Below are 72089 nucleotides of genomic sequence, written 5' to 3'. Positions count from 1 at the left end.
AGGGCGCAAGGCATGGGGTGCCTGGCGCTCAAGAGTTCATCACTAACGCTACCAAGGAGCTTCAGGAAGCAAGAGTCATTCGCGGCGACCGCCGCCCAAAACCTGGCGCAGCTCCAAGTCCTAGCAAGGACAGCGAGCTGCGCGTCTTCATCGACTACCTTGGGCTTAACAGGGCCGCATCCCAGGAGCGTTACTGGCCGTCACGTGCTGGTCGGTGTGAGGGTCCCCCTCACAGCTACGTTCGCATACCGTATAGCCTGCCGAACGCGGCTGTCACCTACCACTGGCTCATGCAGGGCACCCTGGCGGCTCGCGAGGCCGGGCACCAGGCGATCCTGAGGGAGGAGGAGCCGAAACCTCTGGAGTCCCCCGGGAACCAGCCACCGGACGACACGTAAGGAGCGACTTCTTCAGCGCGCATATCCAGCTACCTCGACATCTCTTCAGCAACTGTGCCAGGTGACATTTTCCAGTTTATTCAGCTGGGAGCGCCCCGCGGGCTGCATTATTCCCAGGTCGCACGGGCCCGTCCCTGCGACATGTATCTTTCTACATCTTTAATTTACCTTGCTGGGGGCGCCCCTCAGGCTGCATCATCCCCAGGCCGCATGGGTCCGACCCTGTGGCATGTATCGATCCTGCATTTATCTGAATTAGCGTTGCCCATTCCATCAGCCGCTTTAAAATTATCATCTGCTTGACCGGCACTTCGCTGCCATGAACGTTGTACGCCCTCGCGAACCCGCCTGCGCCCGCCTCATGATTAAGGACAGGCACGACGTCTGTGCTCGGGCCCGTCCCTGTAGCGTCGCTAAATCCAAGTGGATGAGCTCTGGCTCGCGGCCCAGCCCCGTCTACGTCACCTCCCATGGTCCTTGGTGTCTCGTCCACGCATGAGCTAACCGCGGATAGGTGAGTAAGGGCGCACGACACGGTGCCTCGCCGCTACGGGAGCCGTGCGCCGGCTGTCTTTCTTTGGGATGTCCGCATGAGAAGACTAGGCACGGTGTCTGTGCTCGGGTCCGTCCCTGCAGCATTGATAAACCCAACGGCTGAGCTCTGTCTGGCGGGCCGGCCCCGTTCACGTCACCTCCTGGGGTCGTTGGTGTCTGGCCTTCTCATGTGGAAGCCTCGAGGGATTCACTCGGCACAGGTTGCCTAACCATCTCGCAGGATCATTTCAAGTGTTCTCAATCAAGGCCAGGCGCAACCCGCCTTGAGGTAGGGCCTCGTGAGTCCCGCGCTGGCTCACGAGTGCCCAAATACACCTCGTCTAGCCCTGCCGTGCAAGCCACGTGTTAGGGCGGGGCTATACACGCCTCGGGGGCTCTCCGCAGAGGGAGTCCCCTCCCACGCACCAGTGGAAGCACCATGCTCCGCGCTGGCAGTCGACACGGTCGAGGAGCGGCTATGCCCGTGCAAGAACGGTAGCGGCATGCTCCGCGCTGGTGATAAACAACCGGGGGTGGCCTCGCGGCCGCTTTAACCTCAGGGAGCCACCGGGTTCGGTGCCTAGCATCACCGCGCTGCTTTCCCTCGGGAGAGTAGCGCGAGGGGGCTGGGAATGGGGGCTACGCTCAGGTAACGCCTGGCGTATGCCGCCTCGCCAGGTCCCCCGGACCTGGTCTTCGTGCAACCCTCCCGAGCAAAAGCCCGGCAAGGACAGGTATGAGGTCTGTTTGTACGTCAAGGGGCACCCTTGGGCATCGCGACCCAAGGGCCTAACTGGTCACGTAGCCCCTCACCCCCTGGCCTCGTCCTGGCGATCCGGACGAGTCAGCGGCGGCTGAGGTATGCGCGGGGCCGAGCCCTGCCGACGCAGAACGCTAGGGCCTGCTCTTGCATTTCCTTCCTGAAGGTTGTTTGTACGTCAAGGGGGACTCCTGAGTATCGCGACTCAGGAGCCTAACTGGCCACGTAGCCCCTCACCCCTGGCGTCGTCCTGACAATCCGGACGAGTCAGCGGCGGCTGAAGTATGCGCGGGGACGGGCCCTGCCGACGCAGAATGCTAAGGCCTAGTTTCACGTTTCCTTCCCAAAGGGTGTTTGTGTTGGGGATCGTAGCAGAATTAAAAAAAAAATTTCCTACGCATCACCAAGATCCATCTATGGAGTATACTAGCAACGAGGGGAAAGGAGTGCATCTACATACCCTTGTAGATCGCGAGTGGAAGCGTTCCAATGAACGAGGTTGATGGAGTCGTACTCGCCGTGATCCAAATCACCGATGACCGAGTGCCGAACGGACGGCACCTCCGCGTTCAACACACGTACGGAGCAGCGACGTTCTCCTCCTTGATCCAGCAAGGGGGAAGGAGAGGTTGATGGAGATCCAGCAGCACGACGGCGTGGTGGTGGATGTAGCGGGATCTCGGCAGGGCTTCGCCGAGCTTCTGCGGGAGGGAGAGGTGTTGCAGGGTAGGAGGGAGGAGCCAAAGGCTGTAGTACTGCTGCCCTCCCTCCCCCCTTTATATAGGCCCCCTGGGAGGGGGGGGGGGCGCCGGCCAGGAACCCATCTACATGGGGGGGCGGCGGCCAGGGGGGAGACTTGCCCCACAAGGCAAGTGGGGCGCCCCCACCCTAGGGTTTCCAACCCTAGGCGCAGGGGGGAGGCCCATGGGGGGCGCCCCAGCCCACTAAGGGCTGGTTCCCTTCCCACTTCAGCCCACGGGGCCCTCCGGGATAGGTGGCCCCACCCGGTGGACCCCCGGGACCCTTCCGGTGGTCTCGGTACAATACCGGTGACCCCCGAAACTTTCCCGGTGGCCGAAACTTGACTTCCTATATATAATTCTTCACCTCCGGACCATTCGGGAACTCCTCGTGACATCCGGTATCTCATTCGGGACTCCGAACAACTTTCGGGTTTCCGCATACTCATATCTCTACAACCCTAGCGTCACCGAACCTTAAGTGTGTAGACCCTACGGGTTCGGGAGACATGCAGACATGACCGAGACGCCTCTCCGGTCAATAACCAACAGCGGGATCTGGATACCCATGTTGGCTCCCACATGTTCCACGATGATCTCATTGGATGAACCACGATGTCAAGGATTCAATCAATCCGTATACAATTCCCTTTGTCAATCGGTATGTTACTTGCCCGAGATTCGATCGTCGGTATCCCAATACCTTGTTCAATCTCGTTACCGGCAAGTCTCTTTACTCGTACCGCAATGCATGATCCCGTGACTAACTCCTTAGTCACATTGAGCTCATTATGATGATGCATTACCGAGTGGGCCCAGAGATACCTCTCCGTCATACGGAGTGACAAATCCCAGTCTCGATCCGTGCCAATCCAACAGACACTTTCGGAGATACCCGTAGTGTACCTTTATAGTCACCCAGTTACGTTGTGACGTTTGGCACACCCAAAGTACTCCTACGGTATCCGGGAGTTGCACGATCTCATGGTCTAAGGAGAAGATACTTGACATTGGAAATACTCTAGCAAACGAACTACACGATCTTTGAGCTATGCTTAGGATTGGGTCTTGTCCATCACATCATTGTCCTAATGATGTGATCCCGTTATCAATGACATCCAATGTCCATAGTCAGGAAAGCATGACTATCTGTTGATCAACGAGCTAGTCAACTAGAGGCTTACTAGGGACACGTTGTGGTCTATGTATTCACACATGCATTACGATTTCTGGATAACACAATTATAGCATGAACAATAGACAATTACCATGAACAAAGAAATATAATAATAACCATTTATTATTGCCTCTAGGGCATATTTCCAACAGTCTCCCACTTGCACTAGAGTCAATAATCTAGTTACATTGTGATGAATCGAACACCCATTGCGTCCTGGTGTTGATCATGTTTTGCTCTAGGGAGAGGTTTAGTCAACGGATCTGCTACATTCAGGTCCGTATGTACTTTAAAAATATCTATGTCTCCATTTTGAACATTTTCACGAATGGAGTTGAAGCGACGCTTGATATGCCTGGTCTTCCTGTGAAATCTGGGCTCCTTCGCAAGGGCAATAGCTCCAGTGTTGTCACAGAAGAGAGTCATCGGGCCCGACGCATTGGGAATCACCCTAGGTCGGTAATGAACTCCTTCATCCAGACTGCTTCCTGTGCTGCCTCCGAGGCTGCCATGTACTCCGCTTCACATGTAGATCCCGCCACGATGCTTTGCTTGCAACTGCACCAGCTTACTGCTCCTCCATTCAAAATATACACGTATCCGGTTTGTGACTTCGAGTCATCCAGATCTGTGTCGAAGCTAGCGTCGACGTAACCCTGTACGACGAGCTCTTCGTCACCTCCATAAACGAGAAACATATCCTTAGTCCTCTTCAGGTACTTCAGGATATTCTTGACCGCTGTCCAGTGTCCATGCCGGGATTACTTTGGTACCTTCCTACCAAACTTACGGCAAGGTTTACATCAGGTCTGGTACACAGCATGGCATACATAATAGACCCTATGGCCGAGGCATAGGGGATGACACTCATCTTTTCTCTATCTTCTACCGTGGTCGGGCATTGAGCCGTGCTCAATTGCACACCTTGCAATACAGGCAAGAACCCCTTCTTGGACTGATCCATATTGAACTTCTTCAATATCTTGTCAAGGTACGTACTCTGTGAAAGACCAATGAGGCGTCTTGATCTATCTCTATAGATCTTGATGCCTAATATATAAGCAGCTTCTTCAAGGTCCTTCATTGAAAAACACTTATTCAAATAGGCCTTTATCCTTTCCAAGAATTCTATATCATTTCCCATCAAGAGTATGTCATCCACATATAATATGAGAAATTCTACAGAGCTCCCACTCACTTTCTTGTAAACACAGGCTTCTCCATAAGTCTGTGTAAACCCAAACGCTTTGATCATCTCATCAAAGCGAATGTTCCAACTCCGAGATGCTTGCACCAGCCCATAGATTGAGCGTTGGAGCTTGCATACTTTGTTAGCATTCTTAGGATCGACAAAACCTTCCGGCTGCATCATATACAATTCTTCCTTAAGGAAGCCGTTAAGGAATGCCGTTTTGACGTCCATCTGCCATATCTCATAATCATAGTATGCGGCAATTGCTAACATGATTCGGACGGACTTCAGTTTCGCTACGGGTGAGAAAGTCTCATCGTAGTCAACCCCTTGAACTTGTCGATAACCCTTAGCGACAAGTCGAGCCTTATAGATGGTCACATTACCATCCGCGTCTGTCTTCTTCTTAAAGATCCATTTATTTTCTATGGCTTGCCGATCATCGGGCAAGTCAGTCAAAGTCCATACTTCGTTTTCATACATGGATCCTATCTCGGATTTCATGGCTTCTAGCCATTTGTCGGAATCCGGGCCCGCCATCGCTTCTTCATAGTTCGAAGGTTCACCGTTGTCTAACAACATGATTTCCAGGACAGGGTTACCGTACCACTCTGGTGCGGAACGTGTCCTTGTGGACCTACGAAGTTCAGTAGTAACTTGATCTGAAGCTTCATGATCATCATCATTAACTTCCTCCCCAGTCGGTGTAGGCACCACAGGAACATCTTCCCGCGCTGCGCTACTTCCCGGTTCGGAAGGGGTGACTATCACCTCATCAAGTTCCACTTTCCTCCCACTTAATTCTTTCGAGAGAAACTCTTTCTCCAGAAAGGACCCGTTCTTGGCAACGAAGATCTTGCCTTCGGATCTTAGGTAGAAGGTATACCCAATAGTTTCCTTAGGGTATCCTATGAAGACGCATTTCTCCGACTTGGGTTCGAGCTTTTCAGGTTGAAGTTTCTTGACATAAGCATCGCATCCCCAAACTTTTAGAAACGACAGCTTAGGTTTCTTCCCAAACCATAATTCATACGGTGTCGTCTCAACGGATTTCGACGGAGCCCTATTTAAAGTGAATGCGGCAGTCTCTAAAGCATAGCCCCAAAATGAGAGCGGTAAATCGGTAAGAGACATCATAGATCGCACCATATCCAATAGAGTGCGATTACGATGTTCGGACACCGTTTCGCTGAGGTGTTCCAGGCGGCGTGAGTTGTGAAATGATTGCACATTTCCTTAAGTGCGCACCAAATTCGTGACTTAAAGATTCTCCACCATGATCTGATCGTAAGAATTTTATTTTTCTGTCATGTTGATTCTCAACCTCACTCTGAAATTCCTTGAACTTTTCAAAGGTTTCAGACTTGTGTTTCATTAGGTAGACATACCCATATCTACTTAAGTCATTAGTGAGAGTGAGAACATAACGATATCCTCCGCGAGCCTCAACACTCATTGGACCGCAGACATCGGTATGTATAATTTCCAATAAGTTGGTTGCTCGCTCCATTGTTCCAGAGAACGGAGTCTTGGTCATCTTACCCATGAGGCATGGTTCGCACGTGTCAAATGATTCGTAATCAATAGACTCCAAAAGTCCATCTGCATGGAGCTTCTTCATGCGCTTGACACCAATGTGACCAAGGCGGCAGTGCCACAAGTATGTGGGACTATCGTTATCAACTTTACATCTTTTGGTATTCACACTATGAATATGTGTAGCATCACGTTCGAGATTCATCAAGAATAAACCATTGACCAGCGGGGCATGACCATAAAACATATCTCTCATATAAATAGAACAACCATTATTCTCGGATTTAAATGAGTAGCCATCTCGAATTAAACGAGATCCAGATACAATGTTCATGCTCAAAGCTGGCACTAAATAACAATTATTGAGGTTTAAAACTAATCCCGTAGGTAGATGCAGAGGTAGCGTGCCGACGGCGATCACATCGACCTTGGAACCATTCCCGACGCGCATCGTCACCTTGTCCTTTGCCAGTCTCTGTTTATTCCGCAGTTCCTGTTTTGAGTTACAAATATGAGCAACCGCACCGGTATCAAATACCCAGGAGCTACTACGAGTACTGGTAAGGTACACATCAATTACATGTATATCACATATACCTTTGGTGTTGCCGGACTTCTTGTCCGCTAAGTATTTGGGGCAGTTCCGCTTCCAGTGACCACTTCCCTTGCAATAAAAGCACTCAGTCTCAGGCTTGGGTCCATTCTTCGGCTTCTTCCCAGTAACTGGCTTACCGGCGCGGCAACTCCCTTGCTGTCCTTCTTGAAGTTCTTCTTACCCTTGCCCTTCTTGAACTTAGTGGTTTTATTCACCATCAACACTTGATGCTCTTTTCTGATCTCCACCTCCGCTGATTTCAGCATTGAATATACCTCGGGAATGGTCTTTTCCATCCCCTGCATATTGAAGTTCATCACAAAGCTCTTGTAGCTTGGTGGAAGCGACTGAAGGATTCTGTCAATGACCGCGTCATCCGGGAGATTAACTCCCAGCTGAGACAAGTGGTTGTGTAACCCAGACATTCTGAGTATGTGCTTACTAACAGAACTATTTTCCTCCATTTTACAGCTGAAGAACTTGTCGGAGACTTCATATCTCTCGACCCGGGCATGAGCTTGGAAAACCATTTTCAGCTCTTCGAACATCTCATATGCTCCATGTTTCTCAAAACGCTTTTGGAGACCTCGTTCTAAGCTGTAAAGCATGCCGCACTGAACGAGGGAGTAATCATCAGCACGTGATTGCCAAGCGTTCATAACGTCTTGGTTCTCTAGGATTGGTGCTTCACCTAGCGGTGCTTCTAAGACATAATCTTTCTTGGCAGCTATGAGGATGATCCTCAGGTTCCGGACCCAGTCCGTATAGTTGCTGCCATCATCTTTCAGCTTGGTTTCCTCTAGGAACGCGTTGAAGTTGAGGACAACATGGGCCATTTGATCTACAAGACATATTGTAAAGATTTTAGACTAAGTTCATGATAATTAAGTTCATATAATCAAATTATTCAATGAACTCCCACTCAGATAGACATCCCTCTAGTCATCTAAGTGAAACATGATCCGAGTTAACTAGGCCGTGTCCGATCATCACGTGAGACGGACTAGTCAAGATCGGTGAACATCTCCATGTTGATCGTATCTTCTATACGACTCATGCTCGACCTTTCGGTCCTCCGTGTTCCGAGGCCATGTCTGTACATGCTAGGCTCGTCAAGTCAACCTAAGTGTATTGCGTGTGTCCCGAGGCCATCTCTGTACATGCTAGGCTCGTCAACACCCGTTGTATGCGAACGTTAGAATCTATCACACCCGATCATCACGTGGTGCTTCGAAACAACGAACCTTCGCAACGGTGCACAGTTAGGGGGAACACTTTCTTGAAATTATCATAAGGGATCATCTTACTTACTACCGTCGTTCTAAGCAAATAAGATGCAAAACATGATAAACATCACATGCAATCAAATAGTGACATGATATGGCCAATATCATTTTGCTCCTTTGATCTCCATCTTCGGGGCACCATGATCATCTTCGTCACCGGCATGACACCATGATCTCCATCATCATGATCTCCATCATTGTGTCTTCATGAAGTTGTCACGCCAACGATTACTTCTACTTCTATGGCTAACGCGTTTAGCAATAAAGTAAAGTAATTTACATGGCGTTATTCAATGACACGCAGGTCATACAAAATAATAAAGACAACTCCTATGGCTCCTGCCGGTTGTCATACTCATCGACATGCAAGTCGTGATTCCTATTACAAGAATATGATCAATCTCATACATCACATATATCATTCATCACATCTTCTGGCCATATCACATCACATAGCACATGCTGCAAAAACAAGTTAGACGTCCTCTAATTGTTGTTGCAAGTTTTTACGTGGCTTGTATAGGTTTCTAGCAAGAACGTTTCTTACCTACGTAAAAGCACAACGTGATATGCCAATTTCTATTTACCCTTCATAAGGACCCTTTTCATCGAATCCGTTCCGACTAAAGTGGGAGAGACAGACACCCGCTAGCCACCTTATGCAACTAGTGCATGTCAGTCGGTGGAACCTGTCTCACGTAAGCGTACGTGTAAGGTCGGTCCGGGCCGCTTCATCCCACAATACCGCCGAAACAAGATAAGACTAGTAGCGGCAAGAAGAATTGGCAACATCTACGCCCACAACTGCTTTGTGTTCTACTCGTGCATAGTAACTACGCATAGGCCTGGCTCATGATGCCACTGTTGGGGATCGTAGCAGAATTTAAAAAAAAATTTCCTACGCATCACCAAGATCCATCTATGGAGTATACTAGCAATGAGGGGAAAGGAGTGCATCTACATACCCTTGTAGATCGCGAGCGGAAGCGTTCCAATGAACGAGGTTGATGGAGTCGTACTCGCCGTGATCCAAATCACCGATGACCGAGTGCCGAACGGACGGCACCTCCGCATTCAACACACGTACGGAGCAGCGACGTTCTCCTCCTTCTTGATCCAGCAAGGGGGAAGGAGAGGTTGATGGAGATGCAGCAGCACGACGGCGTGGTGGTGGATGTAGCGGGATCACGGCAGGGCTTCGCCGAGCTTCTGCGAGAGGGAGAGGTGTTGCAGGGGAGGAGGGAGGCGCCAAAGGCTGTAGTACTGCTGCCCTCCCTCCCCCTTTATATAGGCCCCCTGGGAGGGGGGGGGCGCCGGCCAGGAACCCATCTACATGGGGGGCGGCGGCCAGGGGGGAGACTTGCCCCCCAAGGCAAGTGGGGCGCCCCCCACCCTAGGGTTTCCAACCCTAGGCGCAGGGGGGAGGCCCATGGGGGGCGCCCCAGCCCACTAAGGGCTGGTTCCCTTCCCACTTCAGCCCACGGGGCCCTCCGGGATAGGTGGCCCCACCCGGTGGACCCCCGGGACCCTTCCGGTGGTCCCGGTACAATACCGGTGACCCCCGAAACTTTCCCGGTGGCCGAAACTTGACTTCCTATATATAATTCTTCACCTCTGGACCATTCCAGAACTCCTCGTGACGTCCGGGATCTCATCCGGGACTCCGAACAACTTTCGGGTTTCCGCATACTCATATCTCTACAACCCTAGCGTCACCGAACCTTAAGTGTGTAGACCCTACAGGTCCGGGAGACATGCAAACATGACCGAGACGCCTCTCCGGTCAATAACCAACAGCGGGATCTGGATACCCATGTTGGCTCCCACATGTTCCACGATGATCTCATCGGATGAACCACGATGTCGAGGATTCAATCAATCCCGTATACAATTCCCTTTGTCAATCGGTATGTTACTTGCCCGAGATTCGATCGTCGGTATCCCAATACCTTGTTCAATCTCGTTATCGGCAAGTCTCTTTACTCGTACCGCAATGCATGATCCCGTGACTAACTCCTTAGTCACATTGAGCTCATTATGATTATGCATTACCGAGTGGGCCCAGAGATACCTCTCCGTCATACGGAGTGACAAATCCCAGTCTCGATCCGTGCCAACCCAACAGACACTTTCGGAGATACCCGTAGTGTACCTTTATAGTCACCCAGTTACGTTGTGATGTTTGGCACACCCAAAGTACTCCTATGGTATCTGGGAGTTGCACGATCTCATGGTCTAAGGAGAAGATACTTGACATTGGAAAAGCTCTAGCAAACGAACTACACGATCTTTGAGCTATGCTTAGGATTGGGTCTTGTCCATCACATCATTCTCCTAATGATGTGATCCCGTTATCAATGAGATCCAATGTCCATAGTCAGGAAACCATGACTATCTGTTGATCAACGAGCTAGTCAACTAGAGGCTTACTAGGGACACGTTGTGGTCTATGTATTCACACATGCATTACGATTTTCGGATAACACAATTATAGCATGAACAATAGACAATTACCATGAACAAAGAAATATAATAATAACCATTTATTATTGCCTCTAGGGCATATTTCCAACAGTTTGCACGTCAAGGGGGACTCCTGAGCACCGCGACTCAGGAGCCTAACTGGTCACATAGCCCCTCACCCCTGGCCTCGTCCTGGCGATCCGGACGAGTCAGCGGAGGCTGAGGTATGCGCGGGGCCGGGCTCTGCCGACGTGGAACGACAAAGCAAATGGGAAGGAAATCGCGAAACCCTAGTAATTATTACAAAACATATTGTTCTCCCAATGCCAAGCAGAAGTCTTAACGCCTCCACGAGGCACATTGCATGTCGCAGGTAAGTAAAAACGGGAAGGAGCACCATCATTCACCAGCAGGCCTCCTCTTCAGCCTTGGGCGACGTCGTCAGGAAGCACCCTTCCGTCGGCAGCATTGCCGTCGCCCGTTTCGTCGGCCTTGGTGGAATTGTGCGGAATTAAGTCTACAACAACCATGCAAAATTTCGTCGAGTTCCGATGGAGGAATCCCTGGCAATCTACGATATACCGGAGCCTTGTCAAATCTGGACGGGAATCTGGACGAGTTTAGGGCGTGGTCTCCAGAGCCCAGCTCGGTGGTCCTTTGGAAGATCCAACCGTTCATCTGCTGCGAAATTCCCATATCTACAACCCCTCCAAATTTCAGCTCGATCCGACGGTTCAAACTCTGAGAACCATCCGATGAGTGGACCAATTTTCGGATCTGTTTTCTGCGCAAATACGAATCCGGCCCGAGTTCATGTTTCTTCATGAACGGGATATTGGACAACTCTTTTGAAGGAATTTTTTCTAGGGTATTATGCGTTGTTTTTAAACACGTACCCATAAATTTTTAAGCCTCCTCTGAGGTAATGTTCACCATCACGCTGGTGTCAAACCAGTCCGGCAATATTGCTCCACGGCTACCGACCTGCGCTAGACACGTCGCCGCTTTGTTGAGCCGAGCTCAACTCCTTCAGATCATCATCTCGGCAAGCCGAACAAGAGTTTGGCATCACGAAGGATAAATCATCACCAACATCGCTAACCCACGGATTACACGGAGCGGGCACACCGGCATCGCCGCATGGTCACTTCATCAAGCCGGCATTGACTACGTCACAAGTTACGACCTGCGTCGGCTTGGCCGCACTGTTGCTTCTTCAAGCCGATGTCCATCACGCCGAACTGATTCAACACCTCGGATGACATGGCAGCTGCAACGTCTCCTCACCGACCTGCTCCGTCACCTCGGCTGGACCGAGGACTTGGCTATTTATTCATCAACATACTCCGAAGACTTCGGCATCACCAGCCGACCAGCTTCGTCACGTTAGCTGGACCGAGGGCTTTGTCTCGGCAAGCCAACTTTTGCCAGCATCGCCATGCCGTCGCTTTATCGCCCATCAGGCAATGGGTGTGTGGATCGAGTCCCAATTTTTGGAGTCACCTTTCTTCGGATTGCTACAACAAATAAACCAGGTGCTATTTATCCTAGTAATTTTTGCTTGTTTGGGTTTATTTTTCCCAAGGAATTATTACTCTGGTTTTTTCCATCATCTGTACACAGGTCTATCAAATGGTGGCCGCATTAACGATGGTCATATGGTGGTTCGGTCAGTTTCCATACATAGTCCGGCGAACGCCGCATCCGGAACTCGGACTGACCTGTGAAGTCAGGCTTTGCCACTCCTTTACCGCATCACGCTGACGCCTTGCATCGACATTGACTTCGGCGCCAGGCCACATATCTTTAAATGAATTATCTTATGTAAATTAGTTACACGAGGATTTTTATATATTTATATCATTGTTGTTTGCCTGCACTATTTTACATGTGTAGGTAATGGACTTCGACTATGTCACGTGGTCTCTTCGGCAAGCCGACGCCGTCATCCCAATCGGCGTAAATCGGCTCGCGTGATCACCTTGTTGGTCGTGTTGCCATACCGACGTGTTCGGTTGCCTCGGGGACTTCGGCATCGTTGAGAGAGCTCTACCTCATCGAGTGTTCGGCACATGGGCCATATTTCTTTTATTACTCACTTTGCATAAATTATTAATTATGCAACTAATTTTTTTAATTTATTATTATTACTATTATCTCTGGTTGGCACTATTTTTTGTGCACAGGTAAATGATCTGCGTCGGGCAGTGTTGTCACCTCGGCATACCGACATACCACATCACCTCGGATGGACGGGGGGCTTCATCATCACTTCATTAACCCACACCGGGGACTTCGGTGTCACACTGCCGGCCTGCTTCATCACCTCGGTCGGACTGGGGGTTCCACCACGCCACATTGGCTGTGCTACGTCGCCACTTGAGAGTGCCGAGCTCTTCGCTCCGCCTCCTCGGGACCGGCTCGGGGGCTGGGACCTTGTCCCGCATCAAGCTCGGACCACGTCATCAACACCGAGCACATTAACCAGCTAAGTCGCTTTCATGCTAAAAAATTTGCAGTTTTAAATTTTGTTCTGTTCGACCAAACATTATACTTTTTGGCAAATAGTTGTTTGTGAAAAACTTCCTTCTCAAAACTTTTTTTGTGACATACAAATTCAAATACCCCGTTTACTTGGGGGCTTCCTTTATGAAGCCTTTCCTCTTGCATATGATTATACTTGTATGGCTTCGTTCCTTGTTCGTGTATTACGCCACAATATGCACCATGTTGACTTAAGTGTTCCACAAGCTGGGTTGCCTTGCTCCTGTGTTATCATGCCTTTCCACTACTTATGCAGGACAACAACGGGAGTGGCCACCATTTTCCGCCGAGGTTAGCTTCATCCCTCGGCTTGTACTCCCCCTGTCGTTCCATAATGTAGTGCATATAGATCCCGGCCTGGACACTTGTTAGCTTCTAATATGGACTTGTTGCTTGTAGGTACATATGCCCTTGGCAAGGATCCACGCATCGACCCTTTCTGCGTATGGGGAAATGAGATATTCATGAACAAGCATCAAGTGAGGAAACTGATAAGGATTATTAGCAAAAAGATACGAATGGTGGCAAGCAAATTATTTGTTTTTGCTCTATCCAACACAATAGTGGGCTGTAGGATGGTAACTAAAAACTCTGCAGCCTTCTCTTTTTACTGCCCATAATGAGTTGTTAGACAACAATGTCTGAATCTTTTTCATTCCCAGTGGTTCCCGAAGCAGTTCACTCAAGATTACCTTGCAAAGTACATGATTGGTGGACATGCAATGAAGGTTAAAGTATTTCATCCAGACTACAATGAGCATCGAGAAGTCGTAATGAAGACAGTGAAGGATGGACGGGCAGCCATCACAAGGGGTTGGCCTAGAGTCGTGCGCGCATTACGCATGGAGGAGGGCACAATATGGGCATTCCGCTTCACCTTCTCCAGCAACCAGAATGTCTTTCGCCTCTCTCTTTACAGTCTTTAGTACAACTATATGGTTCATCATTCTTTACTTGGTGCTTCTGTAGTTCTTCAGTATATGTACCTGTGCATCGAATTATGCATTCGTGGTTGAACCTATATTTGTAATAAACATGGTTGGATATGAAATAAGTGATTGCCTACTTTCAAATTCAAAACATGTGAATTTTAAATTAGGGATTACACTGCACACGGTTTGCGAAAGTGAAACGTCTGCGATAGGCGTGGAGATCAGAAACGTTTCTAGGATCCACTACGTGTGCGATCAATCTCCACTGCACACACGACATCCTCTTGAAAACTGTTTGCGTTTGGCCACCTTGCGCAAACGTTTACCACATAAAAACTGTGTGTGATGGACAGCCTTTGCCACACAGTTTCTTCTACGCACGGTGTGTGGTGCATTCAATAACGCAAACGATAAAATTGTTAATATCGTGTGCAATGGAAACGCTATCACAAATGATTTAACGGAAAAAATTGTGTGTGATGTACCTGTGAATGGAAACATTTTCCTTGGAGCGACTGTGTGGGATGTACATACGAACGGAAATGTTTAGCGGACTGTGTGGGATGTACTTGCGACCGGAAACAATTTCGCCTGTATAATTGTATTTTTAACTCTACTGTACGTATTTTCGTATTTGAGCGCTCGCCGGTCGCACACGACCTCATTTTGCCGAGCGTGTGTGCCAGGAGGGCATACCCCCGACGTTTTCTGGGTCGTGTGGGAAGGACCCCCCTATCGCCGTCACTCACTAGGCGACGGTTCCAAATGCCGTCGCGGAAAGGGGTTTAAAACCGTTTGTATAGCACCGACGCATACTAGTGTTAGGGCATGTGTCTCTCTAAGTGGTTTTAGTGATTGATGACAATGCATTTGCGGACTAATCGTGTGCATTGAGCATTTGAGTTATTCATTCATTAGCACGAGACGATGCTTTCCCCTTTGAGCTCAAGGTGAAGATGGTGTAGTCTCTTTCGGTTTGGTTTTGGTGGACTTGAGTTGTAGGAGACACCGTACTATCAAGAGGGGGTCCGTATCGGAAAGGCTAGGGTAGAATCAACACGTACACATCTATCTCGCACCCCCAGCTCCTTTCTTCTTCCTTGGAGTTTACCGATATCGCGGAAGTGGCACTTGGGAGGAGACAGCGGTAGTACCGCCGGGTCGGAGCGGCAGTACCGCTGACAGCCTCAAGCGGTAGTACCACTGTACCACTCGTGGCCATCAGCGGTAGTACGGCTCCTGCTCCGCGCTGGTACCGCCTCGATTCGAGGACGTCGCGTCTCGTGTCGGGTTGGGCGACAGTAGGCGCGGTAGTACCGCTTACAAGCGGTAGTACCGTCCTACCACCGCTTCTAGTGCCGCTCGGGGGCCCTCTCTCTCCTGCCCCTTCCCTCCACTCTTTGTGCGCAGCCCCAACGGTACTACCGCTGGGCCAAGCGGCAGTGCCGCTGCCTTGTGCGGTAGTACCGCTCCCTTGAGCTATAGTACCGCTCTCTGTGGGCTAAGATGTGGGACAACGGTTGGATTTGACTGTAAAAGGAGGTCTTCTTCCCCAAGAAGACTTACCTCTTTTCCCCCAAGCTCCATTGTTGCTCCAAAGCTCATTATCGCCCGATCTCTCTCCCTAGCCAATCAACCTTGTTGATTTTCTAGGGATTGGTTGAGAAGGCCCGGATCTACACTTCCTCAATAAAAATTTGATTCACCCCACTAATCCCTTGCGGATCTTGTTACTCTTGGGTCTTTGAGCACCCTAGACAGTGAGGTCACCTTGGAGCCACATTCAATTGTGGTGAAGCTCCGTGGTATCGTTGGGAGCCTCCAATAAAGTTGTGGAGATAGCCCCAACCTTGTTTGTAAAGGTTCGGTCGCCGCCTTCAAGGGCACCACTAGTGGAATCACGACATCTCGCATTGTGTGAGGGCGTGAGGAGAAGACGGTGGCCCTAGTGGCTTATTGGGGAGCATTGTGCCTCCACACCGCTCCAACGGAGACGTACTTCCCCCAAAGGAAAGGAACTTCGGTAACACATCCTTGTCTCCACCGGCTCCACTTGTGGTTATCTCTTCCCTTTACTTTGTGCAAGCTTTTATTGTATTGTATCCTTTGCTTGCACTTGTTGTTGTTGTTTGCATCATATAGGTTGTTCACCTAGTTACACATCTAGACAACCTATTTGTTGCTAAACCTAATTTGTTAAGAAAAGCTAAAAGTTGGTAGTTGGCTATTAATCCCCCCTCTAGTCAACCACATCGATCCTTTCAATAACACACCCAAAGTAAAATGAGTCTACAACTAAACAAATGAAGGGTTATATGACCCCACGTATATGTTACTCCTTCCATTCCATAATGTAATGCATATAGATTTTAAAAAAATCAAAACTCACAAACTTTAACCAAATTTATATGAAAAACATTTATATCTAGAGTGCCAAACATACATCATTAGATTTATTATAAGATGTAGTTTTATATTTATATTTTTGGTATTCTAGATATAAATAGTTTTCTCTATAAACTTAATCAAAGTTTGCGAAGTTTGATAATTTTTTTGAAAAAATCTATACATACTATATTGTAGAACGGAGGGAGTACTACCCACTATGAAGGTAGTAATATAGGCTAGTAACATTTTGTGTTACTTATCTAAGGGCATTTCTAACCGATCCCCTAAAAATAGCAAAGGATCCGGCGGAGTAAACGCTTAGTGGAGTATTTTCACTCCACTAAGTTTTTGCTCGAGCTAACCGATCCCTTATATATAACAGAGTAAAAACCAAATTTGCATGAAGTTCAGCATAGATTCGATTTAAATAACCGACATTTGACATAATATACATATACTCAACCGAAATTAGCCTAAAGTTCCACATAGATTCAACTTAAATAAAACCTCGGCTTAAACTCAACCTGAACTTAAACTCTAATCACTCTTATAGAGTGCTATCCATTGGGTCGGCGTCATTGTCGGTGTCAAAACCGGCAGATCTCGGTAGGGGGTCCCGAACTGTGCGTCTAGGATCGATGGTAATAGGAGACGGGGACACAATGTTTAACCAGGTTCAGGCCCTCTCCACTACAAAAAAAGACACACCCGTGACATTTTGGGCCGAACGAATTTTTTTTGTCATACATATGACACTTCTATGACGATAATTGTGACAAAACCCGGTATCATCATAGATGTGGTGGGCTCCTACTTCTATGACAAAAAATCATGACAGAAAATGGCCTTTTCGTCTTGGGTGGGCCGGAGACGCAGCTGCATGACATTCTTTGGGCCGTCCATGACGGAAAAAACCATGGTAGAAGCGAGGGCGAGGAAAATTTCGGGGAGTTCCCGGTTACGGTGGGAGGTCGGGGGCCGAGCGATGCGCGTTTTTCTCGTACACGTACGCGCGTGTGTGCGAGGTGGTTGGCTCTAACTGAACCCGAGCGAGGCGTTGGGCTCTAACTGAACCCGAGCGATTGCACTGCAGGCTACGCGTTACTGAACCCGAGCGATCGATCGATGGCTGTTAACTGAACCCGATCGAGCGATTCGTTCGCTACTGCTGCTAACTGAAGCCGATCGATTGGATGAACAGTGAGCGTTGCGGGGGGGTTTGGATGAACAGTGAGCGGTGGCGTTGCCTCTGGATGAACAGGACCCCGTGGTGTGGTGGAGGGCTGGATGAACAGTAGACGGTGGAGGGGTGCCCGTGGAGGGGTGGTTGAACAGGACCCCGTGGTGTGGAGGGTTGGATGAACAGTAAACGATGGAGGGGTGCCCGTGGAGGGGTGGTTGAACAGGACCCTGTGGTGTGGAGGGCTGGATGAAAAGTAGACGGTGGAGGGGTGGTTGAACAGTAGCCGGTGGAGTAGCGCGCAGTGGAGGCTGGATGAACAGGAGCCCGTGGAGGCTGGATGAACAGGAGCCCGTGGAGGCTGGAGGAGGTCGACGGTGGAGATGAACAGTATCCCGTGGAGTCCCGTTTTTCGGTACACCACACCCCTCCCGATGAACAGGACCCCCGTTTCGACCGTAGGAGGTCCGTTTCATCCGTTTTGCGGTACGCCACACCCCTCCCGATCAACAGGACCCCCGTTCCGACCGTAGGAGGTCCGTTTCGTCCATTTTGCGGTACGCCACACCCCTCTCGATCAACAGGACCCCCGTTTCGACCGTAGGAGGTCCGTTTCGTCCGTTTTGTGGTACGCCAGACCCCTCCCGATGAACAGGATCCCGTTTTGAACATGGCCGGTCGAACACAAGGCCGTTTCCTCCGTTGTGCGGTACGCCAGGCCTCGTTTCCATCGCCTGTTCCGTCCAAGCCCTCCCGATGAACACGACCACGCATTCCGTTCCGACCCAGCCGGTTGGCTCCCACGCATTCCGTTGCCTCCCGATGAACACGACGCATTCCGTTGCCTCCCCATGAACACGACGCATTCCGTTGCCTCCCCATGAACATGACGACGACGCTGTTTCTCCGTTCCGACCCAGCCATGTACACGAGCCCTGGCCGTACGTATGCGCGAGTAGGCATTCGAGACCCCGCCCGTATGTACACATACGTGGCTGTATTTTCTTTCTTGCACCCTGGCCGTTGTATGTACGTGTACATGCTACGTGCGCGCCTCTACTACGACACGTGCGCGCCTCTACTACGACACGTGCGCACCTCTACATCCACCATTATATATGTACGTACACGTTCGCGACCAGAATGACAACGCTACGTACGCTTCGACCAGGTGGGTCGCGACTGTCAGGCACTTCCTTGCATGTGAAGATGTAGCTGGTGGGTCCCAGCAGTCAGGGGGGCGAATCGTTTTTTTGTTTCCTGGACGCACTTCCTTGCGTGCGAAGGTGTAGCTGGTGGGTCCCAGCAGTCAGGGGGGAAACATTTTTTTCGCGAAATACGGTGGCCCGTCCGGTGGGTCCCCGCTATCAGGTGGAGGAATAATTATTTTGCGCGTAATAAGGAGGCACTTCCTTGCTGCGGCCGTGGACCCAGCTGTCAGCGTCTCCACGCACAGTACTCTTCCGATGGAAGTCGGTCGTTGACCACATTGACCACGCCGCACCGAGAGCATCACGGCGGTGGACGACGGCGAGGCCTAGGAAGGGGACAACACGGAGGAAGGGAAGACTCGGCAGTTGTTTCCCACGTGGAGGGGAGTACGACTGTACGAGGGTTTACTGGTTCGTCTGCTGTCGCCAGAGAATAACAGCAGGTGTGGGTGAGTAGAGGGATGGCTAGGCCATCGATGGGAGTATGGTGGGGCGGTGAGGCCTGCGCGGCAGCACAGCCGGCCGTCGGGAGGAGGGAGCAGGCAGTCCCACCGGCGCTTGTTTGAGCGGCTGGAGCAGGAAGAGTAGAGATTGAAGAAGCACGACGGCCGTTGGATGGACATCCAACAGTCAGTGCTTGTGCGTCAACCTTTTTTTTAGGAAAGCCTCAAATCTGTGGAAAACAGCATACAACCCATCTGCCATTATTTCTAATAATTTACAGCCCATTTGCTAATTCTTAAGGTTTTTTTGGAGCCCATATTCTTTTTGTTAGCATTACAGCCCATATTGTGGCCACGGTTAAAAAATTATACGAAATTTTGCATATTTCGGTGCGGTCCGAACTGTTTTTAATCCCAAAATTTCGACTCACATTCAAACTGATTTTAAAAATAAATGTATATCGATATAAAATCCAACAAATTCTCCACGCATAAAAAGTAATGTAATTTAAAATCTTGAAATAAAAAAAAGATATTTGAAACTAATTGCCGGTTTGATGTGTTTTAAAAATGTACAACCCATTTCTCATTACTGATGGGCCATTTTCTCGTCCAGCCGAATGAAAGCTCTCCTCGTCTTGAAAGATTTGCAGCCCAACAGGCCTGACAAAGCGACTTACTTGGCAAATCACAAAAAAACTGGGTTGTGGCCGTGGACCCAGTTGTCAGCCTCTCCACGTACAGTACCCTTCCGATGGATGTCGTTCCTTGACCACGTTGACCACGCCGCGCGGAGAGCACCACGGCGGTGGACGACGGCGAGGCCTAGGAAGGGGATGATGCGGAGCCGGGGAAGACGCGACAGTGGAAGTCCGTGCGGAGAGGAGTATGAGGGTTCACTGGTTCGACTGCGGTGTGAGGCTGCCGTCGCCGCAGGGCCTGGCCAGCGGTGGGAATAGTAGGGGGCGGTGAGGCCTCTGCGGCAGCACAGTCGGCCACGGGAGGCAGGAGCATGCGGCATGACCGGCGCTGCTTTGGGCAGCTGGAGCAAGAAGACCAGAGGTTGAAGAAGCACTACGGCCGTTGGATGGACATCGTACGGTCACTGGAGCTAGAATCGTTCATATTGACTAAGTTGAAAAAGCCCTTCGTCCCCGTCAACTTAGTAGGCCCACAAGTCAGCCTCCCACCAAGGTGGGTCCCAGCTAGCCGGGGGAGTATTCATTTTTTTGTGCGTAATAAGGAGGCACTTCCGGTGGGTCCGAGCTGACAGCGGGGGAACTTTTTTTCACGAAATACGGTGGCCCATCCGGTGGGTCCCAGCAGTCCGGGAAAACGATTTTTTTCACAAAATACTGGTGGCCCATCCGATGGGTTCCCGCTGTCAGGTGGAGGAATAATTATTTTCCGCGTAATAAGGAGGCACTTCCTTGCGGCTGCCGTGGACCCAGCTGTCAGCCTCTCCATGTATAGTACTCTTCCAATGGAAGTCGGTCGTTGACCACATTGACCACGCCGCGCCGAGAGCACCACGGCGGTGGACGACGGCGAGGCCTAGGAAGGGGACGACGCGGAGTCGGGGAAGACGCGACAGTGGATGCCCACGCGGAGAGGAGTACGAGCGTTCACTGGTTTGGTTGCGGTGTGAGGCTGCCGTCGCCGCAGAATAACAGGGGGTGTGGGTGAGTAGAGGGATGCCCTGGCCAGCAGTGGGAGTAGTAGGGGGCGCTGAGGCCTGCGCGGCAGCACAGCCGGCCACGGGAGGCGGGAGTAGGCGGTCCCGCCGATGCTGCTTTGGCGGCTGGAGCAAGAAGATCAGAGATTGAAGAAACACAACGGCCGTTGGATTGACATCCAACGGTTACGTTTGCTAGAATCGTTTGTTGACGTATATAATAACTAAAAAAATCTTGCATAGGCGTCAACTAAACAGGCCCACAAGTCAGACCACTCCCTCTTTTTTTAATAATTTATATATAGCTCATGGCAACTTCTTATGCAATTTATTGCAGTCATTTTTTGGTTGGCCAGGGCCAATTTCACATATTTCTATGGGTTCCAAACTATTTTTAATACCGAAATGTCAAGCCAGATTTAAAGTACTTTGAAGATATATTTAAATTAGGTTAATTCCCAGTGAAATAGGAATCTGAAAATGTGAAAAAATTCAGAAATTATAAAGTAATTGCCAATTTGTCATCTGTTTTTATATTTACAACCCATTTCATATTACTTTCAAGATTTGCAGGCGTCTTGAAAGAGTTGCAGCCCATCAGGGCGTAGAAAAATAAGTAGGCCTGGATTGGGTATTCTTCAGAAAAAATAAACTGGGCTCATTTTCGCAAAGAAAAAAATAGTTGGGCTGGTCACATGGTGAACATAAAATATAAGCCTGGGCTAGACGGGCCACAGCCCAGTTCAAACCCTGCTCCATATCAACAATACCAAACAAAAAAAATACTGCTCGAGTAGCTACGTCCCAGGTGTCAGCCGATCTTGTGCTGTTCTCTTGCCTATTGACTATATACGCTCACAATGTCGTGGGTCCCAGATGTCAGGAAAACACTAGGCGGAAGCATTTTATTTTTCCATACGCTGACGTGGTGGGCCCCTACTGTCATCCTCTCCATGTACTTCTGCCGATTCCTGTTGTTTGTTGACCATGTTGACAACGCGAGAGGGCGGCGCCGCGGCGAGCGCACCAAAGCGCGCGTAGGACGTCGGTGTTAACGATTTAGGAGACGGTGGGGCAGTGATGCGTGCGCTGAGGCGCAGCTAGCCGTGGGAGGCGGAAGCAGGCGGCCCCGCCAGTGCTGTTTTGGTTTTGGTGGCTGGAGGAAGACAGGACTGAAGAAACACGACAGACTGTAAAAGCAGCAGGAGTACTTAACAACCTTAGCTGAAACCAGCAGGGGCATTTAACAACAAAAGCTGAACAACATATATAACAGAAAACAACTCGTACCATAAGTTTCTCGACACAGTTGGACCTGTTCAATGAGTGCAGCAGTGGAACACATATCCCACGTGGCCTTCCACCATTGAAACGCCCCACAAGGACCTCAAGATGATCAATAAAGTGTAGGAACTTGTGGATGTCGATCCAGTCAACTTCAGTGCCATTAGTAACAGCCGAGTTATTATAGAGTAACAAACAAGCAGACTGCTTAACTCTGAAAAAACCTACACGTGCCACCAATTATAAGAAAATATTAGTTAGAAGTAGCATCTTCGTGAGAGATTCGTTGCTACTTCTAAAGTTAAATTGTGATTAGTTAGACAGAATAGGTGGATTAAGAAGTAATCGAGGCAACAAGCAAGAACCAGATACAAAACTAACATGGATGAACAATTGGAACGACGTCGGGGTGGAAGATCGCAGTGAAGATGAGACCAGGTTTTGCTATTTCCATCAACATTCGTGCGCCAACTTTCAGTCCGTAACACTTGAGAAAGTATCCAAGTTCGTCCATAAAAAAAGCAGCGATCTTCTTGGTTCATGAACCAAACTCGGAACTTATATCCATGGCTTGTCTTCACTGTGACCATTAAACTAGTGTATTCAGTTATGGCAAGGTCGAGCATCTTGAGTACATGTGTTCTGGCAGAGCAAATAATACACTGCAGGAAAAATAATATGAGAACACAACATGTTCAAAAAAACTCCACCCTCCCGGATAGAAAAGAGGATTCTAGGAACATACTGTGCGCGTTTCAAAATGTTGTGTTAGGATGAGAAGGAACAAGTGTGGCGTCTCGCCGAGGGTGCAGAAACCTGTAGGGTACTCGCACTTTGGGCACTGCAAATGAAACACACTAGATTCAGTAGGAAGAAAAATGCATCAACGGCGGCGGCTGCCATCCTAGGATTACCTGCGACCAAGGGACTTGGATTTATCGGGGATGGATGAAGAATTCATACCTAGTTCTCCATGAGAAAACCCTATGCAATCGCCGAGAGGGGGTTTTCTCTGAACAAGCAGTCGAGGGAGAAGGGGATTCAGGCCCAGTGAAATATTGCCGCTTCGTCCGTCCAGCTTACTGCTAAAGATGGAAAGGGGGGTTGTGATTTGACGGCTCATTAGGCATTACTGCGGCGATACGACCGGGGTGTGTCTACCGTGAAGTTGTGCACTCTAATTTGTGCATATGGCACGTGGACCCCGGTGCCGGTTGCCCCACATATCAGCGAAAGGAAGTAGAAAGACAGGAGTAACTAGTTACACATAAATATATATTTTTTGACAGAGAGATACTCCCTCTGTAAAGAAATATACAAATCTTTTATATCACAGGCTCACCTTGCCGAGAAATATACTCCCTCTGCAACGCACGGGCATTATGGGGGTTCAGCTGAGAATATAATACTCAGATAGGCTCACGGTTCTGGACTTTGGGCCGCAGGCCGACCCTGCATGTTTGGGGGCCCATGTGTTCTACCTCAGCGCTTTTCATATTGCAAGCCGAATACACAAAATTGAATAAAGCACGACAGCTGTTGGAATGAAATCGAACGACAGTTCCTAACCAGCAATCAGAGTTGCAATTCTATCAACGATATACCATGTGATAAATAATACTGTCGTACTACTTATACACACAGGACACTTGTTTCACCATGCCAGATTATTACATCAAAATCTCTCAGAGGATAGATCAGTTCGGCGGTTGCGTGCTGCTACTGAAGAATTTCAAAGTTGATTTGGACCAGCTCTCCTTGCCGAGAAAGTTCGATTTTGACATCATCCCCTACCGCAAGATATGATTTAGATTTGAACCTTGACCATCCTTTAGCACCAATCATCATGCGACCATCCTTTGTACTTACGGTATATTGTGCAGGTTCATTCACACCAAGGCTGCGCATGGTAAGAGAAACTTGGCCGCGGTCGCCCGGATTGTTGAACGACTCCCTCGTTGCTCTAGGAATTCTCTATTTGCAAACAAGAAGACTTACCCAAACAGTTAGATCAACACAGTGAATCATGTGAAACAACATGGAAAGAAAAAAGAACGAAGCACTTGGGCGGCCAATGCTTACCAAGAAGGTGGACATGTCGGTTTTTGTAAGGACTTTGGTATATGAAGTGCGAACTGCAGCCCAGTCTGTTGCCGGTGCAACTGCACGGGCCGGAGCAGATGCAAGTGCAAGTGTTGGTGCAGGTGCCGAAGCCGCTGCTACTGCCGGAGATGGTGCTCCTTGTAGAGCTGGTGCCGGTGTCGGAGCAGGTGTCGGTGTCGATGTCCGATCCTCCGGTAGATCAGACTGATCCGCTGACGCGGTCGGTGCCCAATCCTCAGCTGGACCAAACTGAGCTGCTGCCGCTGTCAGTGCTAGAGCAACTGCCGGTGCTCGATCTATGCGAGACAGCAGTGATCGTGTCTGGTCTGCTATGATCAGCTTTCTAACTTGACTAGGATCTGTGACCGTGATCCAGTTTTTTTCTTCATTTCTTTTAAACACGAGAAGGACTAATTGTGGCGTTTTTGTTAAACCAAACTGCAGTTCATCATAGGGATTCAGCTTGTACTCAGACAATAGATTGATCCAATTTTTTCCAGTAATATAAGTGATGGACAGTGCCTTCGTTACTGACACGACATAAGAAGTGAAACCTGCAAAAATAGCCATCGTAGAGCAAACCAAACGGTTTATTCTGTGATGAATGTCACATGGCAAAACCTGCATCGTAAAATTGCAGGAAAAGAAAGAAAACATGACATTAAATCAATAAGATTTAGACAGTAAATCAATAATATTTACTTGATGTGACACAAGTGAATCCTTACTAGGAAATCACTATGTTGAAGTACTAAACAGAAGATTGATCGTCCAACTATGCGTGGCATGCAGGGGCCCTGCCTACTCCCACAAGCAGGACAGTCCAAAGGTCGTGACAAATCGTATGGACCGAACATCCATGGGACTGGAAATCCTGGTGGGTGCGATAAACCCTGCAATGCATACAGATATTGGAGTGTAACCATAATTGATAAACCGTCCTCACAAAAATATGATCTGGATACTTCAAAATATACAGACTGAATTGAGTGGACAAACATTAACATAGACCGTTCTTAGGACTGACCACACACAAAAAGCGGCAGTACTAATAAACAATACAGGGTTCACAAACACAAATCAAGTACTGAACAATAGTACTTACTACAGACAAGCAAAGTTGCACTAAGTAAACTCTGCAGACAAAATTGAGTGGACAGACATTAACATAGACCGTTCTCAGGACTGACCACACACCAAAAGCGGCAGTACTAATAAACAATACAGGGTTCACAAACACAAATCAAGTATTGAACAATAGTACTTACTACAGACAAGCAAAGTTGCACTAACTAAACTCTGGAGACTATTTCTTGCCACCGACCTACGGGATGAACCCCGCATAACTGACTAGGCCATGGACTTCGTGTGAGATGTCTACATGCACCATCACCATCTTGTCAACCTTGGAGAACCTAACACAGTGGTCTTTCCACTCATAAACATGATGATGAAGACAGGCCACATCAGATTTGTTGGGAAACTTTATAAGAACCACACCCTTCGTAATCGAAGGCACATCCAGGAAATTGTTGTGGTCAAGTACAGCCTCCAGAACACGCCTGACAACAATGCTACAGGAAAACAGTAGTTCAGGACATGTGGCGACAAGTACACAGCAGCTGGATAGTTCAGCAGTAGAACTCATCATCAGGTCTTCCAGTTCACACGGCATGACTTTGAGAACTTCATCTCCACCACGGACCTGGTTCTAATTCAAACAGAAACCATATTTTATTACTACCTCCGTTCAGAAATATAAGATGATTTTCGATATTATACTCCATATATGACTACATATACGCACAGAAATGAGTGAACAAAGACACTAGAACATGTCTTCAAAGGCATGAGAGCAGAGGGATTACATGCAATATCCATAACACAAGTTACTGAGGCAAATATACCCTCTTAAAAGGTAGCATTGATGTTCATAAAGTACTCCCTCCGTCCCAAAATTCTTGTCTTAGATTTGTCTAGATACGGATGTATCAAGTCACATTTTAGTATTAGATACATCCGTATCTAGACAAATCTAAGACAAGAAATTTGGGATAGAGGGATTAGTTGAAAGTAATCTATAAGAAATCAGTGTCAACCTCTCGCATGTTTTGGTCAAAAGAGGAATTTAGAACCGTCATTTGGCACACAAAAATCACATGCAAGATCACCCAAAAAGTTGTACTACTAGTACTAGTACTGCGTGTTAGCTCATCTGAAACAAGCAAATCCATATTTTAGCGAAGCATGACGGTGCTACGGGATCTGGTACACATCCTGCACACCCGTATAACCTTGTAAGTATCTGTCCTCCGGTACAACATCAAGGTCGATTCCTCTTATTTGATCAACCATTCGCCGTGTCAAAAATGCAGAGGGGGATGCAAGGAGCACAAGGCCTGCACATCCAAGCAAGTGGTAACATGGACTTGTACATGGAACATCCCAAGCGCAAGCAGAGCTGCGGTGAGCCTGTACAACGAGCTAGCGTAAGTCCCTGCATTTCATTTAATTTGTACTGGCATTCATGTATGATTTGTGTGCAGTGGTTGATCCACGAATTCAAGTTACCAGGGGCGAACATTTAACTTAAAAAATACGAAGGCACTTGCACTCCGGAAATCAACATAACTTGAGAAATGTGAAGCTACATGCACTTTGAAAACCAGCTAATGATCCAAAGTAGTTCAGATTATAAACACTAAATGATGCAAGCACCAAAAAACACAAAATGCAACATGGTGTACAAGGACTACAAACATGGTCTGTACCTGCTTCAATTATTCGTTCTCTGGCTGAAAATATCGAAGTGTAATTGCACGTATAACCAGTGCGCAAACTGCATATCAATATATATCCTGCACAAGTATGCCAATAGTTTCAAACAACAGATTAGAAAAGTATTTATGCTATGTTGTCATGATACGGGGACTTTCTGGTAGATGGCATCGACGTTTCCTCAAGCTATGAAAATGCATTATAATTTGCTTGTCATCAATGCCTGCAAATCTCTGTCTCTCTCAACATAGTAGATCATCATTAGACACTAAATCCTTCAATGAGCTTGCAAAATGCTTGCATTAGATCCCTCATTAGACACTATATGTTCATCACCAGGAGCATGTAAAATGTTTGCATCAAATCCTTCATTAGCAGTCTGTTCATTAGACACTTCAGGCTCACGAACAACATGCGCTTGTATGTTTGCACCGGAAACTTGATAAGATACATCAGATTTAGTCAGTTCAGTATTGATTGGGGGAGTTATAAAATAAGTAGAAATTGGTTTCATTTTCTCATAGATTCCCTACACACAAGCAGTTTTACAACACCGTCAGGTTTAACTATTGGCCAGAAATTGAAGAGTTGAATTAGATATAATCAGGGATGTGATGTACCTGCTCGTTGCGCATGGTACTCTTGCAAGCTGCGACTGTCCGTTTGCGCAAGCTCGATGCCATGCCCCTGCTGCCGCCGTTGCCTCCGATGCAGGCTACACCCAGGGTTGGATCTTCATCTTCTTGTCCTTCCGTTCGCTTGAAGCCCGGCGACCACCCTCCAACGAGGGCGCGAGGAAGTGCTGTGTCGGTATGTCCAGCGGCGGCTAGGTTAGGAGCGAACCAGACTGGAGGCTGGAGCGAATGAATTGGGATTTTTCCTGCTGTCGATCGATATGGGAGGCGCTCGTTTTGGCCGCGAGCCTGCTATAGGGCCTGCCTTGCACTTATGTTATTGGCCCATCCAAATTGAAACATTTTTCTTCATTTTTTACATTGCCTGCTCGTGCGTTGGGACGAACAAAACTAGCGTGGGCCAACCTGGACAACTCAAACTAGGTGCACACTTTCCAGCCACCTGAGGCGGCCGCCCATACCAGCCCCTATGGTGGCGTCGCCCCTTTTTGCGTGTATGATTGGATAGTGAAAAATATTCCAGTGGCGCTTTTGATTTACCCACAGAATGGTTGAATTGCTTGTTTCTATGAACTGAGTTCGCCAATAATGTGAAGGATGCCAGTCTTTTCATCCTATTGTAGATTGCTTAGATCTCGATATGCCAAAAGTAATCGCATGAAATATACAGTAAAAGCCAGTGTGATGTGTTTGGCTACAACTAGTCTGACTACACGTCCTCATATAACATATCAAGGACGCACCATCTTACCAGATTAACCATTCGACTTACCCATGCAGTGTGGGAAGAAAGAAGTATTGGGATTGCGTATCCAAGCAATTGAAGCCATGAATCCTTCGTACAACCTTGTAAGCGAAAAAGTAGTTGCAGTGTGCCTGTACGAAGAACTAGCGTAAGTTCAGTTACCCGCTTCTCGGAATTTTAGTTAGCAACTTATTGTAAAATTGTTCAATTACGTTGCTTGGCTTAATTTAGTTTGCTACTGATTACATAATGGCACAGCCTGTTAATCATATTGTAGACTGCGCCTATCTATGTGTTTGATACTTACTGTTAAGAATTACCTATTTGCCTTAACTTAAATTTCTACTTGTTTGTTTAACTGCTTTGCTGCTACAACAACGGGTTACAATGATGTTAATAACTACTTTTCAGCATCCAATTGAAACTCTTTAATTCCTTGTTTGTTTAACTGGTTTGCTATTATAACTCCCAGTTGAGATGTTTTGCTAACTTCAACTTTTCTGAATCCAATTGGAACTTTAATGGCAAAACAGGTTAGCCCAAGATCAAAGAGCGAGGTCCCCATGGACGTTGCATCATCCCACAGCAGTGGCACCGGCCCAATCGTGCATTATGAATTGCCAACTGCTGATGCTCTAGAGGCTAAACTAGTGGTAGAAAGAGATTCTTCTTCTGCACTTAGAGATGAAGTTGACATGTTGAGGAAGCAAACAGCACAATCACAAGCAGTACTCAAGACAACCATTAAATATTTGATGGATTTCAAAACGAAGCAAGCTGAGACTGACCAGATTGTTAAGGTCCTGAAGGAAAAAAGGAAATTAACTTCCTACGTGGTAAATCATAGGTGAAATGTTCTTTCCATAGTTGAATAACCTTTGTGTTGTCTGTTCATGTAATCAATCAAACCATTTGTTTTAGAGATCATGTAATAATTGTTTTTTTGTTTTTTGGTTTGTAATTTTATTTGAGCACAAGTCTGTATTAATTGATAAGACTCGGAGACATTTCATTTGGATTGCTGTGCCAGACCTACAAATATGCCAATCGGGCTGAATGTGCATTCAGCAATAGTAGTATAGATGGACCATAAGTGGCACGTATCGGAAAGGGCCAAGATGCTGGCTAAAAAAAGGATGCTGTTGTAGCCAAAAAAGTACAGCGGCCTGGCTTATGTATGTTAGTTGATATTATTGATCTATATACTCTATAAGTGTTTATATGTCTGTTAGTTCTGTACATTCTTGGTTGATTGACTCGGTATTTGAATCTTGATACATCGCTTGTGTGCATATCTAAATGGGAGTACACATTATGCTGCGTGTGACATTTGAGTTGGACATGAAGTGTTCCAAATATTCGAATTCACCTTAAACTGGATTCTAGTTTCTGAATTTGAGTATCGGCATTTGTAAACCATATTCATATATGACAGTGGAATACATCTTTGTCATCCTTTTGAAGATATATAAAAACACATTGAATGATTTATAAATATTCATATAGGAATACAAAATGGATTCGAATTTAGTTGCCAGGGTAAACGTGGATGCTTATTGTCCCAAAATTCGAAAGAAGCAGCAAAATGTCCACTCCCACGTCGGCTGCCCGAAGCCAAGTGTTTGGGAGATGGAAATTACTGTCTACCCATTACATGGACAATCCATCGGCCCGATTTCCACTGCTCTAAATAGGGGTAGGTTAGTAACTTCAATTAGACGTGACACGACCGCCTCTGAGCCCATTCCGACACGGTGGGCGTCAAACATGGGCGGCAAAACTCATTTGATTCAAGCTCGTCCAAAAGACCTCTGTTTCTCCCTCCATTCCCCATTCATACACGGTGGGCGGCAAAACAAACTCTCCTTGTCCGAAATCGATGTAGGCTAATATTTTAAATAGGGACAGATGTGTAACTTCCATCAGACGTGACACAATGACCCTACCTGTCAGCCCCGTTCATACACCGTGGGCGCCAACCGTGGGCGGCAAAACACCCTCTCCTCGCCCGAAATAGTTACCGGCAAATATTTGGGAGATGCGAGATTACTGTCCTATCCGCAACCGATGAGACGTCCAAATTTTAAACGGGGGCTAAGTTCGCAACTTTCCAATATTTCAGACAGGCGCGTCCCAAAAACATGGTTCCCCGTACCTCTCCCTCCATTTTCCCATTCATACACCGTCCGCGCTAGAACACCCCATCCCCACACCAGCCTCCGTCCACCACCCCATCCATCGCCGCCGTCCTCCACCACATCTATCGCCACCGTCCTCCACCATGCCGGAGCGCCTACCAAGACCGCGTCCTCCACTGCTAGAGATGGACGTTTCTCATCCACGGTGACGGATCAATAGCCTTGCATCGCGTCCTCTCGCTTCATCGGCGCCGTCGTCCTCTTTGCCAGGGCTGCTCACACGACCTTCTCTTCCACCGCAACGGGACTTATCCCCCGATGCAGCCGTCTACCGTCGCAGATCTGCTTCAATGCCACCGACAGCCATCGCACCCCCGATGCCTACACGGCGCCGCAAGAGAGGTGGTACTTCATATCTCCTCAACTTTTTGATCTCAACCAGAAAATAGATCTTAACTTGGGTGTGTAATTGGTCAGCTAAATGTTCCTAAATTAGTTTCGAAAATGCATGTTCGCCGCTCGGGTGTGTATCTCTACAGGGTGCCCACGGTGGCCGGCACACCCTGGGATTTTGGGTCGTCCCAGGCCCCGATTCCCCTCTGTTCTGCTGCGCGCTTCCGATCTCTACTCGCCCCCCGCCGCCTGCCTCGCCGGCGACTTGCCGTCCCTGGACGGCATGACTCTAGGAGGAGACGCCAGACTAACAGGAGGCCAGGAGCCGCTCGCCCAACAGCGTCACCGCTGCCCGGGCGCGCCACCGTGCCTACCTTCCTAGTCCGTTCAGGGCTCAGGCGTGCAACACCCACCAAGCCAACCCGATTTATCCTGAGATACGTCCTCAACACTCAACAGCCACTCCTCATCACCCATTTTCTAATTGATTCATTACTCATTAGGCAGGACTGTCATTAGGGTTTTTTGTGTGCTCAGTGCTACCTACACTTAATGGTTCAGATGTATTTCGGTAATATTTAGTACCTCTAAAGTTCACAGGGTTTTCAAAATTCTGGCCCTTGGAACAGAAACTAGTCATTTTGGATTGTTGGTCGTAGTGACATTGACCCAGATTACTACTGCAAGCCAGGTTTGTTGACAATTTTACTTGTCTTTCTTACTCATTCAATATAATATCCAATTATTCACGTCGATTAGTTGCAAACAATAAGTGCTAGACAAACTTCTTCATTCAGAATTTGGACGGTCTCTTACTGCAGTTACGATTCTGCATACTTGTCCTAGTAAGATCACAAGTAAATGATTGATTCACTACATCTATGCTTGCCTTGTCATATTTGTCGTCAATATTCTTTTAGGGTGGACCACCCTGTTTCTAAATACTGGAACCGTAGACATGAGTGAATAGTATTTCTATATGTGATCTCTTCCATCATGTGTGGGTAACGAACACTGCATTGTATAGAAAGAAAGTGTCATTTCCAGCTTTTACATAGGTTTCGATCTTTTACATGGAATACAATCTGCCTACTTGCTTTGTGTCGCACTACCAACACTCCACCCTTGAAGCTAAACATTACGCCACTCATAATTGCTTAGTTTATTTGTTCAAATACGAATTTCATATGATTCTAATGTTCCTACTTCAGTTTTGAAATGTGTGCCTGCCTGTTATAGAGACATAAGGGGTTTGTATTTCGGTGTGTGGTCTGGTCAGCACGGTTGGGGAGGTGAACTTTGCATATGCAGGGGTTTATAGGGAGACACTCTCCGAGATGAATCCGCAATGCATTCCGTAGATAATCTGACTACTTTTTATGTTTTCATGAATCTCAGATTCTGAACAGCATCATAATGATTATGAGCTTGCGCGCATGAAAAGAATAAAGCAGAACAATGCCATGGCTGTCAAACTTGGCATTAAGGGACTGAAATCAAGTCTGGATGCAATGCAATGCAAACGCTCTCCACCTACAGATTCATGCTCAGAATATGATCCTAACAGTGGTTCTGAGCTAGAGGGAGACCTAAGTCAATGTAGCTCCCTAGTGGAGGAGTCAGAGGAAGATGCCCTATCTTATTCACCCATCAAGGTACTTGCTATAACTTTCCAAGGTTACATTGCTCGCACATATCTTGCAACTGATGCTTTGCATTGCTTCTACTTTGTTGAACTACCATTAGCTTAGTTTACACATCGTGTATGTGAATACGCCCTGCCTATCCATTTTCAGTACATATTCGATCTGTCATCATACCATATTTATCCATTCAAATGCTGTTCTTGTGTATCAGACGTTCAAAAGGAAGAGGGCGATTGCTGATCATGGAGGAGCACAAGCAAAGTATTTGGAAAAGGTAGTGGCACCTGATAAATCAAATAGCCCATTAGGTGTAGTTGCAATATCACCTGACCCACAAAATACCCCAACTCTAGCAGACTCTAGCCCTACTACACTGGTGATTTCTGATGCCCCAACTCAGCAGACCCCAACTGCAGCAAATAGTATGATTATGCCAGTTGACATAGCACCAGCTGTACGACGCAAAACCCCCATTCCAGCAAAGAGTACACCAAATCCAGTTGCCAAATCCCTTTTCGAACCAGAGAGAGCTCCAATTGCAGCAAATAGGACCCCTGTTCCATTTCTTCCCAGTTTAGAAGACGAAGCTTATGTCGTTGTCAGGAACTTTGTGCGCATCTTTCCTTCATGGAAAGATTATACCGCAGACACAGAACAATTTCCAATCTTCCTCCGCAACTTACGCGTAAGTAATGTACTAATGTTATTCATGGTCATTACTGCATATGTTTCTACTGACAGAAGACACAAGATTCCATTCTTTTAAGTAGGCGAGGAGCAAACTGGATTGTGATGACGAGCAAGGGTTGGTTGCGCTTTTCAAGCACTCGTTGATGAAGTATCGTTCCTACCCGAGGCAAGCGCACTTCGATGGCAAGCCTCTGAACGAAATTTCTGTAAAGTCTCTGGTGCTACATTTATCCGACGGTGACTGGAATAATCTTGTTACACATTGGTCTCGGCTGCAACGTAAGGTACAGTCTATGATATCACATCACAATTTGAACTACATTTCTGCATTTGCCTTAATGTCTCACTTGTACGAAAATTGTTAGCAGAAGAACATTCGTTCTCAAGGGACCACAGAATCTCGCAACTATACTGCACACTGCATTGCTCTTGTGAGTACCTCTTGCCCTGTATGACCATACTTACTTTCATAGCTATTTGATTATGTAGCATCACTGCACATGTTAGCCTCGTAATCGTCCATTTGGTGGACATTATAATATCCGTATGGAATCTTACATAAATTTAGAATCAACCCAATGCTTTTGAAGAGGTTTAGCTCTGCAGTCCTCTTGTAAGGACTGAACGTGGTCTATCTCTGTACTTACATTAACAGCTACTCCCTCCGTCCTATAATATAAGAACGTTTTGTATAGTACACCAGTGTTCAAAACACTCTTGTATTATGGGAAGAGGGATTGGTTCATTTTGTAGCATTCTGCATCTTATCTCCCTCGCCCACCATTTACTAAAAAACATCAGATCTATATTTAATCTTACCAACAAGTAGAATACACAGACAATGCCAGTGCAGAAGTGTAGCCCATTGCTCTTGTCAGTACATTTTGTCCTGTAACGCTTGTACTTCCAGGGATTGGTAGTTGATTATGTAGCATCAATCTGCATCTTATCTTCATTATCCTCTATCCCTTCCAGTATTACCATATCTATAATTACTCTCTACAAAATGTAGAGTACAGGCAATGCTTATGAAGAAGATTCTGTGCTGAAATTCTTGAGTTATCCTTCCCTTGACATGGAGAAGGGCATTATAAAGCCGGTGTTAACTGTTAATGTAACTCAGTCCCTCTAAAGCCTTTATCCTCAACTGCTGTTTAATTTGCTCATACTCCCTATCGTTTACTGCTGTTTAGTTTGCTGTTTCTACCAAAATGCATGTTCGTAAGAACCGTAAGTTCTAAATTTTACTTGTAAAACCAAATTCCTTATTCATACCATGCACATTACTTAATACTCCCTATATGTATGCTTGTTTTTGTGGATCTATAATCCAGTGTGTGGTGAAGCAGCCCACGTTTGCACCTTGTCATCTCCTGTTTTATCTTACTGATGTGGCTGATGATATGAACAACATGCCATGCACATTATCCAAAATAGATACAATGATTTTCTTTGCCCTTCATCTATGCTTGTTATGTTGACATGGTAATCCAGTAGTGTGGTGAAGCCCCCCGCATTATGAACAATGCCAAATTATGCTATTGATATTTTGAACATACTCTTTATTTTCTAATTTGAAATTGGATTGAATTGACAGAACAATTATCATCTTTGTTTATACACGTGCAAAACCTGTCATCTCTCTGCTTTGTTTCAGGGTGATATGCCTGATGGCATGCACAAGTCTGCTGAAGGCTGTGAGACAAACCCAACATATATTGCAGCAAAGAAGGCAAAACATCTTGAAGATAGCGAGACAACCCCAAAGTCTTGCCTTGATGCAGTGTTCAAGTTACTTGAGACTAACAGTCAGACAAGCTCACAGAATTCGTTGTCTGAATCAGTTCGACTTCTTCAGTCCCAAGTTCTAGCAGAAAGGCATTCTGACCCTCAACTTCGACTTGAAGTCCTATCTCTAAGAAAGATTGTGGAGAACACCAATGAGAACCTCATCGCTAAACAGCTACACCTGGAAGCTATGACCGACATGCTAGGCCGGTCTCACAGCCTTGCTCAGTAGCTTGCGCAACAGTTCCCCCGCAAGGCTAACCTTTCTTGAACTGTCTTGGAAGTGGTCTCGGTTCAGTATTATTTTGTTACGCTGCAATGGTGCCCAGTTTTTGTAATCTGCTTCTTCGTTGCGCCTTATGATCACTAGTGGCGAACTTCGATGCCCAGTGGATGTAATATACCTTAAATCCTTTATTCTATAGTGTAGGTTTATTCTTAGTTACTATGCCGTAATTTCTTTATTGTATAGAGTAGGTTTGTTCTTAATTCCTACTAGTTACGCAGCAGCCCAAAATGAACCCCGGCCCATGATTGTGCGAATCAAATCACGGGCTTTTAACAAGCCAAAATTGTCTCGGTCCTTGTTTGGCCCAATCAGACATCGGCTGCGAGCAGGCCGGATGCAAACCGGGCCGTAGTTAGGCCCAACTATGACGGGCTTTTAACAGGCCGAAATTAATATAGGGCCGAAATGATAAACGGGCCCTTAACAGGCCAAAACTAATATCAGGCCGAATTACTAAGTGGGCCTTTAGCAAGTGGGCCCAAAAGCATAGTGTCCAGTTGACGGGCCGAATCTGATATGGGCCATAATCGAGCCCAAAGCCTCTTAAAGGGCCGGACCTGATCTGGGCCGTAATTTGGCCCAGAACGTGGTAGGCTTTTAACGGGCCGGATCTCATATGGGCCACTATTAGGCCCGGAGCGTGGCAGGCCATTAATGGACCAGATCAAATATGGGCCGGCATTTGGTCCAAAACATGGCAGCCAGTTAATGGGCCGGCCTACTAGGGTCCTCAAAATCTTGTGGGCCTACAGCTGGGCTGGCCCATTAATGTCGGCGAAATCTCGTGGGCCTTTAGCTGGGCCGGCCCATTATGACCCGCAAGAGGGCCTTTACCTAGGCCGACCTATTATGGGACACAAAAATCTTGTGGGCCTTTACCTAGGCCGGCCCATTATGGCCCGCAAAATCTTGTGGGCCTTTAGCTGGGCCAGCCCATTATGGTCCGCAAAATCTCGTGGGCCTTTAGCTGGGCCGGCCCATTATGGTCCGCAAAATCTTGTGGGCCTTCAGTTGGGCCGGCCCATTTAAACTTGATGGGCCGGTCCATGTGTCAACATATCATAGGCGCGTCTTGCCCATTGGATGAGTGACACCTGTGCCAATGATGATTTTACACGTGGAAAATCCCCATTGGTCAGGGCTGTTAACGGGTTATCGGATCCAAAAACCGACCCGATAGCTTAACGGCGTTCCGTTACGGTGGATGCCACGTGTCGGTCACCCTTGAAGAAAGCACTTCTGTGACGCGCGATTTATCGTCATGGAAGTGGACACTTCCGTGATGATAATTTTGGTAATGTCATGGAACACTTCTACGACAGCACAGGTATGACTATCTTGATTCTGTCATAAATTTGCCATGGATTTACATGTATGACAAAAAACGCGACCTACTGTGACAAACACGTATCATCACAGAAGTGTATTTTTTTGTAGTGCTCTACGGAGGTAATACCCTACTTCCTGCTTGATTGATCTTGATGAATATTAGTGTTACAAGAGTTGATCTACCACGAGATCGTAATGGCTAAACTCTAGAAGTATAGCCTGTATGACTATGATCGTATATCTTTCCGGACTAAGCCCTCCGGTTTATATAGGCACCGGAGGGGGCTAAGGTTGTACAAAGTCGGTTATAGAGAAAAGGAATCTTCATATCTTGGTCGCCAAGCTTGCCTTCCACGTCAAGGAGAGTCCTATCCGGACACGGGAGAGAGTCTTTGGCCTAGTATCTTCACAGCCCATTAGTCCGGCCCATGTCCAACAGGTCGGACGCCCGAGGACCCCTTAATCCAGGACTCCCTCAGTAGCCCCTGAACCAGGCTTCAATGACGAGGTGTCCGGCGCGCAGATTGTCTTCGGCATTGCAAGGCGGGGTCCCCTTTCCGAATACTCCAAGATAGTCTTCGGATGAAACGAACGTGTCCGGGTCTGCAACACAGGTACCACACACACACAGCCGTAGAGAGTATAATATTTCACGAGTCCCATCAGCCGACAACTTTTGGCAAGATGACATCACATCTGCACGGTCATTATTTCGAACCATTTTTGTCTGCCGTTCTGCGTTTCGAGATGCGGTTTCCACTGGCACGTCTTGTCAAAGCAGAGATCATGTCCCCTCATTGCAGGATTCTCATCAATACGGGCGTGGGTAATCAAACCGTGCCATTTGTACAGCCCTTGGGAATAGGCGAGTTTTAAGGCGAGTGGGGAGGCGTTCGATATTCACTGCCTTTATAAGGGGATAAGGATTACCTTTTTTTCACCCACGCCTTCTTTCTTACTATGCCATCCCATCTTTGAGCTCCAGCGCCCAAGCTCGCATCCTTCCCATCTCAAGCAAGCACTCAACCATGTCTGGATCTGGAGGGCAAGGCAAGTGGATGGCCTCCTCCGTTAAGGAGAAGGACATCGTCGAGCTTCGGGAGGCCGGGTATCTGGCGAAGGAAATCGCCCACCGGCTTCCGGCCAAAGGGCAAGTCATCCCTACACCGAAGCCCAACGAGAGGGTGGTGTTCCTCCCTCATTTCGTCCGCGGGTTAGGGTTTCCACTTCACCCTTTCGTCCGCGGACTGATGTTCTATTACGGGCTAGATTTTCATGATCTAGCCCCGAACTCTTTCCTCAACATCTCAGCATTCATCGTCGTGTGTGAGGCTTTCCTCCGCATCCAGCCCCACTTCGGGCTGTGGCTCAAGATCTTCAACGTGAAGCCGAAGGTGGTGGATGGCCAACACGCGGAGTGGGGAGGAGCCATGGTGAGCAAGATAACCAACGTCATATGGCCCAAAGGCACGTTTGTGGAGACCGTCAAGGAGTGGCAGAAGCTGTGGTTCTATATCACAGAGCCTCGTGACGCCACTTGGGCCGCAGCTCCCGAGTTCAAGTCCGGAGCCCCAATGCGGCTCGCCTCCTGGATAGAGAAGGGCCCAAATTGGTCTTCGTCGGACGAATTGATAGCGCTGCAAACGCGCATCCAGAGCATGGTGGATAAAAACATCAAGCTCGTCAATGTGATCCTGGTGATGCTTGTTCGCCGGATCCTTCCATGCCAGAGCCGAACATGACCTTTGTGGGAATTTGATTCGGCGAAGCACCAGACTTTGGAGAGGCTCTTCGGAACCACTCATGAAGATGTCTGGAAGTTGCTCTTTAAGGGCAACGAGACGCTGCCGGCCATAGACTCGGACCGCGGGCACGATCTTGCCCATCCTGCCAGTGCGGTATGTCTTTCCTGTCTCAAGGTGCATCCTCCTCTTGTTTGTTCAAGGAAGATATCTAAAAACTTTATGGTTTACTTTTCAGGCATGGACAGAGAAAGCGGAGCGAATTCGATGTCCGGCTCCGCTGCCCGAGGAACCAGTCATCTTGCTCCTGGCGAAGATGCAGGTTCCAGCGCCCTACAAGGCGCTGGAGAAGAAGGCCAAGAAAAAGGCCAAGGGGGTCCGAAGTGGCCCCCGCCGTAAGGGAGCTTTGGACATGTCATCCGAAGACAAAACTCACTCCTCGGCCGCCGAAGACAACGACAAGGAGGAGGAAGAAAGCAACTCCCCCCCTGAGGGGGGAAGGAAGAAGAGGGCGGCCTCCACAAATTTGGAGGCGGAGGCGTCCAAGAGGGGGAAGGGCCCCCTCGCGGATAACTCCGCATGGGATGTCGACAGCAGCCCAGAGCGGCAACCCCGAAACAAGCCCCTGGCTATATCGTAAGTACTAAAAACCCGTATACGTCCATGTGTCTGCTTCATGGTATTAATATGTTATAAATTATGCTATTACAGTCCGGCCCACGACAGCTCCCAGTGATCCTCATCAGGAGGTTCGCTAGATTCAAAGGCGATGGCCAGCGAGTCACTGCTGGCCGCTCACTCTCCCGCGGCCAAGGGCGACGACGAGGTGGTGTCCCAAAGGACCTTCCCAGGCCAGGGAGAGGTTCATGAGGCTGTTAGGGTGGCGCGAGAGGATGACTCGTCGGCCGCCGGACACATGGGGGAGGAAGTCCCCATGGAGACTGGCAATGGGGGCCATATCCAATTCGGCTCCCAGCCGAATACCATTCCGGAGGCCTACACGGCTCCGGAGTCAAGCGAGCAGCCTTCCCTGAAAGGAGGAGGTGTGCCTGTTCCGCCGGTGACCTCTGTCCAACCAAAGGCACCGGATAATCTGCTGGAAGCGCTACGAGGCGCTTCCATCGTGGATGAACATCGTATCCTTATGGGTACGGTGATTGAGAGGGTTCAGTACGTCAAGAGAGGACTGACCAAAGCCTGCATCAGCTTGCTGGCCGGCTTTGAGGTAAGCGACGCAAAAGAGAAAATCCTAATACAGACAGTAGCCCCTGAGACACTGTCCGGTGTTCGGAAAGAAAAGCTGGACATAGGAGCAACTAAATTTCACAGGAAACTAACTAAATATGTCTTATGTGAATAAGCATGTGTCGTTGCTGGCCACGACCTCACACACTGTAGAAGTCTCTAGACTAAAGCAGAGACTGGAGCGGCCTGAGGAGGAGCTCGGCCAAGAGAGTAAGCAGCTGGAAGAAAAGAAGGGTATGTAGTAACTTGCAGTAGATTCGGAAAGAATAAAGGATGTGTATTGACCGTAGTGCCATGATATGTGTAGGAGCGACGACCGAGGTCGAGGCCCTTAAAAAGGCCCTGCGAAGCCGAGGAGAAAGCTGTCAAGGAGCAAGCCGCCCGTAAGAAGCTCAAGGCCAGGCTTAACGAGGTCCAGCAAGAGCTCCAGGACGCTGTGAAAAAATATGAGACCTTGGAGTGTGATGTTTCGGCTCGAGAGACTGAACTCGCCAAGGCTCACCAGAGCGCGGAGGAGGCCCGGGTTGAAGCTCAGGGCGCCCTCCAGGAGATCCAGGAGGCCAAGAAGATCGCCGCGGGTAAGGCGTTTAGTATGCAAAGCAAGTATGTGAAGAAGAAGTATTTCTTACTAACCCGTATTCGGAGTTCTCCAGGGGCGTTTGTGGATCTGCCGCGCAGTGTGTCAGACGCTGCAGAGTTCTTCCGAGCCGAAGAAGGGAGCTCAACGGAGAAGCTGTTCTGGTCGCAATATCTTGCGCCAGAGCATCTGGTGCCTTTTAGCGATCATCTAAAACAGCTGGTCGAGCTGCACAGGGTGGTCGAACTGGCCATGAAGGATTTGATAATCCGGCTGTGGCCCGCCGAAGCTATACCCAGTAGCTACTTTGGCCTCGTGAAGCAGCTGGTGAATGCCTGTCCTCGGCTAGACGTCGTCAAGCGGTCAGTCTGCATCGAGGGCGGGCGCATGGCCTTTTCCCATGTCAAAGTCTGGTGGGCGAAGATGGACGCCGTCAAGCTTGTGACCGAGGGGCCGCCTGAGGGCAAGGAGCACCGCAAGCCCGAGCTGTATTTTGATAGTCCTGGAGGGATCCCGCATTGTTGCGGAGCAGTGTGCGAAAGACGTGATCTTTGAATGAATACATTCATATTGTCTCGCCCTGTATTATGAAACAAAGACAATTTATGTAATATAATGCTTTGTGTTAAATTTTTACCTCCTGTGCGGCCATTATTATTATATCTGAGAGTTGGCCAGTCGTCGGCTTCAGCCCCCACGTAGGTAATACGGGGGTGTTCGGGATGGAACCTAAACACTCTTGATCCAATTTTTTGGTCCTTGAAGGAGGTGTTTAGCGCAACGAACAAGGCAATCAGACTATATGGCTTTATCACCCTCACTTAGCCATAGGAGTTCGACAATAAAAATGTAGGCGCAGCCCCTAGCATCCAAACTAGGGTGTTGTAAACACCTGATCGGGTAAGTACCGATCCTTCGCGTAATGCGGAAAAAACCTCTAGCGGTTTGAAACCTCTGAAGAGCTGATCGGCTCTCGCCGCATCATGACAGTCAGTTTTCGGCTTTCTCTACTAAGGTGCTCATCCGGATAAACCAGGACACAATCGCAGTAGTTCTCCCTATACTACCCTAGCCGATATAGCGGAACGTAAGGTAGTAAGCACAAGAGCCGGGCAACCCAACTATTGACCAAAGACATGATTCGGAGCCAATGCATATAGTGCTAAATTCGGGGTGCCAAACTATACTATAAAAAGTGTTCGGACTTTGTTGCCGTATTGCGGGGCGCCATGAAGCCCCTGGCAAATATGAAACGTACCAAAGTGTACGGGTGCTATCTGATAAGGTTATCAACAGAAAAAGGAAAACAGAAAGGGAGCAAAGGTAATTAGCTGGGGCCCTAAAATTTGGGCCGCAGACTGTTTCCATTATAATTTGATTAATACGTCAAGGCGCATTGATACAAATAGTGCGATAAGCAACATGCTATTTAGCATGCCAAAACCAAGGGAGAGCTGCATGTGGGTCCTAAAAACGGGTAGAGTGATCGTTAAAGAAACCACCTAGAAATTCCCCCGTACATCTGTGCTTCTTGCTATCTTGGTGTATTTATCCTTTGATAGGACCAGTGATCAGGCCGTCAGGGAGGGCCTGTGGAAAAGAAACCTGAAAAGGAGAAAAAAGGTATAGTGAAAGTATATGTGTCCGGAAGCGGTCGAGCCGTATTGTGGACCACAAGCTAGTTATGCCTCCATCTATGCCCATGGTACTTTAAGTGCGTAGTTATGTACGCGTGACACGAATGCCGCCACTTGATAGGGGCTGTGACGGAGGCCGAATTGCTAGTCGAGCTCTTGACGAGCCGAGCTGTCCTGCTGCAGAATTGTCCGGACTCTCTTGACAGTGTCCGGGAGCTTTGCCGCTGAATTAAGGTTCTGCTTGAAAAGGGCGCTCTGTACTTCTACTGCTAAGGCAGCAGTGTGCTCCTCGGTACGGAGGGAGCGCCGTGTTTCCATTGATTGTTATGACGCCATGTGGTCCGGCATCTTGAGCTTGAGGTAGGCATAATGAGGCGCCGCATTGAATCGAGCAAATGCGGTTCGTCCGAGCAGTGCGTGATAGCCGCTGCAAAAAGGGATGATATTGAAGATTAACTCCTCGCTCCGGAAGTTGTCCGGAGATCTGAAGACAACCTCTAGCGTAATTGAGCCCGTACAGCGAGCCTCTACACCTGGTATGACTCCTTTAAAGGTAGTCTTTGTGGGCTTGATCCGTGATGGATTAATGCCCATTTTGCGCACTATATCCTGATAAAGCAGGTTGAGCCTGCTGCCACCGTCCATCAGGACCCGCGTGAGGTGGAATCCATCGATGATTGGATCGAGGACCAGTGCGGCCGACCCGCCGTGACGGATACTGGTCGGATGGTCTCGACGATCAAATGTGATCGGGCAGGAAGACCATGGATTGAATTTTGGGGCGACTGGCTCCATCGCGTAGACGTCCCTGAGTGCGCGCTTGCGTTCCCTCTTGGGGATGTGGGTAGCATATATCATGTTCACCGTTTTGACCTGAGGGGGAAACTTCTTCTGTCCCCCTGTGTTCGGTGGCCGGGTCTCCTCGTCATTGTCCTTGCTTTGTGACCCCTTCTCCTTGTTCTCGGCATTTAACTTACCGGCCTGTTTGAAAACCCAACAATATCTGTTGGTGTGGTTGCCTGGTTTTTCTGGGGTGCCATGTATCTGGCATGGACGATCGAGTATGCGGTCCAGGCTGGATGAGCCCAAATTGTTCTTATTGTACGGCTTCTTCCGCTGACCGGACTTGGAGCCACTGAATCCGGCGTTGACCGCCGTGTCATCGGTATGGTTGCCATTGTTTCGACGCTTGTGTCTGTTGCGTCGGGGCTTTCCGTTGCTATCCTTGGCTTCAGAGGTGCCAGGTTCGCTTGCATTATTATTGCAACGGGCTAGCCAACTATCTTCGCCCGTGCAAAAGTGGGTCATAAGTGCCGTAAGGGCCGCCATGGACTTCGGCTTTTCCTGCCCGAGATGTCGGGCGAGCCATTCGTCACGGATGCTATGCTTAAAGGCCGCTAGGGCTTCAGCGTCTGGACAATCGACGATCTGGTTCTTTTTAGTTACGAACCTAGTCCAGAATTTCCTGGCTGACTCTTCGGGCTGTTGGACTATATGACTTAAGTCATCTGCATCCGGCCACCGAACGTATGTTCCTTGGAAGTTGTCCAGGAAGGCTTCTTCTAGGTCTTCCCAGCTGCCGATGGAGTTTTCGGGCAGACTGTTCAACCAGTACCGAGCTGGTCCTTTAAGTTTTAGTGGGAGATATTTGATGGCGTGGAGATCATCACCACGGGCCATATGAATATGGAGGAGAAAATCTTTGATCCAGATCGCAGGGTCTGTTGTCCCATCATATGATTCGATGTTTACGGGTTTAAACCCTTCCGGAAATTCATGGTCCATTACTTCGTCAGTGAAGCAAAGAGGGTGTGCGGCGCCTCTATATCGGCCCACATCATGACGTAGCTCCGATGGAGTCCGTCTGCGGTTTTCGGCCAGGGCGTGGCTAGGCTTGTCACGTCCGAATAGGTAGCCGTCTTCATGTGTCGAGGTCTATCCTCGCGATCCGTAGATCGATCTCGTATGTCCTACTCTACTGTCCTGGTCCTGCCGAAGGTCATATGTGTAACCCCGAGCTGTTTTATCCCTGTCTTTACGGCGAGGTGGGGCAGTCTGGTGTTCGGCTTGAGTTGCCGTTTTATCCCGACCGCGTGGTGGCCGGTCAGCCGCATTGCGCGATGATGGTACGGGCCCGGCGCCTCGTCATCAAACTGAGGTAGAAATTTGCGCTTCGGGTAACTTTTGGCTGGGCGCTTAAGGCCGTATTCTTCGGTTGCTAGGACATCAGTCCATCTACCATTGAGCAGATCTTGGTCAGCTTGAAGCTGCTATTGCTTCTTTTTCAGGCTCCTTGAAGTGGCTATTAGCTGGCGCTTGAAGCGCTCCTGCTCGAGAGGTTCCTCAGGAACGATAAAATCCTCGTTGCCGAGGCTCACCTCCTCCTTGGAGAGCGGATGATAACTACCTTCTTCCGAGTCTTCGTCTATGGCCTATTCATCAGGGCTGACTTGCCCATCTTCCCGATTGTCCTGTTCGGCAGTTTGTTCGTCGGGGTCTTCTATGTCTTCGGCACCGTCCGGAGTGTTGTCGTCTCATATGCCAGTGTTGCTGTCCTTGCTGCGGCGCGATTTAGAGCAGCGCCGCTGACGCTGGCACTTTGGTTGTGTCTTAGGGGGGTCATCCTCCATTTGGTTTTCCTTGTCATCGCAGCTATTATCTTTTGGCGCATCCACCATGTATACGTCATATGAGGAAGTGGCCGTCCATCGTCCAGTGAATGGAGGGTTTTGGGCCTCCTCTTCTCCGACATCGTCGTCCATACTGTCGATGTCTTCGGAGTCATAATCAAGCGCGTCGGTTAGGTCTTCAACAGTGGCTAAGAAGTGGGTGGTGGGTGGGAAACAAAATTCTCCATCATCAGCCTCCAGTTAAAATCGGATATAATTCGGCCGAGAGTCCCCCGCTAGGGATATATTTTTTAATGAGTTGAGCACGTCGCGTAAAGGCGAGTGCCAAAAGATGTCCGTGGTGCTGAATTCGACGATCGATGACTGATCCAGCTCGACGTGCGCGGACACACATGGTTCGGAACCTATGGCCGGAAACGAGTCCGAGGTTCCGGAGACACGGATATCACCCGAGGTGAGGTCTGTCTGCGGCTCCAACGCCGCGGAATCTGCGGCTTCCGTGGCGGGGTTGAGCTTCCCGTCCTCGGATGGCGCGATCTGCTCTGGATCTAAGGCCAGAGCGGTTACCGGTGCAATTTCCTGAGTATGGCCCGATGACAGATTTAAGTCATGTTCATCGTGGTGAAGGGGAACGACTGCCGTGGTCTCGAATACGTCGAAGATCAAGTCTCCGCGAATGTCTGCAACGTAGTTCAAGCTCCCAAATATGACCTGATGGCCAGGGGCGTAGCTATCGATCTGCTCCAGATGGCCAAGCGAGTTGGCCCGCAGTGCGAAGCCGCCGAACAGGAAGATCTGTCCGGGGAGGAAGGTTTCCCCTTGGAGAGCATCGTCGTTGACGATTGAAGGATCCATCAAACCTTTTGGGGACGGCATAGTGGAACTCTCAATGAAAGCAACAATGTCGGTGTCAAAACCGGCGGATCTCGGGTAGGGGGTCCTGAACTGTGCGTCTAGGATCGATGGTAACAGGAGACGGGGGACACAATGTTTACCCAGGTTCGGGCCCTCTCTATGGAGGTAATACCCTACTTCCTGCTTGATTGATCTTGATGAATATGAGTGTTACAAGAGTTGATCTACCATGAGATCGTAATGGCTAAACCCTAGAAGTCTAGCCTATATGACTATGATCGTATATCTTTCCGGACTAAGCCCTCCGATTTATATAGGCACCGGAGGGGGCTAAGGTTGTACAAAGTCGGTTACAGAGAAAAGGAATCTTCATATCTTGGTCACCAAGCTTGCCTTCCACATCAAGGAGAGTCCTATCCGGACACGGGAGAGAGTCTTCGGCCTTGTATCTTCACAGCCCATTAGTCCGGCCCATGTCCAACAGGACGGACGCCCGAGGACCCCTTAATCCAGGACTCCCTCTCTCATACCACCAATCTTGGGGTCCGGCCCTGTGACATCGTTAGCAATGTTGAGGAAGATGTGGTGCCATTCTTCGACGTCGATTTCTTCTTCGTCATCGGAGATGACGATGACCCCCTCCCCCGTTAGCCGCCTCATCTCCAACAACTCTAGCTACTAGCGGTGAAGGTCCGTGCTACTTGTGATAGGCGTTGGGGTTTCCCCGAAGAGGAAGGGTGAAGTAGGATAGTAGCAAAAAGTATTTCCCTCAGTTAAGAACCAAGGTTTACCGAACCAATAGGAGATCCACGCAAACGACCTTTAGCAGTACCTACACACACTCAAACAGAATACTTGCACCCAGCATGGGCAAGAGGGCTATCAATCCCCTTGTACTCGTTATTTGCAAGGATGAATTATGATAGTGGAAGATATATAAATTACAAAACTAAATAAAAATAAATAAATTACACAAAGGTATTTAGGGTTTTAGCAATATGATTTAAATGGACCCCGAGGCCATAGCTTTCACTAGAGGCATCTCTCTCAAGAACATAGCAAACGGCCAGTACACAAATTAATGTTAGGCAGTTGATAGAAAAGCGCATAGTTATGATGTTATTCATGGCATCTTCTGTACATAGACATTATGTCCGTGACAAGTAGACTATTGAACTTAGTGATCCCTACTACTATTACTCCACTCCGAGAGCACTTTTATGTGCCTCTCTACGTATTAAGTTCATGACAAATAGAGTAATGCATGAAGTATGATGACATAATGTCGACATAATAAGACCGACCAGTATGATCAAACCCCGTAGTTTTACCCTAAGTAGCAACGATACAAATACATGCCTCACTACTCCTCCTGTCATAGAGTGAGGACACCGCAAGATAACATTGTATTGAAGATCAAGGAGAGAGAGAGAGAGAGAGGGAGAGAGCCATCTAGCTACTGTTATGGACCCTTAGGTCTTGTGGGCAACTATTCACACATCATCATGGTGGCAGCAAGATTGATGAAGAAGACCTCCGTGATCGATTCCCCCTCCGGCAGATTACCGAAAAAGACCTCCAAATGGGACAACAAAAGAACCGATGCTTGCGGCGACAGAAGAATTATTTCGTGGCTTCCTTTGTTGGTTTTGGAATATTTGGGAATTCATAGCACTAGAATTAGGTCAGAAGTGGCCATGAGGGGCCCAGAAGACATCAAGGCGCTCCTACCCCCCAGGGCGCGCCCTGTTGCCTTGTTGTCTCCTCGTCTGGCTTCTGGTCCTTCCCCGAGGCTTCTAGGGTCTCTCCTAGTCCAGAAAAAATCGTCAAAAAGTTTTGAAGTGTTTGGACTCCATTTGGTAGGGATTTTCTATAAAACCAAAAACATGCAGAAAATAGCAAGTGGCACTAGGCACTAGGTTAATAGGTTAGTTCCCAAAAATGATATAAAATGGTATATAAAGTATATAAGATTGATAAGATAATAACATGAAATAATAAAAAATATAGATACATCGGAGACGTATCAGCATCCCCAAGCTTATTCCGACTTACCAACCAATATTCCTTATAAAATTTACAAGGTTCTGGGCATGGGGAAAGGCTATATATTTCTCAGCAGTGCTCAAGGCTTTTGCCTAGAGCACATAAAGAACGAGCTACATCAGCTTCACAATGATGCCTTTAAGAAGGCAACGTATGCCTGAAGGCGTCAACATCATTACTGCCGACCAAGTTAGCATTAGGCTTTCACCAGAAGCATCGACTCTCGTGAAGTGGTACAGTACCAGACCATCTCATCCAGGTTGTTGATTAAAAGAACTACTCCCTTCGATCCATAATAAGTGTCGCAGCTTTGAACTACGGTTGAACTAACCTTAGTTCAAAACTATGACACTTATTTTGGATCGAAGGGAGTAGAAGCTAACTTCTGTGATTCAAAAATTAATATTAGCTTTGGTTTACATCACATCACCATATGACAATCAACACCATGCATAAAGATGAAGAACTGCCAAGTGAACTCTTACAAGATGTTGCATGGTAAGATTACTTTTGGGTAATCTATCAATGAGATTGGAGCTAGCCTACCAATTTTGTCTATTTGGGCATTTAGTGTGTGGATTACATATTCCATGCAATAGAAGTGTGGATTACATATGAACTTCAATTTATGAACAGCATGAGTGAATGATCAAATGTATTTTACTTCTGGGCTATGCTTTTATTGCAAATTTTCTCGACTCCAGTTCTTTCCTAAGAAACTTCATATCGATTTGTTTTCATACTATTTCCCGAGGAGTAAAGATGGATACTAATGTCATGGCAATGTTCAAAATCATGATGGGAATCCCATGATTGAAAAGAAAAGATAATTAGCTGCAATAGCCACATCATTGTAGAGACAAATCCAATTGGCTCACTATGTTCATTCAGCATGGTGACTTGGAGGCTTGACTAGAGCAATAACAGAACTCAATTCACCAAGCGCAACCTTCTCACCAACCGAATTGCCAAATGGGTCATTTTTTCAGTACTCAGGAATCATGGAAGAAAAATTGTTGTATAACACTACAGCATGTAGATATGTAGTGTAGGAAAAGTACACACTAAACTACCTTGATGACAAAACCAACTGCAAGGAAAGCAGACTCTCTAGAGCCTTTGTTGAAGTAAACATAATTAAATTTCTCAGTAGTGTTATTTCGATGATAATTATCCTTTGAGCTGATATTCCTTATAAAGTTTATAAGGTTCACGACATGCATAGAGGCTATATATTTCGCAGTAGTTCTTAATGCTTTCCGTGGAGCACATCAAGGGCGAGCTACAAAAGTTACACAATGATGCTTTCAAGAATGTAATTGATGCCCGAAGGTTTCACCATCATCATTGCCGACCAAGTCATCATAACGGTTTTGCCAGAAGCATCAACTATCGCAAGGTGGTACGGTACCATACCATGTCATCAAGGTTGTTGATTAAACGTAGTAGAAACTAACTACAATGATTCAAATATTACTATTACCCTTGGTTTACATCACATCACCCCATTACAATCAATACTTTTCCCTAAAGATGTAGAGCCTCCAAGTGAATTCTTACAAGATGTTGCATGGTAAGCTTCATTTGGGTAATCTATCAATGAGATTGGAGCCATCCTACCAAGTCACCATTATCATTTGGCGGGAGGCATCAACAGTCGTGATGTGGTATGGTACCATACCATCACATCTGCGTTGTTGATAAAATAGGTAAAAACTAACTGTAGTGATCTAAAAATTGATGTTAGCTTTGGTTTACAGCACATCACCTCATGACAATCAATACTGTTGCACAGGGATGGAGATCCGCCAGGTGATTTTTTCACAAAATTTTGCATGGTAAGTTGGCTAATGTATAATTGGTAAGAGAGCTAGCCTACCAATTTTTTCAATTTGGGCCTTGAGTGTGTCGATTACATTCCCTGCAATTAATGGATTACATATAAACTGAAGTTTATGAAAAACAATGAATGATTGCTCAATATATTAATGGATTATACCACCTGGCTATGATGTGAATACAAATTCCCTCGACTGTAGCTCTTTCGTAAGCAACTTGGTGTTGATTTTATTTTTAGACTATTTCTGGAGTCGTTGAGGTGGATACTAATGTCATGTAAATCTCGTGATTTAAGAGGTAATTAGTTGCAATAGCCACATTGTTGAAGAGACAAATTCCAATTGGCTCACTATGTTCAGCATGGTGGCCTGGAGGCCTGACTAAGGGAATAGCATAACTCAGCTCACCAGCCGCAACCTTCTCAACATCCTAGTTGTAAAATGAGACATTTTTGCAGCACTTGGGGTCAATGGAACCAGAACTGTGGTATAACACAAAGCAATGCATATGTTAAGTGTAGGAGAAGTACACACTAAATTACCTCGATGACAGAACCAGCTGCAAAGAAAGCAGACTCCGAGGAGCCTTTGTTGAAGTAAACATAATTGAATTTCCGAGTAGTATCGTTTCGATAGTAATTGTCCTTCGAGCTGATATTCCTTATTTGATTTACATGGTTTGGTGGATGCATGGACAATATATGATTCTTAGAAGTGCTCAAAGCTTTCACCTGGAGCACATCAAGAACTAGCTACAAATTCTTCACAATGATACCTACAAGAAGGTAATGTATGCCCGAAGGCGTCACCAGCATGATGTCGACCAAGTCTACATTATGCTTTCCCTAGAAGCATTGACTGTTGTGAGGTAGTACGGAACCATACCAACTCATCCAGGTTATTGATTAAAACAAGTAGAAACCAACTGCAGCGATCCAAATATTATTGTTAGCTTTGGTTTACATCATATCATCCAATGACAATCAATACTATTGCATAAAGATGGAGAATGCAAGTGAATTCTTACAAGATGTTGCATGCATTGGTACCATATCGTGCTATACAAACGGTTTTTTACCCCTTTATGTGACGGCATTTGGAACCGTCGCCTAGTGAGTGACTGCGATGGGGGGTCCTTCCCACACGACCTAGAAACCGTCGGGGATAGGCGAGCGGCTACTGACGATCGCCATAGAATAAACGTATGAGAAGCCGCCCCTGTCCCACATGTTACATCTCGACGTTACGTTTCTATTTAGATAGACATCCCAAACGATTACGCCGCTATAGTCGTGTGAAAAAGGTGGACATCAACATTTAATCTAATGATATGTTTGTTATAGGTATGTTATCGCACACGGTTCAAGATTGTAAAACGTGTGCGGTGCCTCTACTAACGCCAACTTGTCCATTTTCATAACTGTGTGCGATTGGTATACCATGAATCGCACATGCATATGAGATGAAACCGTGTGTGCGTCCGTCGGGCAACGCAAACGTTTCACGTTAAAGAACCGTCTGTTCTCTATTTTTCATCACACACACTATTTTGTTTATAACCGTGTGCACATTATTTTATTCACTCTTGTATAATTTTATTTTTCCCTGTAATTTATTATTTGAATTGGAAATTTTGAAATATGAAACTTGGAATTCAAATTCTCAGCACAATGGTTCAACAACGAATCCATAAATAAAATTGTCAGTACAATATGTTCAATAATTACAGGATTAGACAGTAATTAACTATGATGAACCAAAATATTTAGAGGCGGTAAAGGTGAATAGACAAGTGTAAATCATTTTGACTGCTGATGGTGTTGAAGAGGTGGAATGCCCATAATGTGACTTCCTGCATGCCATAGGCACGAACAACTTTTGTCCAACCCCTTGTGACGATCGCCTGCCCATCCTTCACCGCCTTCAGGAAGACTTCTAGAGCATTATCATGGTAACATGAATTATATACTTTAACCTTAGTTTCCTCCACTCCGGTCATGGTTTGCAAGGTAATCATCGGTCAATAGCTTCGGAAACCACCGAAAAGAGAAAAATATCAGATACTGAGGTCTAATAGAGTAACTTGTTGTCGGCAGGGGAAAAGGCAACACATTACTTACCATCCTAAAGTTCATTGTTGTCTTGGAAAAAGTGTAAATAAAGAGCTTAATTCCCATCACCCATTTCTTTTGCCTAACAATCTTTCTTAGTTTCCTCACTTGCCGCTTGTTCATGAATATCTCATTGCCCCACACGCAGAAGGGATCGAAGCGTAGATCAGTACCGCTCATATATGTACCTACAAGCAATCAGTAAATGTTAGAAGCTAAACTGAGATTGCACAGATGATGTAAAATACAACTACCTACGTTCCTAAGTACAAGTATTTTTAGAGATTTCAATATGAACTACATACGGATGTATATAGAATTATAGATATAGTTTAGATTATAATCTAGATTCACTCATTTTGCTCCTTATGTAGTCTATATTGGAATATCTAAAAATACTTATATTTAGGATCAGATGGTGTATAAGACATGGGATGTTGCTAACCTCGACGGCAAACAACAACATCGCCCATTGTAGCCCTATTTAAGTACATGGAAAGCCAATGTTAACTACATCAGGGTTAACATCCACCAAAAATAGCAAATGGTAATAAAACAGCAGCATCTGTAGTGATTTCTTCATTGCGAAAGAGCAACACGGTAGCAAAAGGACGGATTAAAAAATGGATACAACTGTTAATTGCAATAGGCTTAACAACATCCTAAGTCATGTTTTGTAAGTTTGTAGCCATTGAAATACAACTGTTTAAAAAATGGATACAACTGTTAATTGCAACAGGCTTAATAGCTATTGAAACCGGTACTGATAAAAATGGAATTGGCAGAGTTAAACATCACAAGGCAGGTGCTGCCAGAGCAGAGAATGGCCCAATTGTCTATAAAAAGGTAGGGAAAATAGCTAAAACGTGTTAGACATGCATGTTTACTACAACATGCTTAATACATCGACCGTACAAAACATAGCCATTAATTGCAACCGATATTGGTAAGATTGAACTGGTGAGTTCATACTTGGTAAGTCTTGACAAGTAGTTGCTGCGGCACTTCATCTTGGCCAGAGCCCACCCAAAGTCAGCGGCAGCGGAGGCGAGCTCTTCCTCCGGGTCGAAGCGTGGATCAGTGCCGCCAACATGTGTACCTACAAGAAGCAAGTAAATGTTGTAAGCCAAACTACAATTGCACAAATGATGTAAAATACTGTAAGACATGGGATGCAGCTAACCTCGACGGCAAACAACAGCATCACCCGTTATGGCCCTGCGTAAGTACATGGAAAGGCATGCTAAGTACAACAGGGTTAACATCCACCAAAAATAGCAAATGGGCAGCATCTCTAGTATATCTTCATTCCGGAGAGTAGCACTGTAGCAAAGGGACGGATTAAAAAATGGATACAACTGTTAATTGCAACAGGCTTAACAGCATCCTAAGTCATGTTTTGTAAGTTTGTAGCCATTGAAATACAACTGTTTAAAAATGGATACACCTATTAATTGCAACAAGCCTAATAGCCATTGAAACCGGTACTGATAAAAATGCAATTGGCAGAGTTAAATTTCACAAGGCAGGTGCTGCTAGAGCAGAGAATGGCCCAGTTGTCTATAAAAAGGTAGGGAAAGTAGCTAAAACATGTTAGGCATGTTTACTACAACATGCTTAATACTTCGACCGTACGAAACATAGCCATTAATTGCAACTAGTATTGGTAAGATTGAACTGGTGAGTACATACTTGGTAAGTCCCGAGAGGTAGTTGTTGTTGGGAAACGTAGCATGCAATTTCAAAAAAATTCCTACGCTCACGCAAGATCTATCTAGGAGATGCATATCAACAAGAGGGGGAGAGTGTGTCCACGTACCCTCGTAGACCGAAAGCGGAAGCGTTTGACAACACGGTTGATGTAGTCAAGCTTCTTCTCATTCCGACCGATCAAGCACCGAACGTACGGCACCTCCGAGTTCTGCACATGTTCTGCTCGATGACGTCCCTCAAACTCTTGATCCAGCAAAGTGTCGAGGGTGAGTTCCGTCAGCACGACGGCGTGGTGACGGTGACGGTGAAGTGATCCACGTAGGGCTTCGCCTAAGCAGTACGAAGATATGACTGGAGGCATAAACTGTGGAGGGGGGCGCCGCACACGGCTGACAATTGTTGGCGTGTGTTCTAGGCGGCCCCTCCCCACGTATATATAGGTGGGAGGGGGAGGGGAACAGCCTTGGGGCGCCCCAAGTAGGAGGAATCCTACTTGGGGGCCTCCTCCTCCCCCCTTTCCTTATTTCCGGAGGGGGGAAGGAAAGAGGGGAGAGGGGGGAGGAAGGGGCCTCTATTTCCTTTCCTCCTCCCCTTTTCCTTTCTCCACATAGGCCGGCCCAGATGGGGGGCGCACCAACCCCTTGTGGCTGGTGTGTTTCTGTTGGGGAATGTAGTAATTCAAAAAAATTTCCTACGATCACGCAAGATCTATCTAGGAGAAGCATAGCAACAAGCGGGGAGAGTGTGTCCATGTACCCTCATAGACCGAAAGCGGAAGCGTTTATTAACGTAGTTGATGTAGTCGAACACCTTCATGATCCAACCGATCCAAGTACCGAATGTATGGCACCTCCTCGTTTAGCACACCTTCAGCACGATGATGTCCCTCGAGCTCTTGATCCAGTTGAGGGCAAGGGAGAGTTGCATCAGCATGATGGCATGGTGACAGTGATGATGAAGTTACCGGCGCAGGGCTTTGCCTAAGCACTATGACGATATGACTGAGGTGTTAATCTATGGAGGGGGGCACCGCACACAGATAAGAGATTGTCTGTTGTGCTATTGGGGTGCCCCCTGGCCACGTATATAAAGGAGGGAGGGAGAGAGGAGGCCAACCAGGTTGGGCGCGCCAGGGGGGAGTCCTACTTGGACTCCTAGTCCAAGTAGGATTCGGCCCCCCTTTTCCTTTCTTCCACCGGAGGGAAAGAAAGGAGGGGAGAAGGAGAAGGAAGGAGGGGGCCGTGCCCCCACCCTTAGTCCAATTCGGATTGGGCAGGGGGGAGGCGCGCGCCACCTCGTGGCCCTTCTTCCCTCTCTCCACTAAAGCCCACTAAGGCCCCTTAACTTCCCCGGGGGGTTCTGGTAACCTCCCGGTACTCCAAAAAAAATGCCCGAACGTCCCGGAACCATTCCGATGTCCAAAGCAACCTTCCAATATATGAATCTTTACCTCTCGACCATTTCGAGACTCCTCGTCATGTCCATGATCTCATCTGGGACTCCGAACAAACTTCGGTCATCAAATCACATAACTCATAATACAAATCGTCATCGAACGTTAAGCGTGCGGACCCTACGGGTTCGAGAACTATGTAGACATGACCGAGACACATCTCCGGTCAATAATCAATAACGGAACCTGGATGCTCATATAGGCTCCTACATATTCTACGAAGATCTTTATCGGTCAAACAGCATAACAACAAACGTTGTTCCCTTTGTCATCGGTATGTTAGTTGCCCGAGATTCGATCGTCGGTATCTTCATACCTAGTTCAATCTCGTTACCGGCAAGTCTCTTACTCGTTCCATAATGCATCATCCTGCAACTAACTCATTAGTCACGTTGCTTGCAAGGCTTATAGTGATGTGCATTACCGAGAGGGCCCAGAGATACCTCTCCGATACACGGAGTGACAAATCCTAATCTTGATCTATGCCAACCCAACAAACACCTTCGGAGACACCTGTAGAGCATCTTTATAATCACCCAGTTATGTTGTGACGTTTTATAGCACACAAGGTGTTCCTCCGGTATTCGGGAGTTGTATAATCTCATAGTCAGAGGAACATGTATAAGTCATGAAGAAAGCAATAGCAATAAAACTAAACGATCATAATGCTAAGCTAACGGATGGGTCTTGTCCATCACATCATTCTCCTAATGATGTGATCTCGTTCATCAAATGACAACACATGTCTATGGTTAGGAAACTTAACCATCTTTGATTAACGAGCTAGTCAAGTAGAGGCATACTAGGGACACTTTGTTTTGTCTATGTATTCACACATGTATCAAGTTTCCGGTTAATACAATTCTAGCATGAATAATAAACATTTATCATGATATAAGGAAATATAAATAACAACTTTTATTATTGCCTCTAATGCATATTTCTTTCAGTCTCCCACTTGCACTAGAGTCAATAATCTAGTTCACATCACCATGTGAATAACACCCATAGTTCACATCGTCATGTGATTAACACCCATAGTTCACATCGCCATGTGACCAACACCCAAAGGGCTTACTAGAGTCAGTAATCTAGTTCACATCGCCATGTGATTAACACCCAAAGAGTAATAAGGTGTGATTTTTGTTTGTAAGAGAGGTTTAGTCAACGGGTCTGCCACATTCAGATCCGTATGTATTTTGCAAATTTCTATGTCTACAACGCCCTGCATGGAGCTACTCTAGCTAATTGCTCCCACTTTCAATACGTATCAAGATTTAGACTGAGAGTTATCTGGATTAGTGTTAAAGCTTGCATCGACGCAATCCTTTTACGACAAACTCCTTATCACCTCCATAACCGAGAAACATTTCCTTAGTCCTCTAAGGATAATTTTGACCACTGTCTAGTGATCTACTCCTGGATCACTACTGTACCCCCTTGCTAAAACCATGGCAAGGTACACAATAGGTCTGGTACACAGCATGGCATAGTTTATAGAACCTATGACTAAGGCATAGGGATTGACTTTCATTCTCTCTCTATCTTCTGCCGTGATCGGGCTTTGAGTCTTACTCAAGTTCACACCTTGTAATACAGACAAGAACTCCTTCATTGATTGATCCATTTTGAACTCTTTCAAAAACTTATCAAGGTATGTACTCATCGAAAGTCTTATCAAGCATCTTGATCTATCTCTATAGATCTTGATGCTCAATACGTAAGCAGCTTCACTAAGGTCTTTCTTTGAAAAACTCCGTTCAAACACTCCTTTATGCTTTCCAGAAAATTCTACATCATTTATGATCAACAATATGTCATTCACATATACTTATCAGAAAGGCTGTAGTACTCCCACTCACTTTCTTGTAAATACATGCTTCACCGCAAGTCTGTATAAAACTACATGCTTTGATCAACTCATCAAAGCGTATATTCCAACTCTGAGATGCTTGCACCAGTCCATAGATGGATTGCTGGAGCTTGCATATTTCGTTAGCACCTTTAGGATTGACAAAAACTTTCTGGTTGCATCATATACAACTCTTCTTTAATAAATCCATTAAGGAATGCAGTTTTGATATCCATTTGCCAGATTTCATAAAATGCAGCAATTGCTAACGTGATTTGGATAGACTTAAGCATCGATACGAGTGAGAAAATCTCATCGTAGTCAACACCTTGAACTTGTCGAAAACCTTTTGCGACAATTCGAGCTTTGTAGATAGTAACACTACCATCAGCATCCGTCTTCCTCTTGAAGATCCATTTATTCTCTATGGCTTGCCAATCATCGGGCAAGTCCACCAAAGTCCATACTTTGTTCTCATACATGGATCATATCTCAGATTTCATGGTCTCAAGCCATTTTGCGGAATCTGGGCTCATCATCGCTTCCTCATAGTTCGTAGGTTGGTCATGGTCGAGTAACATGACTTCCAGAATAGGATTATCGTACCACTCCGGTGCGGAACGTTCTGCGTTGAACTACGAGGTTCGGTAGTAACTTGATCTGAAGTGTCATGATCATTATCATTAGCTTCCTCACTAATTGGTGTAGGCATAACTGGAACCGATTTTTGTTATGAACTACTTTCCAATTCAAGAGAAGGTACAATTACCTCATCAAGTTCTACTTTCCTCCCACTCACTTCTTTCGAAAGAAACTCCTTCTCTAGAAAGGATCCATTCTTAGCAACAAAGATCTTGCCTTCGGATCTGTGATAGAAGGTGTACCCAACAATCTCTTTTGGGTATCCTATGAAGACACACTTCTTCGATTTGGGTTCAAGCTTATCATGCTGAAGCTTTTTCACATAAGCATCGCAACCCCAAACTTTAAGAAACGACAGCTTATGTTTCTTGCCAAACCACAGTTCATATGGTGTCGTCTCAACGGATTTAGACGGTGCTTTACTTTATCACTAAGCGGTAGCGATAGTCGTAGAAGCAATAGTTGGCGCGACGACAACGCGGCTACGATGGAGAGCAAGGTGTCAAGCAGGTGACGATTGACATCATGATGGTGCTTTGGAGATGGAGATCAAAGGCACAAGATGATGATGGCCATATCATGTCACATATTTCGATTGCATGTGATGTTTATCCTTTATGCATCTTATTTTTCTTAGTACGGCGGTAGCATTATAAGATGATCCCTCACTAAATTTCAAGGTATAAGTGTTCTCCCTGAGTATGCACCGTTGCTACAGTTCGTCGTGCCGAGACACCACGTGATGATCGGGTGTGATAAGCTCTACGTTCACATACAATGGGTGCAAGCCAGTTTTGCACACGCATCATACTCGGGTTAAACTTGACGAGCCTAGCATATGCAGATATGGCCTCGGAACACTAGAGACCGAAAGGTCGAGCGCTAATCATATAGAAGATATGATCAACATAGAGATGTTCACCACTGAAAACTGCTCCATCTCACGTGATGATCGGACATGGTTTAGTTGATTTGGATCACGTGATCATTTAGATGACTAGAGGGATGTCTATCTAAGTGGTTGTTCTTAAGTAATATGATTAATTGAACTTTAATTTATCATGTTTAGTACCTGATAGTTTTTGCATATCTATGTTGTAGATCAATAGCTTGCGTATAGCTCCCCGTTTAATTTTTGATATGTTCCTAGAGAAAATAAGTTGAAAGATGATAGTAGCAATGATACGGACTTGGTCCATGATGTGAGGATTATCCTCATTGCTGCACAGAATAATTACTTCCTTGATGCACCGCTTGGTGACAGACCTATTGCAGGAGCAGATGCAGACGTTATGAACGTTTGACAAAGCTCGGTATGATAACTACTTGATAGTTTAAGTGCACCATGCTTTACGACTTAGAACCGGGACTTCAAAAACATTTTGAATGCCACAGAGCATATGAGATGCTCCAAGAGATGAAATTAGTATTTCAGACTCATGCCCGTGTCGAGAGGTATGAGACCTCTGACAGTACTTTGCCTACAAGATGGAGGAGAATAGCTCAACTAGTGAGCATGTGCTCAGAATGTCTGGGTACTACAATCACTTGAATCAAGTGGGAGTTAATCTTCCAGATAAGATAGTGATTGACAGAGTTCTCTAGTCACTATCACCAAGTTACTAGAACTTCGTGATGAACTATAATATGCAAGGGATGACAAAAAATGATTCTTGAGCTATTCGCGATGTTGAATTCGACGAAGGTAGAAATCAAGAAAGAGCATCAAGTGTTGATGGTTTACAAGACCACTAGTTTCAAGAAATGGGCAGAAGGAAAGAAAGGGAATTTAAAGAAGAATGTCAAGCAAGTAGCCACTCCCGTGAAGAAGCCCAAAGCTGAACCTAAGCCTGAAATTGAGTGCTTCTACTACAAAGGGAATGGTCACTGGAAGCCGAACTACCCCAAATACTTGCCGGATCAGAAGGATGGCAAAATGAACAAAGGTATATTTGATATACATATTATTGATGTGTACTTACTAGTGTTCATAGTAACCCCAGTGTATTTGATACCGGTTCAGTTGCTAAGATTAGTAACTCGAAACGGGAGTTGTATAATAAACATAGACTAGTTAAGAATGAAGTGACGATGTGTGTTGGAAGTGGTTCCAAGATTGATATGATCATCATCGTACACTCCCTATACTTTCGAGATTAGTGTTGGACCAAAATAAATGTTATTTGGTGTTTGCGTTGAGTATGAATATGATTGGATCATGTTTATTGCAATATGATTATTCATTTAAGTCAAAGAATAATTGTTGTTCTGTTTACATGAATAAAACCTTCTATGGTCATACACTTGATATAAATGGTTTATTGAATCTCAATCGTAATGATACACGTATTCATAATATTGATGCCAAAAGATGCAAAGTTGATAATGATAGTGCAACATATTTGTGGCACTGCCGTTTAGATCATACTGGTGTAAAGCGCATGAAGAAACTCCATGTGGATGGATTTTTGGAATCACTTGATTATGAATCATTTGATGCTTGTGAACCATGCCTCATGGGCAAGACGACTAAGACCCCGTTCTCCGGAACTATGGAGCGAGCAACTGACTTGTTAGAAATGATACATACTGATGTATGTGGTCCGATGAGTGTTGAGGCTCGCGGCGGGTATCATTATTTTCTGACCTTCACAGATGATTTGAGCAGATATGGGTATATCAACTTGATGAAACATAAGTCTGAAACATTTGAAAACTTCAAAGAATTTTAGAGTGAAGTGGAAAATCATCGTAACAAGAAAATAAAGTTTCTACGATCTGATCGTGGAGGTGAATATTTGAGTTACGAGTTTGGTCTTCATTTGAAACAACGTGGAATAGTTTCGCAAGTCACACCACCTGGAACACCACAGCGTAATGGTGTGTCCGAACGTCGTAACCGTTCTTTATTAGATATGGTGCAATCTATGATGTCTCTTACCGATTTACCACTATCGTTTTAGGGTTATGCATTAGAGATAGCTGCATTCACGTTAAATAGGGCACCATCTAAATCCGTTGAGATGACACCGTATGAACTGTGGTTTGGCAAGAAACCTAAGCTGTTGTTTCTTAAAGTTTGGGCCTGCGATGCTTATTTGAAAAGCTTCAATCTGATAAGCTCGAACCCAAATCGGAGAAATGTGTCTTCATAGGATACCCAAAGGAGACTGTTGGGTACACCTTCTATCACAGATCCAAAGGCAAGATATTCGTTGCTAACAATGGATCCTTTCTAGAGAAGGATTTTCTCTCGAAAGAAGTGAGTGGGAGGAAAGTAGAACTTGATGAGGTAATTGTACCTTCTCCCGAATTGTAAAGTAGTTCATCACAGAAATCAGTTCCAGTGATGCCTACACCAATTAGTGAGGAAGTTAATGATGATGATCATGAAACTTCGGATCAAGTTACTACCAAACCTCGTAGGTCAACTAGAGTACGTTCCGCACCAGAGTGGTATGGTAATCCTGTTCCAGAAGCCATGTTATGTCACATCCCTAGTTCTAGTAATGCTTAGTGCTAGCATCTTGTGTTGCATCATGTTTAAATTTCAATTAAAGTTGAAATGGGGATGGCAGAAACCCCCAGCACCACTTAATCCAACTAGGGTCACTAAAATACTTTTTCAATGAACCTGAAATGCCCTTCAAAAATGTTCATCATCTTTGCCTTGGTCTAGAACCTCTGACAAAAATGGTTCACATTTTTCTTGGACAGCATTGGGTCACTGAATTAAATCATATGCTATTTGCATTTGGGCATTTATACTATATAATATTTTAAATGTCCAAATATTCATGAACTAAAATGTTTACTGTTGGAAATATTCCAAACAGTAGCCTTGAGCAGTTTCATGAATTTTGAGATTGTTTTGGTATTTTTAATAAAGCCCTGAAGCTACAGAAGAAATAGAAAATAGGAACTAAAAGAGAGAGAGAGAGTTTTACCTGGCCTCACCTGTGCAGCCCACCTGGCCGGCCCAGCTGGAGGCCCAGCCAACTGGCCCAGTCCACCACCGCAGCCCCCTCTGTCGCCTTCCTCCTTGCACCAGTAGGCAAGGGCGCGTGCCCGGCGCGCGCAGCCACACGCCGGCCACCTCCACCCTGCCTGCATGCCCCCTCGACCCCCTGGAGCTCCCTAGCGACGCCACACCCCCCCATGGACCTCTCTCACTCTCCCCCGTGCTCCTCCCCCTCCTCTGCTCTCTCCTTCGCCACACCCGAGCGCGCCCGTCGCCACCGTTCGCTGCCACCACGGCCACCGACCACCCCTCGCCTTGCCGATGAGTCCAGAAGCTCCGCCGCGTCGTCCTTGACCTCCTCGCTGAGCTACGCAACGCCGGACGTTCTGAAGCCTCACCAACGCCGCCGTTTCCGACCTCGGTTGCCGGAGATCCCCGCCGTCGTTTTGCCGGACCCCGTGCCTCCCCTGCCTCGCCAGAAGCACCGGAAGAACCGTGGTGAGACGCTGTACCGTTTCCCCCATGCCCAGTCGCCTATTTCGCTCTCTAGCCGCATCAGCCACCGGAGCCGAGCGCTCCCCGCCGTCGGCCATGTCGCCGCCGCGGTTACAACACCCGCACGTCGCACCAGATCACGTAGGCGTGCTCAACGCTTCCTCGGGAAGCCGCAGAACCCACCAGTTCGTCTCGAAACGCGCCGTAGTGCCTAACCCGTCGATGCCCGAACTCCGGCGGCCGCAAAAGAGCTCGCCGCCGTCAGCTCCGGCCACCCCAGCTGCTGCCGCTTGTTGCTTTGGATGCTCCTCACTCCCAGGAACCCGTAGGAGCAAACCGCGCATCGAATGGTGCTCTGTAGCAAGCGCATGGTGCAACTCCACCGTCGGCCGTGGTCGTCGCCGACGAAACCCCGGTGCTGATGTGGCAACGTTATTAGCCGCTAACAGTTCTGCTAGTTAACCTCCTAGTGACACTGACCGACGGGCCCCACCATCTAATTAAACTGGGTTAGTTTCTGTTTAGATTTAACTAACCACGGTAGGCCCACGCGTCAGCTTTGACCATGCTAACGTGGCCATTGACTGGGCCCACATGTCAGCGACCTAACCAGCCCCGAGTCACTGACCAGTAGGCCCCATTGGTTAGGTTTGACCTGGACCGCCCCAGTTGACCTGCTGACGCCATGCTGACGCAATGATGACATAGTAATACATTTTCTGGATTTATTCTTATTCAGGAAATTCCAGAAAATAGTGCAAACTTCTAAAAATCATAGAAATTAATCTGTAACTCCAAATAAGATAATTTATATATGAAAAATTATCAGAAAAATCCAAAGAATCTGTTTATGGCACTTTCATGCATGTTTGAACAACTTATACCTACTGATCAGGCCAAACCAATTAAATGGCATATGAATAATTACATATGGAGTTTGAATTTGAATCTTGGATTCAAACCAACTTCATTTAAATTGTTGCTAGTTGCATTAGCTCAAACCACAGCATATTGCCATGTCATGATCATGCATCATATTGTTGCATTGCATTGATTGTGTTCTTTCTCTGTTTGCTGGTATTTGTCCCCTCTTAGTGGACGTAGTTTCGACGATGAGTTCGATGACTCCGATGAAGAGCTATACTATCTTCAAAAGTGCCAAGCAAGCAAAACCCCCTTGTTCATTCCGATACAATCCCACTCTCTCGCTTCTGCTCTCTTTTACTGCATTAGGACAACAACGATTCACCTGTTACATGCTGCGGTAGTTGAACCCCTTTTCCTCTGCATGACCTGTCATTGCCACAGTAAGTAGATGAAACCCACTAGCATGAGTAGGACTTGTTTGAGCCCTGATGTGCCTACTCATTCATGCTTGTTTGTCATGCCTGCTACTGCTTAGAGTTAAGTCAGGTCTGATTCATCGGGGATGAATTGGAATGGTGATGAACATGTCCTACTGTGTGTGAGCTAAGTGTGTGAACACGATTTGGTAAAGGTAGCGGTGAGAGGCCATGTAGGAGTACATGGTGGGTTGTCTCATTGAAACTGTCCTCAGGAACTGAGTTCTGTGTTTGTGATCCATGAACAGCTACTACCACACGTTTGGCCCTGAAATATGACCCCGCTCGACTTATTAACCCCCCTTGTCCTCTGTCCAGGAGTTGCAAGTAGTTTCTGGTGTTTGTAGTATGCTGGAGGCCGTGCGCAGCGCTGACCCGAGGGGTGGGCTGTGATGTCGTAGGCACGTGGCACGGTGTACCGGGACGCCCGTTTGGTGCCTCGGGAATCCTGCACACATCGTTCGGGGCCGTAAGTGGAAACCTCGGCCGGACTCCGTTCGGACGGAACCTGAATAGGCGATAAACCTCGACTAGGGACTTGTGTGGTTAGTCAGGTCATGGTCTACACCCACGTCGGCTTTCGCTTGAAGTCTGCCGAGCACATGTCATGTGCAGACGCTAAGTGGTGGAAACATGTGTGAAGAAGTACACCCCTGCAGGGTTATAAATGATCTATTCGAATAGCCGTGTCCGCGGTAAAGGACCTCTGGGTTGCCTATACAGTTCATAGACAAGTGAAAGTGGATACTCTCAAAGGCGCAAGATAAGCGTGAGTGCTATGGATGGCGTTCTCGTAGGGAGACGGGAGCGGATCCATAGTGGTGTACTGATATGGTGAATATGTGGACTCGTGTGCGCCACCTCAAAAGAGTTACTTGCAATCGTAGTTCAGGATAGCCACTGAGTCAAAGCTGGCTTGCCGTACTTAAACTCCACCATCCCTTTGTTGATACTGATGCATATGTAGATAGTTCTAATGTAAGTCTTGCTAGGTACATTTGTACTCACGTTTGCTTAATTTATGTTTTTGCAGAGAGACTTCAGTCTCACTAGTAGTTCCGCGTGGACTTCGACGTTTAGCTTGTTACCTCAGCTACGATCTTGTGCCCTCTGGAGGGTCTTGTAGATAGTCAGGCTTCTCAGCCCTTTTCATTTGTAGTTGTCTGTATTCAGACATGTTAAGCTTCCGCATGTGCTTGTTGCTTGTATGACTTGAATGCTGGGTCATCAGATCCATGATTGTAATATCTGGCTCCTCGGAGCCTAATGAATAAATACTTTGAGTCATAGAGTTTTTTCTGTGATGCCATGTTGTATTTGCACATATCGAGCATATTGTGTGTATGTTATTGAAATGCTTGGTATGTGTGGGATCCGACAACCTAGTTGTTTATTCTTGGTAGCCTCTCTTATGGGGAAATGTCTCCTAGTGCTTCCACTGAGCCATGGTAGCTTGCTACTGCTCCGAAACACTTAGGCTGGCCGGCATGTGTCCTTCCTCGTTCCTGTGTCTGTCCCTTCGGGGAAATGTCACGGGTGTCTACCAGAGTCCTGTTAGCCTGCTACAGCCCGGATTCTCCGGAGTCCTGTTAGCCCAGCTGCTACAGCTCGGATTCATTCGCTGATGACCGACACGTTCATTGCTGGGTCATGTATGGCTGTCCCTGTAAGTTAGTGCCACTTTGGGTTTACGACTAGTCATGTCGGCCCGGGTTCTCTGTCATATGGATGCTAGAGACACTATCATATACGTGAGCCAAAAGGCGCAAACGGTCCTGGGCCAGGTAAGGCGGCACCCGTGGGAATACCGTGCGTGAGGCCGCATAATGATATGATGTGTTACATGCTAGATCGGTGTGACTTAGGATCGAGGTCCTGACATGTTACTACACCATGGCAAACCTACGAACTAGGAGGAAGCGATGATGAGCCCAGATTTTGCGAAATGGCTTGAGGCCATGTAATCTGAGATAGGATCCATGTACAAGAACAAAGTATGGACTTTAGTTGACTTGCCCGATGATTGGCATGTCATAGAGAATAAATGGATCTTCAAGAGGAAGATGGACGCTGATAGTAGTGTTACTATCTACAAAGCTAGACTTGTTGAAAAAGGTTTTTGACAAGTTCAAGGTGTTGACTACGATGAGATTTTCTCACTCATAGCAATGCTTAAGTCTGTCTGAATCATGTTAGCAATTGCCACAATTTATGAAATCTGGCAAATGGATGTCAAAACTGCATTCCTTAAGGGATTTCTTAAAGAAGAGTTGTATATGATGCAACCAGAAGGTTTTGTCGATCCTAAAGGTGCTAATAAAATCTGCAAGCTCCAGCAATCCATCTATGGACTGGTGAAAGCATCTCAGAGTTGGAATATACACTTTGATGAGTTGATCAAAGCATGTAGTTTTATACAGACTTGCAGTGAAGCCTGTATTTACAAGAAAGTGAGTGGGAGCACTACAGCCTTTCTGATAAGTATATGTGAATGACATATTGTCGATCAGAAATGATGTAGAATTTTCTGGAATGCATAAAGAAGTATTTGAAAGGAGTCTTTTCAAAGAAAGACTTCAGTGAAGCTGCTTACATATTGGGCATCAAGATCTATAGAGATAGATCAAGACGCTTGATAAGATTTTTCAATGAGTACATACCTTGACAAGATTTTGAAGTAGTTCAAAAATGGAACAGTCAAAGAAGGAGTTCTTGCCTGTATTGCAAGGTGTAAAGTTGAGTAAGACTCAAAACCCGACCACGGCAGAAAATAGAAAATGAAAGTCATTCCCTATGCCTCAGCCATAGGTTCTATAAAGTATGCTATACTGTGTACCAGACCTATTGGGTACCTTGCCATGAGTTTGGCAAGGGGGTACGATAGTGATCCAGGAGTGGATCACTGGACAGCGGTCAAAGTTATCCTTAGTTACCTAAGAGGACTAAGGAAATATTTCTCGGTTATGGAGGTGATAAAGGGATTCGTCGTAGAGAGTTACATCGATGCAAGCTTTTTACACCGATCCGCATGACTCTGAGTCAAAATCTGGATACATATTGAAAGTGGGAGCAATTAGCTCGAGTAGCTCTATGCAGAGCATTGTAGACATAGAAAATTTGCAAAAATACATACGGCTCTGAATGTGACAGACCCATTGACTAAAGTTCTCTCACAAGCAAAACATGATCACACATTAGTACTCTTTGGGTGTTAATCACATAGCGATGTGAACTAGATTATTGACTCTAGTAAACCCTTTTGGTGTTAGTCACATGGCGATGTGTACTAATCACATAAAGATGTGAACTATTGGTGTTAAATCACATGACGATGTGAACTAGATTATTGACTCTAATGCAAGTGGGAGACTGAAGGAAATATGCCCTAGAGGAAATAATAAAGTTTTTATTTATATTTCCTTATATCATGATGAATGTTTATTATTCATGCTCGAATTGTACTAACCGGAAACTTAGTACATGTGTGAATACATAGACAAACAGAGTGTCCCTAGTATGCCTCTACTTGACTAGCTTGTTTATCAAAGATGGTTATGTTTCCTGACCATAGACATGTGTTGTCATTTGATGAACGGTATCACATCATTAGAGAATTATGTGATGGACAAGACCCATCCGTTAGCTTAGCATTATGATCGTTTAGTTTTATTGCTATTGCTTTCTTCATGACTTATACATGTTCCTCTGACTATGAGATTATGTCACTCCCGAATACCGGAGGAACACCTTGTGTGCTATCAAACGTCACAACGTAACTGGGTGATTATAAAGATGCTCTACAGGTGTCTCCGAAGGTGTTTGTTGAGTTGGCATAGATCGAGATTAGGATTTGTCACTCCGTGTATCGTAGAGGTATCTCTGGGCCCTCTCGGTAATGCACATCACTATAAGCCTTGCAAGCAATGTGACTAATGAGTTAGTTGCGGGATGATGCATTACAGAACGAGTAAAGAGACTTGCCGGTAACGAGATTGAACTAGGTATGAGGATACCAATGATCGAATCTCGGGAAAGTAACATACCGATGACAAAGGGTACAACGTATATTGTTATGCGGTTTGACCGATAAAGATCTTCATAGAATATGTAGGAGCCAATATGAGCATCCAGGTTCCGCTATTGGTTATTGACCGGATATGTGTCTCGGTCATGTCTACATAGTTCTGAAACCCGTAGGGTCCGCACGCTTAACGTTCGATGACGATTTGTATTATGAGTTATGTCATTTGATGACCGAAGTTTGTTCGGAGTCCCGGATGAGATCATGGACATGATGAGGAGTCTCAAAATGGTCGAGAGGTAAAGATTCATATATTGGAAGGCTATATTCGGATATCGGAATAGTTCCGAGTGATTCGGGTATTTTTCGGAGAACCAGGGTGTTACGGGAATTCACCGGGGGAAGTATTGGGCCTTATTGGGTTTAGTGGAAAGGAGAGAAGGGCCACAAGGGGAGGCAGCGTGCCCCCCATTGGCTGGTCCGAATTGGACTAGGAGGGGGCTGCGCCCCCCTCTTTCCTTCTCCCTCTCCTCCTCCTTCCCTCTCTCCACCTCTTGGAAAAGGAAGGGGACTCCAACAAGGATTGGGAATCCTATTTGGACTCCCCCTATAGGCGCGCCCCTCCTAGGCCTGCCTCCTCCCTCCTTTATATACGGGGGAGGGGGGCACCCCAAAGACACACAAAAGTTTCTCTTAGCCGTGTGTGGTGCCCCCCTCCACAGTTACACACCTCGGTCATATCGTCGTAGTGCTTAGGCGAAGCCCTGCGCCTGTAACTTCATCATCACCGTTGCCACGCCGTCGTGCTGACGGAACTCTCCCTCGTCCTCAACAGGATCAAGAGTTCAAGGGACGTCATCGAGATGAACGTGTGCTGAACACGGAGGTGCCGTACGTTTGGTACTTGGATCGGTTGGATCGAGAAGACGTTCGACTACATCAACCGCATTACTAAATGCTTCCGCTTTCGGTCTACAAGGGTACGTGGACACACTCTCCACGTCTCGTTGCTATGCATATCCTAGATAGATCTTGCGTGATCGTAGGAATTATTTTTGAATTACTACGATCCCCAACAAACATGCCCTGCAAAAACAAGTTAGACGTCCTCTACTTTGTTGTTGCAAGTTTTACGTGGCTGCTACGGGCTTCTAGCAAGAACCGTTCTTACCTACTCATCGAAACCACAACAATTTTTTGTCAAGTGTGCTGTTTTAACCTTCAACAAGGACCGGCTGTAGTCAAACTCGATTCAACTAAAGTTGGAGAAACACACACCCGCTAGCCTCCTGTGTGCGAAGCATGTCAGTAGAACCAGTCTCATGAACGCGGTCATGTAATGTCGGTCCGGGCCACTTCATCCAACAATACCGCCGAATCAAAGTACGACGTTGGTAGTAAGCAGTATGACTATTATCGCCCACAACTCATTGTGTTCTACTCGTGCATATAACATCTACGCATAGACCTGGATCGAATGCCACTGTTGGGGAACGTAGTAATTCAAAAAATTTCCTACGATCACGCAAGATCTATCTAGGAGGAGCATAGTAACAAGCGGGGAGAGTGTGTCCACATACCCTCGTAGACCGAAAGCGGAAGCATTTAGTAACGCGGTTGATGTAGTCGAACGTATTCATGATCCAACCGATCCAAGTACCGAACGTACGTCACCTCCGTGTTCAGCACACGTTTAGCACGATGAGGTCCCTCGAGCTCTTGATCCAGTTGAGTGCGAGGGAGAGTTCCGCCAACACGACGGCGTGGTGACGGTGCTAATGAAGTTACCGGCGCAGGGCTTCGCCTAAGCACTATGACGATATGACCGAGGTGTTAATCTGTGGAGAGGGGCACCGCACATGACTAAGAAATTGTCTGTTGTGCTATTGGGGTGCCCCCTGGCCATGTATATAAAGGAGGGAGGGAGAGAGGAGGCCGGCCAGGTTGGGCCCGCCAAGGGGGAGTCCTACTTGGACTCCTAGTCCAAGTAGCATTCGGCCCCCCTTTTCCTTTCTTCACCAGAGGGAAAGGAAGGAGGGGAGAAGGAGAAGGAAGGAGGGGGGGGGGGGTGCCCCCACCATAGCCCAATTTGGTTTTGGTAGGGGGAGGCGCGCGCCACCTCATGGCCCTTCTTCCCTCTCTCCACTAAAGCCCACTAAGGCCCATTAACTTCCCCAGGGGGTTCCGGTAACCTCCCGGTACTCTGAAAAAATGCCCGAACATCCTGGAACCATTCCAATGTTCAAATGCAACCTTCCAATATATGAATCTTTACCTCTCGACCATTTCGAGACTCCTCGTCATGTCTGTGATCTCATCTGGGACTCCGAACAAACTTCGGTCATCAAATCAAATAACTCATAATGCAAATCATCGTCGAATGTTAAGCGTGCGGACCCTATGGGTTCGAGAACTATGTACACATGACCGAGACACATCTCCGGTCAATAACCAATAGCGGAACCTGGATGCTCATATTGGCTCCTACATATTCTACGAAGATCTTTATCGGTCAAACCGCATAACAACATACGTTGTTCCCTTTGTCATCGGGATGTTACTTGCCCGAGATTCGATCGTCGGTATCTTCATACCTAGTTCAATCTCATTATCGGCAAGTCTCTTTAGTCGTTCCATAATGCATCATCCCACAACTAAATCATTAGTCACATTGCTTGCAAGGCTTATAGTGATGTGCATTACCGAGAGGGCCCAGAGATACCTCTCCGATACACGGAGTGACAAATCCTAATCTTGATCTATGCCAAGCCAACAAACACCTTCGGAGACACCTGTAGAGCATCTTTATAATCACCCAATTATGTTGTGACGTTTTATAGCACACAAGGTGTTCCTCCGGTATTCGGGAGTTGTATAATCTCATAGTCAGAGGAACATGTATAAGTCATGAAGAAAGCAATAGTAATAAAACTAAACGATCATTACGCTAAGCTAACGGATGGGTCTTGTCCATCACATCATTCTCCTAATGATGTGATCCCGTTCATCAAATGACAACACATGTCTATGGTTACGAAACATAACCATCTTTGATTAACAAGCTAGTCAAGTAGAGGCATACTAGGGACACTTTGTTTTGTCTATGTATTCACACATGTATCAAGTTTCCGGTTAATACAATTCTAGCATGAATAATAATAAAAATTTATCATGATATAAGGAAATATAAATAACAACTTTTATTATTGCCTCTAGGGCATATTTCCTTTAGTTTACCCTCCTGGCCCATAAGGCCCATATCTTTTGTCGGGGTGCCCGGAACCCCTTCCGGTGACCCAATATGTACCCGGTACCCTCCGGAACACTTCCGGTGTCTGAATACTATCGTCCTATATATCAATATTTACCTCTCGACCATTTTGAGACTCCTCGTCATGTCCGTGATCTCATCCGGGACTCCGAACAACATTCGGTCACCAAATCACATAACTCATATACTACAAAATCGTCATCGAACGTTAAGCGTGCGGAACCTACTGGTTCGAGAACTATGTAGACATGACCAAGACACCTCTTCGGTCAATAACCAATAGCGAACCTGTATGCTCATATTGGCTCCTACATATTCTATGAAGATCTTTATCGGTCAAATGATTATGACAACATACGTTATTTCCTTTGTCATCGGTATGTTACTTGCCCGAGATTCGATCGTCGGTATCTTCATACCTAGTTCAATCTCGTTACTGGCAAGTCTCTTTACTCGTTCCGTAATACATCATCCTACAACTAACTCATTAGTCACATTGCTTGCAAGGCTTATTATGATGTGCATTACCGAGAGGGCCCAGAGATACCTCTCCGATACTCGGAGTGACAAATCCTAATCTCGATCTATGCCAACCCAACAAACACCTTCGGAGATACCTGTAGAGCATCTTTATAATCACCTAGTTACGTTGTGACGTTTGATAGCACACAAGGTATTCCTCTGGTATCCGGGAGTTGCATAACTTCATAGTCAAAGGAATATGTATATGCCATGAAGAAAGCAATAGCAATAAAACTTAACGATCATTATGCTAAGCTAACGGATGGGTCTTGTCCATCACATCATTCTCCTAATGATGTGATCCCGTTCGTCAAATGACAACACATGTCTATGGTTATGAAACTTAACCATCTTTGATTAACGAGCTAGTCTAGTAGAGGCTTACTAGGGACACGGTGTTTTGTCTATGTATCCACACATGTATCAAGTTTCAGGTTAATACAATTATAGCATGAACAATAAGCATTTATCATGATATAAGGAAATATAAAATAACAACTTTATTATTGCTTCTAGGGCATATTTCCTTCAGTCTCCACTTGACCTAGAGTCAATAATCTAGTTCACATCGCCATGTGATTTTACACCAATAGTTCACATCTTTATGTGATTAACACCCATAGTTCACATCTCCATGTGACCAACACCCAAAGGGTTTACTAGAGTCAATAATCTAGTTCACATCGCTATGTGATTAACACCCAAAGAGTACTAAGGTGTGATCATGTTTTGCTTGTGAGAGAAATTTAGTCAACGGGTCAGCCACATTCAGATCTGTATCTATTTTGCAAATTTCTATGTTTGCAATGCTCTGCATGGAGCTACTCTAGCTAATTGCTCCCACATTCAATACGTATCTATATTGAGACTTAGAGTCATCTAGATCAGTGTCAAAGCTTGCATCGACGTAACTCTTTATGACGAACTCTTTATCACCTCCATAACCGAGAAACATTTGCTTAGTCCTCTTAGGTACCTAAGGATAATTTTGACCGCTGTCCAGTGATCTACTCCTTGATCACTATTGTACCCCCTTGCCAAACTCATGGTAAGGTACACAATAGGTCTGGTATACAGCACGGCATACTTTATAGAACCTATGGCTGAGGCATAGGGAATGACTTTCATTCTCTCTCTATCTTCTTCCGTGGTCAGGTTTTGAGTCTTAATCAACTTCATACCTTACAACTCAGGCAAGAACTCCTTCTTTGAATGATCCATTTTGAACTCCTTCAAAATCTTATCAAGGTATGTACTCATCGA

Source organism: Aegilops tauschii, chromosome 2 (assembly GCF_002575655.3).
Source record: "Aegilops tauschii subsp. strangulata cultivar AL8/78 chromosome 2, Aet v6.0, whole genome shotgun sequence".
NCBI classification, from domain to species: Eukaryota; Viridiplantae; Streptophyta; class Magnoliopsida; order Poales; family Poaceae; genus Aegilops; species Aegilops tauschii.
The sequence above is the reverse complement of the archived record's forward strand: the minus strand, read 5'-3'. Positions refer to the sequence as shown.